We start from the raw sequence: 72,089 nt of genomic DNA on the forward strand, positions 1-72,089 counted from the left end.
GGACATAAATAACGGACATTATCTAACAAATCAAGCATTTATTGTGGACCTGGGATTCATGGGATGCATTCTGATGAAGATCATCAAAGGTAAGGGAATATTTATCATGTAATTTCTGGTTTATGTTGACTCCAACAATGGCGGCTAATTTGACTATTTTTCTGAGCGCCGTCTCAGATTATTGCATGGTTTGCTTTTTCCGTAAAGTTTTTTTGAAATCTGACACAGCGGTTGCATTAAGGAGAGGTATATCTATAATTCCATGTGTATAACTTGTATTATCATCTACATTTATGATGAGTATTTCTGTTGAATCAACGTGGCGTTATAGTTGTAGCATTTTTTGGTCGATTTCTCAGCCAAGCATGGTGTAGAAACGGGAGCTTTTTCGCCTACAAAAATAATATTTTGGGAAAAAAGGAACATTTGCTATCTAACTGGAAGTCTCCTTAGTGAAAGCATCCGAAGTTCTTCAAAGGTAAATGATTTAATTTGGTTGCTTTTCTTATTTTCGTGAAAATGTTGCCTACTGCCAGCAGAGCCTAGCATAGCATTATGCCATGATAAACTTACACAAATGCTTGTCTAGCGTTGGCTGTAACGCATATTTTGAAAATCTGAGATGACAGTGTTGTTAACAAAAGGCTAAGCTTGTGTTTGAATATATTTATTTCATTTAATTTGTGATTTTCATGAATAGGAAAGGTTTCTAGGGGTATTTATGTCCGTTGCGTTATGCTAATGCATTTGAGGCTATGATTACGCTCCCGGATACGGGTTTGCTCGTCGCAACTGGTTAAGAAGTACGGCTATTCAGAACGAGGGTCCAGCCTAGTGTACTCCTTTGTTTAGGGCGCGTGACCTGAAGCTCTCTCCACTTTTATTTTATCAGCTATTGAACACAGTGTATTCCGTCTTACATTTTATTGATTATTTACGTTTTAAAATACCTAAAGATGGATTAGGAAAGTTGTTTGAAATGTTTGGACCAAGATTACAGGTAACTTATTAGATAAATGGTAGTCATGTTGGGCGAGTTGGAACCAATGTTTTTCTGAATCAAATGCGCCAAATAAATGGACATTGGAGATATAACAACGTAATTCATCGAACAAAAGGACCATTTGTGATGTTTATGGGACATTTTGGAGTGCCAACAGAAGAATATCTTCAAAAGTAAGGCATGAATTATATTGTTATTTCTTAGTTATGTGTCGCGCCTGGCGGGTTGAATTATGATTGGCATGTGATTGTTTGATGGGGTGCTATCCTCAGATAACAGCATGGTTTGCTTTCGCCGTAAAGCCTTTTTGAAATCTGACACGGTGGCTGGATTAACAAGAAGTCAAGCTTTCATTTGGTGTATTGCACTTGTGATTGTATGAAAGTTAAATATTTCAAATAATTGTTTTTGAATTTCGCGCTCTGCAATTTCACTGGATGTTGTCGAAACGGAACCACCAGCCGTAACAGGTTTTAAGAGTTACCATCTCCCGAATTAAACTCTATAAGGTATATATCTATTACATTGATAAACAGTAATCTTATTAATCATTACCTATTATCATATCATCATTCTGAACAGTCGTAACCTTGGATGTACAAAAACCCTGGCCTTTCTAACAATTCAGTACTACATAAATTAGTATATTATTTTTTTAATAGCTAAATTTACTAGTTAAATGGAGAAGACACATTTCAGTTGAATACATTCAGTTGGACAACTGAATAGCTTTTCTCCTATTGTCGTGCCGTTCATCCACTGCTATTACCTCCTGCTTCAGCATGATAATGCGTAGATCCTGCAACCATGGAGCAGTACATACCTGTCTATTTATGGAAAACAACTGATTAGCTCCTTAGTCATATTTCTGTTTATTTACTTACGTATGGCGCTGCTTACATGTATATATAAATATTATCTCAATTACCTCGACTAACCGGTGCCCCTTTATACCTGTACCCCCCGGAATATAGCCTCGCTACTGTTATTTTATTGTGGCTCCTTAGTAATTATTATATATGTTTTTACTTCAGTTTATTTTAATAAACACTTAACCAACAATGAAGTTAAGAAAAAAATTGTTAAGGGCTTGTAAGTAAGCATTTCACTGTATGGTCTACACCTGTTGTATTCGGCGCATGTGACAAATAACATTTGATTTGATTCATATTTAGCAGGTCTTATTGCTGGTGTAGAGAAATGCTTGTGTTCCTAGCTCCAACAGTGCTTAAGTATGTGCTCATTTCATGTGTATATTTTGTATTCTACTGTGTTTTAGTCATTGCCACTCCGACATTGCTCGTCCATTCTTTCACTTTTAGATTTGTGTGTATTGTTATGAATTGTTAAAGTGACTCGTGTTCCATTATTATTGTGACTAGTGATTCCATATCCATCTGCATAGGGCAGCAGCCTCTAAGGTGCAGGTTTGAGTAAACGGGTGGTAGCCGGCTAGTGGTGGCTATTTAACAGTCTGATGGCCTTGGGATAGAAGCTGTTTTTAGTCTTTACCTTTACTGACCTTGCCTTCTGAATAGGCCGTGGCTCGGGTGGCTGATGTCCTTGATGATCTTTTTGTCCTTTTTGTCCTGTGACATCGGGTGCTGTAGATTTCCTGGAGGGCAGGCATTGTGCCCACAGCGATGCATTGGGCAGACCGCACTACCCTCTGGAGAGCCCTGCGGTTGTGGGCGGTGCAGTTGCTGTACAGACAGAATGCTCTCAATTGTGCATCTGTAAAAGTTTGTGAGGTTCTTAGGGGCCAAGACAAATTTCTTCAGCCTCCTGAGGTTGAAGAGGCGCTGTTGTGTCTTTTTCACCACACTGTCTGTATGGGTGGACCTTTTCAGATGGTCTGTGATTAAAAATCATATGAGCAAACAAATATTGTGCTTTATCTGGGATACATGCCTATATACAGTATATAATGAATATGACATGGGTGGTGTGCAAAGCTGTCAGCAAGGTAAAGGCTGGCTACTTTGAAGAATCTCAACCATAAAATATATTTGATTTGTTTAACACTTTTTTGGTTGCTAAATGATTCCATATGTTTTTATTTCATAGTTTTGATGTTGTCACTATTATTCTACGATGTAGAAAATTGTACAAATAAACTTTTTGTCCAAACTTTTGACTGGTGCTGTACATATATTCTGTTAAGTTTTAGTTTTGGGGTTTTCAAGCTTTTTTTTCGAATGGGGTTTTCGAGCTTCTGAATCTGGTGGGTAAATGCTGCTAGCAACTGCCGATGTTTCAAACAGGCCTAGCTTGTGCATCACTATCACTAGCTATCACTAGCGAACAGGGAAGAAATACTGAGTACGGATTGTGACTGGACCAAGCTAGAACAGCTTGTGAAGATTCTGGAGCTGTTCACAATCCACACTGACCAACTTCAAACTGATAGCCAGGCGTTGTCTGGTGCCGTGCCTTCTCAACTTTGAGGCACACTTGCAGTCAACTACTGTTGTAAAACAGTTGGCACAGGTCCTCCTGAAGTCACAGCAGGAGTGTTTCTATAAAAAAAAAACAACGATAAAGCCTTGCATTCCTACTTTTTTTTTTTTTTGTCTCGCGCAGTTGGCAATAGGTGCACTTGTTTCAGCTGTCCTGCGCACCAGGCAGGCAAAGTCTTCCCATTTCGAACCAGTTCAAATCAAGTGCACCTATAGGTTGACTGCTAGTCAATCAGATTGCTCAGATCACCTTGTCTGCAACTTCCTGACGTTTTTATGAGGGAGTTCATGTACACGGTTTTTAATTCAGCACTGTCAAAATGTTTTATTCAACACTTTTATAAGCTAAGAAGTGAGCTTCTCCACTCGTGCTGCGACTCGGCGCTGCAGCTTCAATGAATGAGTAGCGAGGTGTATCAAAAGGCTTGTGTTGTTATTATTAACCTCTGTGTGTTTTTTAATACTGTCTGAGGAATATCTCACTTTCTCTGGTCATAGGAGTAACAACATGAATTTGTGCATGAGACATAAAAAAAATATGGTGTGACTCGAGTTGACATCGGCTCGAAGACGGTGTCCCCTTTTTGGTCAGTCTGGGGGAGGAGGGAAAGTTGCTTTGGATCCAAGGTGGCAAAACTGTTTCTGAGAGCTCTGATGCTCTCCCTCCGCTGAGACAGTAAAATAAAGAAAGCAAATAATTTCAATGTACGCTCACTAATCTATGCATCACAAGTAATACAACAAATTGTGATCTATTAACAGTGTGATCACATACCTCAAGTTTTGAAATATAATTTCTAAATGGTTTGAGAACATTGACAGGGCAATTCAAGTGTAGACAATATGCGGTGATTATGTATCGGGTCTATAGCCTGCTGCACAAACCACAATACAACAGAAATGGTTCATATTGCAAAGACAGTTTTTTTTTAAGCGAAACCCTAACCCTAAATCTGAGTGGTAGATCTCGGCCTGTATTTTGACTCAGAAAGTGATCTCTGCTCAGAAAAGTTGACCACTGGCATAGAGGATGTTGTTCCTATGAAAGGCAAACCAATCACGTCCTCAGTGCATGCACAGACCAGCTGGCTAGAGTGTTTACAGGAATATTCAACCTCTCCCTATCTCTGTCCGTTGTCCCCATTTGCTTTAAGATGTCCACCATTGTTCCTGTACCCAAGGAAGCGAACTAAACTGACTACAAGCCCGTAGCACTCACCTCTGTCATCATGAAGTGCGTTGAGAGGCTAGTCAAGGACCATATCATGTCCACCTTGCCCCGACATCCTAGACCCACTACAATTTGCATACCCCCCGAACAGGTCCACGGATGATGCAACCATCCTCTACCAGATGGACAAGAGGAATACTTATGTGAGAATGATGTTCACTGACTACAGCTCTGCTTTCAACACCAAAGATCACACCTTCACCTGGAGAGAGCAGACCACAGGGAGGTATCACCATTGTCCTCTGGGTCTACGGCTCCCTTGAGTGTCTGCTTGCTCCTTAGGATGTATTTCCTCCCCTCTACAGATCCCGACCCAGCACCGGCACCAGGTTCCCGTTCTCTCCAAGGACCGTGGTCCCAGCACCAGACCCAGAATCAGCCTGTGGTTTCCCAGCCCCGGGTCCAGCCCAATCTCCAACCTGGCCCCAACACCAACCCACTGCCACACCCAAGCCAGTTCACCACTGAATGTGTTGTTGATGAAACATGTTTTACTAGCCTGAGGTATAATACTCTACACCGCCATTCATTTTTCACATTGTGAATTTAATTTTAAATTTTTTTATTAATTGTGAATTTGTATTTATTATCGATCCCCATTAGCTCTCTTCCTGGGGTCCAGCAAAATTAAGGCAGATATACAATTTAAAAACATTACAATACATTCATTACAGAATTCACAACACACTAAGTGTGTGATTGGTGTAGGCTTACCTTGGCCTGATGTTTTTGATAGCCGGATGGTTCTCTCTCGGGAAGTTGGGAGTTCCCTGTCAAGAGAAGAGAGACAGAGGCCCGGCTGGCTTAGCTAGCCTGGAGCCTCAAATGGAGGATGCTAACAAATGTTTTCAATGCTGCAGGAGCTGTGTTTTATTTTGCTTTATTCCGGGACAATGTGGACCGCCCGGACTTTCGATGTAGCAACAATGTGCTTGCAGAGGACTACAGGGGCGAAGTGGTTACTCTTAGCAAACAAGTAGCAAACCTACACAAGCTGCTGGGGAATCCACGTAGCCGAACGCCACTCTGGCCTGGTGGAAGTGTCGCCGCAGTGTCGGCTCAACAGCCGACTGGCCGGTACTCTGCAGGGATCCCTCCCAAAAGGGGTCTCCCCCTTCCATGGAGAATGGAGTTAGCAGAATGCTCCTGGATGACTTGGTGGATGTTCCTGTTCTCAATCCTGCCAACCAGCCATGGAGACATATCACTCGCTGTGGAAGTCGAAAACAGCATTCTCTGGCAACGGGGGCCTCCTTGGAGATGTTAAAGCCCAGACCGAACACAGACCAGAAACAGTTTTGCCACCCTGGATCCAAAGGTTCCGGTGCCTTCTTCCCTGGGGGCTTCCAATTCGAGGTCGGATCTGGAGGTACCTGCGCCTTCATCCCATGTTCTGTCTCCCTCTCTGGTGGCTTCTACCTCGGGTTCAGATCCTCATCAGACGTGAGACTGTCTGAGTCTCCGACCAATTCATCATCCACATTGGATACAACAGCTGGCTCTGGTCCGTCAGGCCCACCTCCTCAGCCATTGGTAAGAAACATTTTGGGTCCGGGGCAAAAAAAACTGTTCTATCCTGGACCACGAGTACGGGACATTACAAGGCTGCTTCCGACCATTCTACAACAGATGCCAGGAGCTGACGCTGTCGTAGTCCATGTGAGGTCAAACAACATTCGGAGGGCTAGCTCTGAACTTTTGAAAATGGATTTTGAAGAACTAATTCTAGTAATGAGATTCAAAAAAGCGGCCAATTATGTCAGGTCCGGTACCATCATTGGGCCGCAGGTGTGAAAGATTCAGCAGGCTACTGGCATTACACACATGGCTAAAAGATTAACGTAGCTGTTGGAATCACTTTTATAGATAACATCGACACCTGGAAACAGAAGATGGCAGAGTCCAGCCAAATCATCTTGGCTCCTAGACTCTGTCCACCTATTTCAAGGCTGCATTGAGACAAAAACGTATCAAAGACCCAAGACCAGCTCAGTTAATTAATCCCTACCATTGTGTCGCTGAGATGTCATAGTGCTGCAGCAAATGTACATTATCCCAGGGGCGTTGGCAGACACAATGTAAGTAACTGAATTTATGTCCCTCTCACTGCCTCTGTTGATCCTACAGCTATTGTATGCAGTAATCATGTGCCTATGAACCAGCGTTATGCTGTTAGCACTGAAACAGTGTGCCCTAGTAGGAAGTCTACTGTGTGCTGCTCGCCATGCATTAGCAGCTCAAACATAAATAACATGAGCATGTCTACTTCTGATAAGCTTCCCAGTAAAGCAATAAAAACAATCAAGCATCCCAGAAAAGTGCTAAAAAATAGCACACATTAACATATGTAGCCTACGAAACAATTTTCAAACTATAACCAGTGCCTGCAACTTGGTTCAGGTTGTCAGTCAACCTACCAGGGTAGTTACAAACAGCACAGGAACGAAATCATCAAACATGTATTGATCACATTTTTACTAATGCTGCAGAAGTGTGCATTAAAGCCCTATCCAAATCCATCAGATGTAGTGAACACAATATAGTAGCCATATGTAGGAAAACCAAAGTTCCAAAGGCTGGGCCTAATATAGTGTATAAGAGGTCATACAAGAAGTTTAGTAGAGTTTCCTATATTTATAACGTGAATAATATTTGCTGGTATGTGGTGTTTGATAAGGAGCAACCTGACTCTGCAATTGACACATTTATAAAGTGGATTATTCCAGTTACTAATATGAATGCACCTATTAAGAAAACAACTTTAAAAACGGTTAAATCCCCTTTGGTTGATGAAGGATTGAAAAATTGTATGGTTGAGAGGGATGAGACAAAAGGAACTACAAATAAGTCTGGCTGCACAACTGAATGGTAAACATACCGCAAATTGAGCAATCATGTGACTAAACTGAGTAAAAAGAATAAGAAACTATTCTATGTACGAAACTAGTCTCCCAGTCCCTGCCACTGAAAAACATATCCACAGGATGATTCTGCCACCACCATGCTTCACCGTAGGGATGGTGCCATAATTCCTCCAGGAGTGATGCTTGGCATTCAGGGTAAAGAGTTCAATCTTGGTTTCATCAGACCAGAGAATTTTGTTTCTCATGGTCTTAGAGTCTTTAGGTGCCTTTTGGCAAACTCCAAGCGGTCTGTCATGTGCCTTTTACTAAGGAGTGGCTTCTGTCTGGCCACTCTGCCATAAAGTCTGCTGCAGAGGTAATTGTCCTTCTGTAAGGTTCTCCCATCTTCACAAAGGAACTCTACAGCTCTGTCAGATTGACCATCAGGTTCTTGGTCACCTCCCTGACCAAGGCCCTTCTCCCGCGATTACTCAGTTTGGCAGGGCAGCCAGCTCTAGGAAGAGTCTTGGTGATTCCAAACTTCTTCCATTTAAGAATGATGGAGGCCACTGTGTTCTTGGGGACCTTCAATACTTCATAAATGTACCCTTCCCCAGATCTGTGCCTTGACACAATCCTGTCTCGGCTCTCTACAGACAATTCCTTCGACCTCATGGCTTGGTTTTTGCTCTGACATGCACTGTCAACTGTGGGACCTTATATAGACAGACTACCTGCCCTTCAGGACACCTACACCACCCAATGTCACAGGAAGGCCATAAAGATCATCAAGGACAACAACCACCCGAGCCACTGCCTGTTCACACCGCTATCATCCAAAAGGCGAGGTCAGTACAGGTGCATCAAAGCAGGGGCCGAGAGACTGAAAAACAGCTTCTGTCTCAAGGCCATCAGACTGTTAAACAGCCACCACTAACATTGAGTGGCTGCTGCCAACATACTGACTAAACTCCAGCCACTTTAATAATGGAAAAATTGATGTAAAAATGTATCACTAGCCACTTTAAACAATGCCACTTTATGTAATGTTTACATACCCTACATTACTCATCTCATATGTATATACTGTACTCAATACCATCTACTGCATCATGCCTATGCCGTTCTGTACCATCACTTATTCATATATTTTTATGTACATATTCTTCATCCCTTTACACTTATGTGTATAAGGTAGTTGTTGTGAAATTGTTAGGTTAGATTACTCGTTGGTTATTACTGCATTGTCGGAACTAGAAGCACAAGCATTTCGCTACACTCGCATTAACATCTGCTAACCATGTGTATGAGACAAATAAAATTTGATTTGATTTGGGGATCCCTGATAAATGCAAATACAAAGCCAGGTTTAACATTTAAAGCATTAGACCTCTCACTAAAGGCATTAGTCATACAAAAGTTATACTTAAATCTGAACTGGTTCTCTAGTAAATTAGTAAGAATGTCTCATCCCATGTTCAAGATAGGCCCTTTTTCCCTTTATTTAGATTGCAACCGCTCATTTTCGGTTATTTGAAAGCAAAATAATATCCAAAATATCGTTATTTCTTAAACAAGCCATAGAAACTTGGTTGCAATTTCATTCTTTGACTGGTGATTGTTACACGTTATTTGAATAAATGCTTTTGTTTTTTGGTAATTGTTTGTATTTGATTCACTTAAGTTGGGATTGATTATTTGTTTGAATTGTATACTGTTTAATTAATTTGATTAGAAATTTTAACATGTAACCAAATAAGTTGACCTTTCAACACCATACTGCCCTCCAAGCTTGTCACTAAGCTCAGGGCCCTGGGTCTGAACCCCTCCCTGGGCAACTGGGTCCTAGACTTCCTGATGGGCTGACCCCAGGTGGTAAGGTTAGGCAACAACTCCTCTGCCATGCGGATGCTCAACACGGGGGCCCCCCAGTGGTGTGTGCTCAGTCCCCTCCTCTACTCCCTTCGTACCCAAGACTGTGTGGCTACGCACAACTCCAACTCAATCATCAAGTTTGCTGATGACATGACAGTGGTAGGCCTGATTACCAACAACAATGAGACAGGAAGGAGGTTAGAGCCTGGGTGGAGTGGTGTCAGGAAAATAACCTCTCCCTCAATATAAAAAAACAGGAGCTGATCGTGGCCTGCCGGAGACAGAGGAGGGAGTGGAGAGGGTGAACAGCTTCAAGTTCCATGGCTTGAAATAGTCCGACCACACCAACACCATGCTGAAGAAGGCCCAACAGCGCCTTTACAACCTCAGGTGGCTGAAGAACTTCGGCATGCTCAGCCACCTGAATCACGGTCTGTTCAATCTGCTACCATATAGCAGACAGAGACAGTACAGGAGCATCGAAGCAGGGACCAAAAGACTGAAAAACAGCTTCTATCTCCAGTCCACAGACTGTTGAACAGTTATCACGACATTTCCTGTAGTAAGAGACAAAGAAAGACTCACTCACACAAAATGCAAACACACACACACACTTCATACACACGCAGACTCCTGCACTCACATATAGACTCACAGACGCAGATGCCCATGCCCACAAACACACAAACTCAAAGCCAATGCTGCTGTCCCATGTATATAGATACATTCAACACTGAAGCATTTATTTTATACTGTTATTCATACTGCGTATTCATCCAATGTGTTCTTCAATTAGCTGATTCTAATATATCAACTACTGTACATTGCATTTTGTTACACTATTTACAGTTGAAGTCGGAAGTTTACATACACCTTAGCCAAATACATTTAAACTCAGTTTACCACAATTCCTGACATTTAATCTTAGTAAAAATCCCTGTCTTAGGTCAGTTAGGATCAACACTTTATTTTAAGAATGTGAAATGTCAGAATAATAGTTAAGAGAATGATTTATTTCAGCTTTTATTTATTTCATCACATTCCCAGTGGGTCAGAAGTTTACATACACTCAATTAATATTTGGTAGCATTGCCTTTAAATTGTTTAACTTGGATCAAACATTTTGAGTAGTCTTCCACAAGCTTTCCACAAGTTGGGTGAATTTTGGCCTATTCCTCCTGACAGAGCTGGTGTAACCGAGTCAGGTTTGTAGGCCACCTTGCTCGCACACACTTTTTCAGTTTTACCCACACATTTTCTATGGGATTAAGGTCAGGGCTTTGTGATGGCCACTCCAATACCTTGACTTTGTTATCCTTAAGCAATTTTGCCACAACTTTGGAAGTGTGCTTGGGGTCAAAGTCCATTTGGAAGACCCATTTGCAACCAAGCTGCAATCAAGACTGATGTCTTGAGATGTTGCTTCAATATATCCACATAATTTCCCTTGCTCCTGATGCCATCTATTTTGTGAAGTGCACCAGTCCCTCCTGCAGCAAAGCACCCCCACAACACGATGCTGCCACCCCCGTGCTTCACGGTTGGGATGGTGTTCATCGGCTTTCTTTGGCTTGTTCTTCGGTCCTTTTTTCCTCCAAACATAACAATGGTCATTATGGCCAAACAGCTCTATTTTTGTTTCATCAGACCAGAGGACATTTTTCCAAAAAGTACAATCTTTGTCCCCATGGGGGTTTTGGAGCAGTGGCCTCTTCCTTGCTGAGCGGCCTTTCAGGTTATGTCGATATAGGACTTGTTTTTACTGTCGATATAGATACTTTTGTGCCTGTGTCCTCCAGTATCTTCACAAGGTCCTTTGCTGTTGTTCTGGGATTGATTTGCTCTTTTCGCACCAAAGTACATTCATCTCTAGGAGACATAACGCGTCTCCTTCCTGAGCGGTATGACTGCTGTGTGGTCCCATGGTGTTTATACTTGCGTACTATTGTTTGTACAGATGAATGTGGTACCTTCAGGCATTTGGAAATTGCTCCCAAGCATGAACCAGACTTGTGGAGGGCTACAATTATTTTCTGAGGTCTTGGCTGATTTCTTTTGATTTTCCCATGATGTCAAGCAAAGAGGCACTGAGTTTGAAGGGAGGCCTTGAAATACATCCACAGGTACACCTCCAATTGACAAGAATTATGTCAATTAGCCTATCAGAAGCTTCTAAATCATTCTCTGGAATTTTCCAAGCTGTTTAAAAAGGCACAGTCAACTTAGTGTATGTAACTTCTGACCCACTGGAATTGTGATACAGTGAATTATAAGTGAAATAATCTGTCAACAATTGTTGGAAGAACTACTTGTGTCATGCACAAAGTAGATGTTCTATCTGACTTGCCAAAACTATAGTTTGTTAACAAGAAATTGGTGGAGTGGTTGAAAAACGACTCCAACCTAATGACTCCAACCTATGTGTATGTAAACTTCCGACTTCAACTGTATATACTGGACTCTCATAGCTCACTGTAATATATATACTGCTGTACATATCATTCTTTGTATATCTTTTTGGTGTAAATACGCGTAGAATGTATTTCAGTTGTTAACTGAATTCATTCTGCCATTCATCATTTCTTGTTCCTAGTCATTTGACATTTTTGCTGCACTGTCAGGAACTAGTAACACAAGCATTTTGCACCCACTATAACATCTGCTGAACTGTGTACGCGATCTCTAAACTTTGATTTGTGTATCAAGCTGCGATCCTAAGTCTGTCACGTCATGTGACCTGCAGTCACCACGGAAAGGAATGTGAGGAGAGGGAAAAGCATTTCCTCAACTGATGATCTGAAATATAACAACTATCCTCAGCAAGGCATCATACATGTGTCTGCCTTGAGGGAAAACACTGTCCAAACAGACATTTCACACTGGCAGCACAAATCTCCGATCGGGATTTCTATTGGGAAAACACAGTAAACTACACTGCACACCACTGCCACCAAGTGATCAAAATATGAACACGCAGCTTTAAAAAAAAAAAAAAAAGGTTACTTCCGTCATGTTGTTTTTATTAATAATTAAACCATATTTTTTTTAAGACAAGACATAAAATGTATACATAGCCCATGTACATCTCATTTGTTTGTGCTATCATGAGCAATAACATCCACTCCATGTACACCGTCAGTATTTACATATGCTCCGTCCCCAAATTGCACCCTATTCCCCATGTGGTGCACTACTTTTTGAACAGGGCCCATAGGGCTCTGGTCAAAAGTAGGGCACTATATAGGGTATAGGGTGCCATTTGGGACAAACTTCTAGTTCTTTTTCTGATCTTCAAAAATGAACATGTTCACTTGTTAGGCACGTTTTGTATAATTAACCCTCTCGTAAAGATGCTGGGTGCAGACACAGACATAAAGAACATACGGTGGAATGTGTTGTCTCGTGGTTAGAAACCATCCTGCAAACACAACTATGAAGTAGCAAAAGTCATGTTCTAATCATTTTACACCACACAAAAACGACAAAAAAATACTTCATGGGTGCATTTTAGATTTGTGGGCAATAGCGTTCTAGAACTGTTCCAAAACTATAGCGGTCATAGAGATATGTACTACAACCATTCCCGAGATACTTTTCCATAACATATACATTACATTATAATGCAATAGTCTTCATCGTAGAATTCATTATACTAATATACTGTACATAGTTCATTTTACTCTTACAGGCTGGGTACAATATAACACTGGAGGAAATTCAACAACAGTCACTCTGACTGAAAGTAGGGGAGAGCGGGGTCAATTGAGAATTTCTTTACATTCCGCATCACTCTGGCAAGGGAAATAAACAGTATTGTTCTAACTAACAAAGATGTCTACATATATTTCAGGATGTTGTGTATCCCTGGCAATAATCAGAATTCATGAAAAATATTAGTTTCCAAAACATAGCTTGTCCAAAGAATGTGGTCTCTTGGTACAATTTACACCGGGTATGGGGTAAGTTGAGCCACGGGACAGGGTGTTAAAGGCGCTTTCAAATGTCTTTATTGAATGAAATGCTAACACTACCTTTTTAAAATCATGTCTGTCTATTTCCCAAACATAAACACAATCAGCATAGTTTTTTGTTGTTGTCTGGTAATTGTTTTAAGCATTTTTTAACACAGGCTTAACACCTAACAAACACATTAACATAGGCAAAGCCCTGTTATCTCATATCCTAGCGAAAATGCGTTGCATTAAACCGGTCAAGAAAACACTTACATTTGCTCAATTTACCATTGGATCAACTTACCCCAAGGCAAACATTTAGTCTATATTAGCCCACACAGCTACAAGGTTGCACTTTCATGCTTGGTTTAGGACCTCATATTGAAGCTTATAGACCCCAACTGATGTATAGAACAATCTTAAAATGATCGACTTTGCTTTAGATACAAGCATCATGAAACCTCTAACAATAAATTCCTTTGACTTCTTGAAAATCTGTTGTTGTTTTTTTATAGATCTAGCTTGCTTATCACCTTTTCCATGTGGTATCTTCCTTCACAGACTGCATGAAATGATGGCCTCTTCCTAAATATTTGGTCAAATTATACATTTGTGTATGGTTTGCTAGAAACCCCTTTGGTTCAACTTACCCCCACTGTTAACCTCCTTCGGACATCAATTTATGGATTCTTGGTCAAGATACTTCATAACAGGATTGGGGTTGGAGGTGACAGATGGTAAAGCTTTACCTTCTCCTGCTCACTTCAACAATGCGTACAGGTCCCATAGCATAGAAAACAAGGATATGACTGGCAACCCGTAAGGGCAAAGCAGAAGCACTGACACATTCTACTGTCTGGGCACAGCAATAACGGTATACCTAATATGCTGTCCATCATATCATTTCAGGGACAGTCAAGAAGACATGCTGTATATGTAGCTGTGTCTTTCTGTCCCATTGGCCACTTTGTTTGAAATATAAATACTTTGAAAAGTTCACATACAAGTATGACACATTTTTGGAACTTTCTAATATTATACTCTTTTCAAAATCCAGATGTCCCATGGACAGCTATTTACTATTCATGTATTCAAACAGGAATCTTCTTCAGTAAATACTCAACTTAACACAGGCATGAGCCTCGATCGATCGATAGATCGAAAGATAGATAGATACAGTGGGGCAAAAAAGTATTTAGTCAGCCACCAATTGTGCAAGTTCTCCCACTTAAAAAGATGAGAGAGGCCTGTAATTTTCATCATAGGTACACTTCAACTATGACAGACAAAATGGGAAAAAAAATCCAGAAAATCACATTGTAGGATTTTTAATGAATTTATTTGCAAATTATGGTGGAAAATAAGTGTTTGGTCAATAACAAAAGTTTATCTCAATACTTTGTTATATACCCTTTGTTGGCAATGATAGAGGTCAAACGTTTTCTGTAAGTCTTCACAAGGTTTTCACACACTGTTGCTGGTATTTTGGCCCATTCCTCCATTCAGATCTCCTCTAGAGCAGTGATGTTTTGGGGCTGTTGCTGGGCAACACAGACTTTCAACTCCCTCCAAACATTTTCTATGGGGTTGAGATCTGGAGACTGGCTAGGCCACTCCAGAACCTTGAAATGCTTCTTACGAAGCCACTGTTTCGTTGCCCGGGCGGTGTGTTTAGGATCATTGTCATGCTGAAAGACCCAGCCACGTTTCATCTTCAATGCCCTTGCTGATGGAAGGAGGTTTTCACTCAAAATCTCACGATACATGGCCCCATTCATTCTTTCCTTTACACGGATCAGTTGTCCTGGTCCCTTTGCAGAAAAACAGCCCCAAAGCATGATGTTTCCACCCCCATGCTTCACAGTAGGTATGGTGTTCTTTGGATGCAACTCAGCATTCTTTGTCCTCCAAACACGACGAGTTGAGTTTTTACCAAAAAGTTATATTTTGGTTTCATCTGACCATATGACATTCTCCCAATCTTCTTCTGGATCATTCAAATGCTCTCTAGCAAACTTCAGACGGGCCTGGACATGTACTGGCTTAAGCAGGGGGACACGTCTGGCACTGCAGGATTTGAGTCCCTGGCGGCGTAGTGTGTTACTGATGGTAGGCTTTGTTACTTTGGTCCCAGCTCTCTGCAGTTCATCCACTAGGTCCCCCCGTGTGGTTCTGGGATTTTTGCTCACCATTCTTGAGATCATTTTGACCCCACGGGGTGATATCTTGCGTGGAGCCCCAGATCGAGGGAGATTATCAGTGGTCTTGTATGTCTTCCATTTCCTAATAATTGCTCCCACAGTTGATTTCTTCAAACCAAGCTGCTTACCTATTGCAGATTCAGTCTTCCTAGCCTGGTGCCGGTCTACAATTTTGTTTCTGGTGTCCTTTGACAGCTCTTTGGTCTTTGCCATAGTGGAGTTTGGAGTGTGACTGTTTGAGGTTGTGGACAGGTGTCTTTTATACTGATAACAAGTTCAAACAGGTGCCATTAATACAGGTAACGAGTGGAGGACAGAGGAGCCTCTTAAAGAAGAAGTTACAGGTCTGTGAAAGCCAGAAATCGTGCTTGTTTGTAGGTGACCAAATACTTATTTTCCACCATAATTTGCAAATAAATTCATTAAAAATCCTACAATGTGATTTTCTGGATTTCCTTTTCTCATTTTGTCTGTCATAGTTGAAGTGTACCTATGATGAAAATTACAGGCCTCTCTCATCTTTTTAAGTGGGAGAACTTGCACAATTGGTGGCTGACTAAATACTTTTTTGCCCCACGGTAGGTAGGTAGGTAGGTAGGTAGGTAGGTAGGTAGGTAGGTAGGTAGGTAGGTAGGTAGGTAGGTAGGTAGGTAGATAGATAGATAGATAGATAGATAGATAGATAGATAGATAGATAGATAGATATAGATCTAGAGTGCACAACTACTTCCTCATTCACATTAGGGAAAACAACTTGCCATTGTTTTTCATGTGGGGGGAAATACTAGTTTCAAAAGCCTAACTTGTAGGGAGGGATACAGGACTACTACCCTTAATAAAAGGTGCAATATGCAGAAATCACTTCGCCATTTCCTGGTTGCAAAATTTTGAATAGTTTGCCTAATTTCAGTTTATGTGACAAAAGAAGCAATGCATAGTGTGGAGAATCATTGCACCATCTAAACCGCTGTGAAATAGTATTTTCAGCTGTTTGAAGCTGGTATACAAAACTGAAAGTAAATTTAGATGCAAAAATTAAACAGAAAGGGAAGCGTAGAAATAGTGCACATAGAACAGATCTACGGTTTAGACGCTTTCAATGAGAATGACAGATCTATAACTCATATTTCTATGTGAATTTGGTCAGGTAGACCAAAAAGTTACAAATAGCAGCTTTAATTCAATACAGTATGTACATATAAAACATGAACTTTGGACATTTACACATTGTGACAACCTCACAGAAAAGAGAAGGATGATTGTGTACCATAATAACATGCAACTCATGTATTTGATCGGATGAAATAGTTTTCACTTCATTTATATTTTATAAACCCTGGGTTAGTTAAATTTGACTCTTGGGGTGTGAAAACTATTTGAGCTAACGATGGTTTTGCAGATGTTAAAATCAGACTTCAAAATAAGGAATTTGAAAGCTGAGTTAGCTAGTAACACTTGGACATATTTATTGAAGGAAAAAAACAATGATTGAAATTCATGATTTTGTCATCCAAATAAAAAAAGGAAACCTCACTTTATATCCACCCCTATAATATACTTCAGAGTAAGGTTATACTTAAAAGACCATGAAGAATCCTCCCAAAAATTACAAAAAGAAAACCAGTAAAAATGTGTCTCACTCAAAGTTGAATATAATATATTTTTACTACCAAAGTAGCCTAGACATTTCAGTCAATATGTTGCAGAATGTTAGCAATATTATTTTTACAGCATGGATAACAGGGTTGGGTCAATTTTCAATGAGAAAAATGTGGAATACTTTCTAAATTGACTGGAATTGCCCACAGCCCTGATGTATAATATCAATAAAATACATCATAAATACATCTTATAAATTATATTCTTCAAGATAAAAAACTTTTTTTTTATACAGTAACAATCAAGATTTCACAGACTGAACAGAAACCGCAGGGCACTGCATGAAACCATAACGCTCAGCAACAATTATGGCATCATTAACACCTCAATTCTGCCTCAACATACTGTAGTTCCATGTTCTCACCATACAGTAACACTTTTAGCAGTTTCTCTAGGAGCGGTGGTTCAAGTACCAAAACTCTGCACAATAAAGTGTGAGATGAGATCTTGGGAGTAAAAAAATTACATCAAGATCTCATCTTCCTATGCCAACTACTCTACCATCCTAATCCCCCATGTCTCCCTAACCCTTATAAGACAATGATATGATAAGTGCTCTCTGAAAAAAATGTGAGTTGTTGTAAGGCTTGTGAACAGAAGATTCCATGGAAATATCGGACTAATATCTGAGCCCTTTTATTATGTCATAATCGTACGACTGCTCATAGTGACAGAGTTCCTCTATGAACAGTCTTCTGAAAGTAAATATGTTAAGCGTTGTTGACTACTGGCACAGTTCTCCTTCTTGTAATCGAAATGATGCGCAGCGGAGTTTGAAAATGCGTTGAAGCAATAAAATGCAGGGCACAGCAAGCTCTTTCTGTTCTACCTCCATTAAACATAGTGCTATAAAAAAAATAAAAAAATAAAATCGCTCAATCTCCCCAGCGGGCAAAGCTGGTTGAAATGGCATCATTACAACCAGATTACAACCAGTAACCGGTTTTGCCCGCTGGATCCACTATCTCCGCTATCTCTCCTTTCAGACTCTTGCAGCAAAAACAAGGTCCAGAGTCCTATAGGTGAAAAACTAAAAACACTGGGGTAACCATCCCCCAAAAGATCACAACATCATAAACAGTTTATCAAATCCTCTTAAATAAATAAATAATTACTAGTTCCTATTGGGTAAGGGCGGAGACAGGGGCGTAGACCAGGGAATTAATGGTTGGTTGTGCAGTGCAGAGTTGCACACAAAATTGAGTTAGGTTAGCTAGGCCCCTGTCCCATCCCTATTGCCCCCTTTCTCTCTCTCTCCTCCTCCTTCATTGGGGATAGATAGGCTACATAATTGGCGTGTTGGGGTAGTTCCCATAGCTGGGTGTAACAATACCAAAGCCGCCTGCTGCCCGCCCTCAGTCACACAACGCTGTCCTGCAGCAGGGGCTCAAAGTCCTCGTCGCTGGTCGGCACCTGCGTGTCCTCGTCGCTGCCCGGCAACGGGGTGTTGATGTGGACGCCAGCGAGTGTGGAGGTTTCCTTGGAATCGGCGCAGGTCACAACTGGAGGCTCAGTGTGTTCGGGGATAAACAAGGCTACCAGGAACGCCACGACAACCGTGCACGAGCCCAGGAGGAAGGGAGGGCCGGGGATCAGTGATTTCTGTATGGAGAGAGACAGTATATTATAGATATGAAGAGTTTGATTCCAAAACACGATATAGCCATTTTCAGAAATGTTGGCAAATTGACATGAATTAAAAACACATCTTGTGAAAGACCTGGAGCTATAATTCTTTCATCTTACCATGACATGAGTTAGTGAAAACCCAGACATGATTTTGACCAGGTATACATCGACCAGTTAAATCAAGGTAAAAGCTATGATCCATTATTGATGTCAATTGTTAAATTCACTTTAATCAGCAGAGATGAAGGGGAGGAGACGGGTTAAATAAGTATTTTTAAGCCTTGAGACAGTTGATGCATGGATTGTGTGTGTGTATCATCCAGATGGTTAATGGGCAAGACAAAAGATTTAAGTGCCTTTGAATGGGGATTGGTGGTAGGTGCCAGGCGCACCAGTTTATGTCAAGAACTGGACGCCGCTGGGTTTTTCACGCTCAACAGTCTCTCGTGTGTATCAAGAATGGTGAACAACCCAAAGGACATCCAGCCAACTTGACACAACTGTAGGAAGCATTGGAGTCGACATGGGCCAGCATCCCTGTGAAATGCTTTCCACAACTTGTAGAGTCCATGCCCTGACGAATTGAGGCTGTTCTGAGGGCAAAAGGGGGGGTTGCAACTCAATATTAGGAAGGTGTTCTTAATGTTTTGTACACTCAGTGTATACTGCAAGGTCATTTTATTTTAGAGTGACAAAATGCTATATATCCACCCCAAACAACAGAACTCCCGATTGGGTTTTAAACAGTTACATGTAATAAAGTAGGCCTATCTATACATACATAAATATTAAATGATCCCAAACAGTAAGTCTGATTACATGTAAAATAGGCTTTTGAGTGACTAAAATATAACCCATAATCCTTTATTGGGGCTAGAAATGTTCAAACGAGCAGGAAGTTTGAAAATCCAGGAGTCGATGGAGCTGTTGGAGGAGGGAGATCGGAGTGAGATGTTGTTCAGGTGTATTCTGCACCACACTCGCCCTGAAGAGCGTGTCATCAGTCCGGTCAAACCTGGGCCGGCTCCACGCACCAGGCCTCCAGTGCGCCTCCTCAGCCCGGTACGTCCTGTGCCGGCTCCCCGCAGTCGCCTTGAAGAGCGTGTCATCAGTCCGGTGAAACCTGTGCCGGCTCCACGCACCAGGCCTCCAGTGCGCTTCCTCAGCCCGGTACGTCCTGTGCCGGCTCCCCACGCTCGCCCTGAAGAGCGTGTCATCAGTCCGGTGAAACCTTTTGCCGGGTGCACGCAACAGGCCTTCAGTGCGCCTCCCCAGCCCGTCCGTCCTGTGCCGGCTCCCCGCACTCGCCCTGAAGAGCGTGTCATCAGTCCGATGAAACCTGTGCCAGCTCCATGCACCAGGCCTCCAGTGTGCCTTCCCAGCCCGGTAAGTCCTGTGCCGGCTCCCCACACTCGCCCTGAAGAGTGTGTCACCAGCCCTGAGCCTCTGCGCCGGTGCCTAGTCCAGGCACAGCATCCTGTCCCGCTCCATGGCCGGAGCCGTCCTCTGCGCCGGTGCCCAATCCAGGCGCGGCCTCCAGTCCCGCTCCATGGCCGGAGCCGTCCTCTGCGCCGGTGCCCAATCCAGGCGCGGCCTCCAGTCCCGCTCCATGGCCGGAGCCTTCCTCTGCGCCGGTGCCCAGTCCAGGCACGGTGTCCAGTCCCGCTCCATTGCCGGAGCCGTCCTCTGCGCTGGTGCACAATCCAGGCGCGGCTTCCAGTCCCACTCCATGGCCGGAGCCTTCCTCTGCGCCGGTGCCCAGTCCAGGCACGGCGTCCAGTCCCGCTCCTTGGCCGGAGCCTTCCTCTGCGCTGGTGCACAATCCAGGCGCGGCCTCCAGTCCCGCTCCATGGCCGGAGCCTTCCTCTGCGCCGGTGCACAGTCCAGGCACGGCGTCCAGTCCAACGCCATGGCGGAGCCTTCCATAGGTCAGGGCATGACTAGGGGGTGTTCTAGTCTTTAATTTCTGTTGGTGTGAGTATGGCTCCCAATTGGAGGCATCTGATGATCGTTGCCTCTAATTGGGGATCATACTTAGTGTGGTCCTTCTCCCACCTGCGTTGTGGGATATTGTTTTGTTTAGTGCTGATGTGCGTTACGTACTGCACGTTGGTTTAATTATTCGTTCTTTGAAGTTTCACCTTAATAAATATGTGGAACTCTACGCACGCTGCGCCTTGGTCCGCTCATTTCTACAACGAAGGTGACAATCACATAGCCGATTTATTGTATCCAGAGTATACAATGTGTTTTCTCTTTTTGGATATTTAAGCAATTTTTTGAAAAATGTTATGGGAGTTTTACGGGGTTTTCTGCTAGGATAAAACACAGGAGGCTTTTTGAGTTTTATTATGTACACTTTAGGAAAGTATTTAAGGATTAATAAGGACGCAATTAACAGCCCGTTGTTTGCAGTGTTTCCCGTCGCTGGATCTTGGTTCTCTCCTTTTCATGAGCATGTTTAGAAAGTTATCTTTCGGCCAACAGATATCACAGACTCCAAAAACTGTTGAAGGGATCCATAGTAATCAAAAGGTCAAAAAGTCCATGACACTCAAAGCTAACATGATGCTAGTTAGCCAATGTGCAAACAGCTGAGAGTGATAGCTTTCTATCACTGCAGGTTAGCCATATACAGTACAGTGCCTTCAGAAAGTATTCGCACTCGTGATGTAATTATAATGTCAAAGTCGAATTATGTTTTCCTCAATGTTTACAAATTAATAAAAAATGAAAAGCTGAAATGTCTTGAGGAAATAACCCCCTGTTATGGCAAGCCTAAATAAGTTCAGGAGTAAAAATGTGCTTAACGAGTCACATAATAAGCAGCATGGACTCACTGTGTACAATAATAGTTTAACGTGAATTTTGAATGACTAACTCATCTCTGCACCCCACACATACAGATCATTGTAAGGTCTGTCAGTCGAGCAGTGAATTTCAAACTCCGATTCAACCTCAAAGACCAGGGAAGATTGCAATGCCTCGCAAAGAAGGGCACCTACTGGTGGATGGGCAGAAATAAAAAAGCAGACATTGAATGTCCCTTTGAGCGTGGAGCATATGGATGGCAGGTAGCCTAGTGGTTCGAGCGTTGGACCAGTAACCGGAAGGTTGCTGGATCGAATCCCCAAGCTGAAAAGGTAAAAATCTGTCGTTCTGCCTGTGAACAAGGCAGTTAACCCCCTGTTCCCCGGTAGGCCGTCATTGTAAATAAGACTTTGTTCTTAACTGACTTGTCAAATTAAATGGTGAAGTTATTCATTACACTTTGGATGGTGTGTAAAGACACAATCTTCTCTGTTGCTGGAGAGGGCGGAAAACACACAGGGATTTCACCATGAGGCCAATGGTGACTTTACATAGTTTAATGGCTGTGATAGGAGAAAACTGAGGATGTATCTTTGTATTGACACACCATCCAAAGTGTAATGAATAACTTCACCATTTGGCATCTGTTATAAGAATGCTACCAAAGTTAACACAATAGCAAATTTCCATGCTAGCTACAGTGGTTGCTCCACTAAAGGTTTTGCGATTATGCTGCGGGACTTAGAGGTAATTTGTGGTTTAGTAAGGTACCCTGCATCACCACTTCATTGCTCCAGATCAGCGCAAGAGATAGAGCACTGATTATGCTTTTGGGGCCTACTGTGTCTCTAACTGACAATGAATGGGCGACATAAACCTAAATAGAAACTGATAATTGTGCACGACTTCAGTATTACTTACTAGTATTACTCACCATGCAATCTGCGCCGCAGTACACTGCAACTTTTAAAGGATGAACCACTGTAAATAGGCTAACAAGCGCAAATGTCATTTTTGTTGAATTTGAACATTTACAAGTGAATGTGAACAAGTGAATTTGTGCAATTAACAAAAGTTTTGATGCATGCTTGTCTGCCCTGCGAAGATAGGGGAGGAGCACAATGGCCGAGAACAGAGGAGAAAAGCGCAAGGAAATCAAAAGATAGCAGTGGCAGATGTACAGATAACTCATCCAAAGGGCTTTGACTTCTCAAACACTGCAGAAAGCTTACACAATATGATGCCCCGTCACCTTACTAATTTAGTAACTTACTTAGATAGCAAGCTAAACTTAGGTGTCACGTTAAGGCAAAATTTGTTATTTTTAATACAGGAAAGAAATATTAAATGTGTAAGATTTCTCTTGCTGCGTTTTGTAAACGTGGATCTAAAATGCTTCTTATTGTAATTTCTGCCCAGCATCAGACATCGTGCTTCTACACCTGCATTGCTTGCTGTTTGGGCTTTTAGGCTGGGTTTCTGTACAGCCCTTTGTGACATCAGCTGATGTAAGAAGGGCTTTATAAATAAATTTGATTGATTGATGAAAACTGTCTGAAGGCACTGTATATAGAGAGTTGGGACAACTTTTTGATTAAAAAAAAATATTGTTCTAATTCTAGGCATTCAGAAACATGGCATTTTTTAAAAATATATTCCCTGTGTAATGATAATCAGCTGCGAACATGGCTGCCATAGAATGTTGTCGTGTCCTGTAAATGCATCATAATGCAGAAAACACAATGTCCCAACTCTCTATACACATGGCTCTGGATATAGCTCGTTTTGGTATGAAACAAGTGTGTCGCATATCGCCTTTAGCAACAAACAAAAAAATTGTGGTATCCAATTGTTAGTCGTTACTGTCTTGTCTCATCGCTACAACTCCTGTACGGGCTCGGGAGAGACGAAGGTCGAGAGCCTTGCGTCCTCCGAAACACAACCCAACCAAGCCGCACTGCTTCTTAACACAGCGCGCATCCAACCCGGAAGCCAGCCGCACCAATGTGTCGGAGGAAACACCGTACGCCAAGCGACCTGGTCAGCGTGCACTGTGCCCAGCCCGCCACAGGAGTTGCTAGTGCGCGATGAGACAAGGACATCCCTACCGGCCAAACCCTCCCTAACCCGGACGACACTAGGCCAATAAAAAACACATTTTAAAGAACATCTAAAGAAAACGTCATAAAAGTATGAGAACAACCATAATTCAAACACATAGAAAGGGATCCCTAAGCATTCATTTCAGACAGCGACCCATGAGCATTCATTTCAGATAGCGACCCACGAGCATTCCTTTCAGACAGCGACCCACGAGCATTCATTTCAGACAGCGACCCACGAGCATTCGTTTCAGACAGCGACCCACGAGCGTTCATTTCAGACAGCGACCCACGAGCATTCATTTCAGACAGCGACCCACGATCATTCGTTTCAGACAGCGACCAACGAGCATTCCTTTCAGACAGCGACCCATGAGCATTCCTTTCAGACAGCGACCCATGAGCATTCATTTCAGACAGTGACCCACGAGCATTAGTTTCAGACAGCGACCCAGGAGCATTAGTTTCAGACAGCGACCCACGAGCATTCCTTTCAGACAGCGACCCACGAGCAATTTCATTTCAAAATGTGTGTTTATCGTGTTTTGTGAATCAAACCCTTCAGATATAACTTGTTTTTCTGTAGGAACTTGACTTCACATTCATATAAAACACAAATAACATAATCCATCTCTGAATAAAGAAACAGAATGATTCAGTATTACAGCTAAGGAAATTAATTGCAAGTGCTTACTTAGAAATAAATATGTTTTAAAGCTAAAGAATATAGATGTATACGGCTAGTCTGCCTGGCCCGAGAGGCAGAATGAGAATGTGATATTGGTTTTAGTAATCCAGTTACCTCAGCCGGTGGGTTTATAGGTATAGGGTCGATGGGGTATTCTCCCTGGATGGGGTCAACGGTGTTCAGCTCTACGTTGAACATGAAGAAGATAAGGCCATACAGCGCTGGGCCCAGACCGTTACACAGGCCCCGGATACCAGTGATCATTCCTTGCACCAGACCTGAGGAGAGAAAGGTTAGTCGTTTATTTGTCAGTAACGATGTGTAAACACATGTAGCTACATAGACCATCTGCGGTTCCTGGGCAGAACACACAAAACAGAATGACATCACAGAAAACACAGCATATACATAACCATCCATGAGGGTCTGGTTCTGATAAATAGTATATTATAAAAAATTAAAAAATTAAAACGATAACAGGATTTGTCTGCTATGAAATCAAACAGTCAACTTTAAAAACATCCATGCATTCATATGCTGTAAAGTGTCTTAATGGAACATGTTAGTAAAAAAAAATGTCTCCAAAAATTGAATAACATTTATTCACTTTCAAAAAAGGGCAACGGCGGAGGAAAGGTAGTACCGTAGAGAACGGGATGAATGGATAGATTACATACAGTAAAAGGCAATAAGGGGATGGTTTTACCCTGCTTATCTGGGTCTGCGCTGTGAGACACCAGGGCGCTCACTGCAGGAAAGGTGATACTAGACATGGCTGCTACTGCACCCGCAGCCCACATCATCCTAAAAACCACAGCGAGAGAGAAAGAGACACAGAGGAGACAGTGGTTAGCTACAGACACATACAGTGCGAGACATCACTTAGCTAAATGGACCCACTCTAAGGAGTCGCACCCTCCGGACCAGCCCTACTGAGCATGCTCAATGATCTTTGACAAAATCGATTCCCGATCCTCCTTCTCTTTTCTTTTCATTTTAGATAGATTCTAAAGACGAGGGAGAAATATATACCAGTAGCTACATAAACATACAGATTTTGACATGTAACACATTTTAGGACAGCTCTGTCGATCATACTCCACTAACCACAGTGAAGAGAGAGTTAAAGGTGACCCACCATGGCTCTGACCCAAAACCGTACCAGGCCAGCTGTAGAATCTGGAAGCCCAGCCCCAGTAGAACTGTGTTCTTGTTCCCGATCGTTCTCATCAAGACTGTCAGGATAAGTGTCTGCAACGACAAATAATCAATGAATCAAACAAATGTATTTATAATGCCCATTTTGTATCAGAAGTTGTCATTCGTGCTTTACAGATTGCCAATTCATTTCTTCAGAAATATTGTATGCATAGGAATGACACGAGTTGCTACATTACATTGGAATGCTTTTCTTTTAAGTAGGATAGACCGGGCAGCCTCAGGCTATGTCGACATGATTTACAGCTAAACGTGGAGCTAGATTAAATACATTCCAAAGGACAGTCACACAGTTGAACTGAGACACATGCTGTTAACCTAAGAACGGATTGTTCGTTAACACATTGCAGTTCCCCACAGACACAGTTAAATGGACTAGCAGAAGGTCACCATTGAGTCAGATACGTACCTGGGCTATGATGGAGAGGATTCCAACCACCCCGATGAACACCGCAATCGTTGCCGATGAGAAGTTAATGACCTGAGTCGGGGTAGAGAGAAAAAAAGAAAGAAAGCGAGAGAAAGAGAGAGAGAGAAAAAAGAGAGAAAGAGAGAGAGAAAGAAAGGACAGAGAGAAAAAAGAAAGAACGAACGAAAGAACGAACGAACGACAGCATTAGCCTCTCTTTCTCTCTTTGCTCCAAGGGTCCAATGCAAAGTAACATAACTATGCTAAATGACTAGCACTTGAATGTGCTCAATGGAGATAGAGCTGTACACGTGGATCTAAAAAGAACAGCGAAAGAACACTCTCTCTATAATTATAGTCACCGTACTAAAACGAACTGAACCAGAGTTACTGAACCAGAGTTACTTTGAACACTGTGCGCTGAAATAACTTTGCTGTTCTTCATCTCTTGTTGTTGCACTTGTAGTTTATGTAGATGATGTTATAATTTGCAATATGGCATGTCTTTCTTAATTTCCCCTAAGGGGATAAATAAAGTTGTACTGAATTGAATCTCATGTTTACTGCCAGATGGTGCTGGTAAATGTAAAGGAGTTGTCCTGCCTAAGATACAGGACAAGCTGGATATTTACCTGTCTAAGGTAGAGAAAAAAGCTAGAGTATTGGCCAGCTTCAGGTAGGTAGGACAGGAACACGGTTATACAGATGAGAAGAACCGTGGGATCCTTCCCCACTTTCCTCATCGACTGCAAACAAGAGATAGACCAAAGACTTTTAAACAACAGAGAGACACCAAAGTCTTTAAAAAAAGGACACACCCTAATGAAACCATTAGCTGATGTAGCCTTCTCAGCATAGCATGGCATGCCATGGCATAGCACTCACCTGGAAGGGGTCGGCCTGCTCCCAGGTGATGGGTGCACCCCAGGTGTTGAGTCTCATCTTCTCCGGGAGGGACTCTGGCACGGCCAGCAGGATGAAACAGATGTCTGCCAGAGCAACCAGTGTAGCCACCAACACCACCAGGTTGTCACCGTAACACGCGGACAGGTACGCCCCGATGGCTGGACTCGTCACCAGGCTGGCAGCAAACGTAGCCGATACCTAGGGACACAGGAGGAGAATTTAGTTTCAAACACACAGTTGTTTCGAGGTCAGTTTATATTTCATCATGATAGTCCACTCAGTGACAATTGTCACTGTTTTCCATCAAGTCCTGTCGTTTGTTTTGTGTTGTGTAATTTTAGAATTGTATGGGAGCCAATAGCTGTCAACAACCCAATTGTCAGGGATGCAGTCATTTTTTTTACAAGTGGTTGAGCTACAAAGGAAACAGAATTTATGTTCATTCAATGCCAGGGCTCAAAATACAAAGAGAAAGGGGAGGGAGAATTCAATGGGATATGGTATACTACGAGCATTTGGCTGCACCTGCTACCATCTACTAATCTGTGTGCACAGCCAATAAACTTTGATTTGATTTACTGCATGCTGTGACCTCAAGGGACCCATCATGACACAGCAGTATGAGATATGAAAACCACCGTGTGAAGGATAGGCTTGCAGAAACGTGACACTACCTACATCTATTCTCAGCACAAAAGGGCACTTTGCATGACCCTTATAGAATTACAGAACTTGATCTTTACTCACATAGATAGAAAAGTTCAATTATCCACTACCCCTCTTCCCCAATCGACATGGGAATCAAATGAGACAGATACTGGGCATCCTAACAAAACATAGAAATCACTTTTTACCAATCCGTATGCGGTGCTTCTCTCATGCTCCTCCGTGACATCAGCGACATAAGCGAAGATGACAGAGAAGGTGACAGAGAAAGCCCCTGACATGGAAATCGCTGCAAAGTACCACCTGAGGGAGGGAACATTGTCAGTTAGACTCTTTTCAAACTGCCAGTCAGTCACATTCAAGCAAGTGCATTTCACACCGTGTACTTGACAAACAACATCAACAAATACTCATTCAGACTCTAAAGATAGAGATTCCGTGACCGATTCCTTGACAGTCTTAAAGTGTTTACCAATTACAAATGCTGACTAAAATTGGTTTAAAAAAACTATATGGTGGTGTGTGCATGAGGGATAATATAGTATTTTAATCTAAAAAAGCACTGTTACATTTGGACAAAGACTACACTCTTAGACAAAATTTGCGAGGGATAGGGTTCTACCATCTGAAGATCCCTTTTTGGAAGACAATGGTTCTTTGTAAGGCAAAGTGTTCTACCTAGAACCTTTAATTTCCTAAGAACTGTTTTTTGGGAAAAGGGTTCTTTGATGATTCTTTGGAAGGCAAGAAAGATTCTTTGGAATAGAAGAAAGATTCTTTGGAAGGCAAGAAAGATTCTTTGGAAGGCAAGAAAGATTCTTTGGAAGGCAAGAATGATTCTTTGGAAGGCAAGAATGATTCTTTGAAAGGCAAGAAGGGTTTTACATACAGAGCATTCTGAAAGTATCCAGACCCCTTGACTTTTTCCACATGTTGTTGCGTTACATTTTATTCTAAAATGTATTAAATTTCGGGGGTATTCAATCTACACACAATACCCCATTATGATGAAACGAAAACAGGTTTAGACATTTTTGCAAATATATATATTTTTTGTAATTAAAACAGATATACATATTTACATAAGTGTTCAGAGCAATACTCAATACTTTGTTGAAGCACATATAGTACCTATAGCAGCGACTACATCCTCGAATCTTCTTGGGTGTGACATTACAAACTTGGGAGTTACTCCCATTCTTCTCTCCAGATCCTCTCAGGCTGGATTGGGAGTGTTGCTTCACAGCTATTTTCAGGTCTCTCCAGAGATGTTTGATCGGGTTCAAGTCCAGGGTCTGGCTGGGCCACTCAAGGACATTCAGAGACTTGTCCCGAAGCCACTCCTTGGCTGTGTGCTTAGAGTCGTTGTCCTGTTGAAAGGTGAACCTTGGCCCCAGTCTGAGGTCCTGAGCGCTCTGGGGCAGGTCTTCATCAAGGATCTCTCTATACTTTGCTCCATTCATCTTTCCCTTGAGCCTGACGAGTCTCCCAGTCCCTGCTGCTGAAAAACATCCGTTCTCAACTGGCAGCTTTATTAAATAGTACCCGCAAAACACCAGTCTCAACGTCAACAGTGAAGAGGCGACTCCGGGATGCTGGCCTTCTAGGCAGAGTTGCAAAGAAAAAGCCATATTTCAGACTAGCCAAAAAAAATAAAAGATTGGAAAAAAGTGTTACGGACAGACTAATCTAAGTTTGAGGTGTTCAGATCACAAAGAAGAACATTCTTGAGACGCAGAACAAATGAAGATGCTGGAGTGCTTGACGCCATCTGTCAAGCATGGTGGGGGCAATGTGATGTCTGGGGGTGCTTTGGTGGTGGTAAAGTGGGAGATTTGTACATGGTAAAAGGGATCTTGAAGAAGGAAGATCACTCCATTTTGCAACGCCATGCCAGGGTATGCCCTGTGGACGTAGCTTAATTGGAGCCAATGTCCTCCCACAACAGGACAATGACCCAAAGCACAGCTCCAAACTATGCAAGAACTAAAATTACTGGCAATGCACAAACAATACTGTACAAAACAATATAATTATTGAGATAAACCAACATGAGAGAAATATTGAACTTTATTAATGTTTCAATGGAACCAACCAAAATCATACAATTATTTAATACAAAATAAATGACATTTTTTCATAATTATTGGCACTCCTCATTTAATACTTAGTGCCACCACCTCTGGCAAGGATAACAGCATGGAGTCTTTCCTGTAATGTTTGACAAGGTTAAAGAACACATTTGGAGGGATTTTGGACCATTCCTCTATGCAGATCCTTTCAAGATCCTTCACATTCTTGGGTTTGCGCTTATCAACTGCCCTCTTCCACTCAGCCCACAGGTTTTCGATTGGATTGAGGTCCGGCAACTGAGATGGCCATGGCAGAACATTGATTTTGTTGTCACAGAACCATTACTGTGTGGATCTTGAAGTATGTTTCGGGTCATTGTCTTGTTGAAAAGTCCACCTGCGGCCAAGTCCCAGCCTTCTGGCAGAAGCAACCAGATTGATTGTCAGCCAAAATTGCCTGATACTTGGTGGAATTATTTATGCCGTCAAAGTGCCCCTGGACCTCTGGAATTAAAACAGCCCCAAAACCTCACTGACCCCCCTCCATGTTTCACCGTGGGTATGAGGTGCCTCTCCTTGTATGCATCTCTGTTTCGATGCCAAACATGCCGAAGCTGTATCTTACCAAAACGTTCAATTTAGGTCACATCTTACCAGAACACCTTCTTCCAGTCAACATTTAAATAACTTTTGGCAAACTCCAAGGGCTTGGGGTTAAAAAGGACTTTCTTCTGGCAACCCTTCCAAAGTGCCTGTGGTTGTGGAGGTGGCGTCTGATGGTTCTTTTTGAAACCTAGTGATCCCAAGGCCTGCAATTATTTCACAGTGATTCTTGGGGATTTTGCTGCTTCTCTCACCATCCTCCTCCCTATCCTGGGGGGCAAAATGCATATGCGTCTTCTACCCGTGAGGTTTTTAACTGTTCCATATCTTTTGCATTTTTTAATAATTGCCCTGACAGTGCTCAGTGGTATATTCAATCGTTTGTGGATCTTCTTGTAGCCATTGCTTCAACACCTGCATTGCTTGCTGTTTGGGGTTTTAGGCTGGGTTTCTGTACAGCACTTTGAGATATCAGCTGATGTACGAAGGGCTATATAAATACATTACCAGATTTATGAAGGTCTACGACCATCTGTCTCTTTTGAACAGCCAGTTCTTTTCTTGTCTTTCATGGTGTTGGATGACAGCGGGATATTGCGTGTGTTACCTCATTTTTATACCCTAGTGAAACAGGAAGGGATGTAATGGCTCAATATAGTTCCTTAAGACTTAGATAAACTTAAATAAGTGGAATTTAATTTGTGGTTTTTGGTAGATGTTATTTACAATAATCTTTAAGAGTGCCATTAATTGTGAAACCTTGATTTGGAGGACATTGATTTTTAATTAAATCAATACATTATTTTGGTTGGTTCCATTGAAACATTAATAAAGTACATTATTTCTCACATGTTGGTATTTTGAATTTATCTCTATAATTATGTTGTTTATATTTGTTTAAACATTGTTTGTGCATCGCCAGTCAAGGGTGCCAGTAATGTTGGAGTCCACTGTATTTAGGGGATAAGCAGTCAGCTGGTATTTTGTCTATAATGGAGTGGCCAGCACAGTCACCGGATCTCAACCCTATTGAGCTGTTGTGGGAGCAACCTGACCGTATGGAACGTAAGAAGTATCCATCAAGCCATTCCAACTTCTGGGAGGTGCTTCAGGAAGCATGGAGTGAAATCTCTTCAGATTATCTCAACAAATTGACAACTAGAATGCTAAAGGTCTGCAAGCTGTAATTGCTGCAAATGGAGGATTCTTTGACGAAAGCAAAGTTTGAAGGACACAATTATTATTTCAATGAAAAAACATTATTTATAACCTTGTCAACATCTTGACTATATTTCCTATTCATTTTGGAAGTTCATGTATGTTTTCATGGAAAACAAGGACATTTCTAAGTGACCCCAACCTTTTGAACGGTGTATATATATATATATATATATATATATATATATATATATATATATATATATATATATATGTATATATATATATATATATATATGTATATACACACACACACACACACACACACTCACACACATATATATATATATATACACAGTGCCTTGCGAAAGTATTCGGCCCCCTTGAACTTTGCAACCTTTTGCCACATTTCAGGCTTCAAACATAAAGATATAAAACTGTATTTTTTTGTGAAGAATCAACAACAAGTGGGACACAATCATGAAGTGGAACGACATTTATTGGATATTTCAAACTTTTTTAACAAAACAAAAACTGAAAAATTGGGCGTGCAAAATTATTCAGCCCCCTTAAGTTAATACTTTGTAGCGCCACCTTTTGCTGCGATTACAGCTGTAAGTCGCTTGGGATATTTCTCTATCAGTTTTGCACATCGAGACTGAAATTTTTTCCCATTCCTCCTTGCAAAACAGCTCGAGCTCAGTGAGGTTGGATGGAGAGCATTTGTGAACAGCAGTTTTCAGTTCTTTCCACAGATTCTCGATTGGATTCAGGTCTGGACTTTGACTTGGCCATTCTAACACCTGGATATGTTTATTTTTGAACCATTCCATTGTAGATTTTGCTTTATGTTTTGGATCATTGTCTTGTTGGAAGACAAATCTCCGTCCCAGTCTCAGGTCTTTTTCAGACTCCATCAGGTTTTCTTCCAGAATGGTCCTGTATTTGGCTCCATCCATCTTCCCATCAATTTCAACCATCTTCCCTGTCCCTGCTGAAGAAAAGCAGGCCCAAACCATGATGCTGCCACCACCATGTTTGACAGTGGGGATGGTGTGTTCAGCTGTGTTGCTTTTACGCCAAACATAACGTTTTGCATTGTTGCCAAAAAGTTCAATTTTGGTTTCATCTGACCAGAGCACCTTCTTCCACATGTTTGGTGTGTCTCCCAGGTGGCTTGTGGCAAACTTTAAACAACACTTTTTATGGATATCTTTAAGAAATGGCTTTCTTCTTGCCACTCTTCCATAAAGGCCAGATTTGTGCAATATACGACTGATTGTTGTCCTATGGACAGAGTCTCCCACCTCAGCTGTAGATCTCTGCAGTTCATCCAGAGTGATCATGGGCTTCTTGGCTGCATCTCTGATCAGTCTTCTCCTTGTATGAGCTGAAAGTTTAGGAGGGACGGCCAGGTCTTGGTAGATTTGCAGTGGTCTGATACTCCTTCCATTTCAATATTATCGCTTGCACAGTGCTCCTTGGGATGTTTAAAGCTTGGGAAATCTTTTTGTATCCAAATCCGGCTTTAAACTTCTTCACAACAGTATCTTGGACCTGCCTGGTGTGTTCCTTGTTCTTCATGATGCTCTCTGCGCTTTTGACGGACCTCTGAGACTATCACAGTGCAGGTGCATTTATACGGAGACTTGATTACACACAGGTGGATTGTATTTATCATCATTAGTCATTTAGGTCAACATTGGATCATTCAGAGATCCTCACTGAACTTCTGGAGACAGTTTGCTGCACTGAAAGTAAAGGGGCTGAATAATTTTGCACGCCCAATTTTTCAGTTTTTGATTTGTTAAAAAAGTTTGAAATATCCAATAAATGTCATTCCACTTCATGATTGTGTCCCACTTGTTGTTGTTTCTTCACAAAAAAATACAGTTTTATATCTTTATGTTTGAAGCCTGAAATGTGGCAAAAGGTCACAAAGTTCAAGGGGGCCGAATACTTTCGCAAGGCACTGTATATATACACACACACACACACACACACACACACACACACACACACACACACACACACACACACACACACACACACACACACACACACACACACACACACACACACACACACACACACACACACACACACACACATACATACATACATACATACATACATATATATATATATAAACAAACATTGGGGAGGGGGGCTTGCCTGTTTTGCATGTTATTTTAATACGTGCCACATATCAGTTTACAAACAATGTAGAAAATTACATATATATCATTGAGTTAATAAAGCCGCATACAAACATGGACTGTTTCTTGTTTTCTTGAGTAAGGCAGCTCCAAAATGCAGGTGTTTCAGCCTCGCTCAGTGTTTTCTGTGGTGGTAAGGCACACCAGCAGAAAATAGGAGCATTGCACCGTGAATGGCTCAGCATTTCACCGTGATTAGCTCAGTGTTCTGTCACTCATGGGGACACACGTCACCTGCCTTTAATAAGGGTAGACATCATGAATGTGAGCCCTTTGGGTCCTGCCATAAACTTAGATTAGAAGTGCCCTTCCAAAAATGCTCAAGGTCATTTGCTACATATAAAATGACGTCAAATCACGTTATATCTACAGTAGCTTTGATTGGATCATCAACATAAATCAAGTAGACAATCTACTGGCAAATCCTTTTTAATCATTGTCATATAAAGAGAAATAATGAAGAGAAATTATAGATAATAAGTATCGGTGCTCATTAGCCATTGGACATAAAAAGTACACAACAAGTTGGAAATCGCAAATTCAACAATGAGTCGTTTGGAAGGAATCACTGGCTAACTGCAAGTGTTGCAAAAAAAAAACATTAACGTTAGCCTGCTATTCAATGGTGTGGCTGTGAGTTCCCACCATAAATCCAGAGAATGCCAGACTACGATGACAAAGTTTGATGACAAAATTTTCCCACAAAGGACCTCTGCGCCACTGTAATATGCAAGGGATAAATGTATACTGTTGCTAAGAAAGTAATACTAAGTGTATGTTGTGTAGTAAGCTGTTAGTAGACCATATGTGTCTCACCCTAATAATTTGGTCTATTTTCACCAAAGCGGTATTGTAAACACATCACTGGTGGTCCGGTGAGTGCTTGTTTGGATACTTTCTGTACATCTTTGACAGTGCTACTGATAGTAGTGGTGGTGCATAGCTTGCACGTGCAAATTCAGCACACACAAGATTATATAATAGAATTGTGTTATTTGACGTGTCAAATTAAAAGCTTATTTAACGCGTCAAATAGTGTTATATGGCGTGTATATTTTTTGACACGCAAAGACCTAAATGGCGTTCAATGTGCCTCACCTTAATAATTTGGTCTATTTTCACCTCTTGATTTCGCCTACTGTTCTAACTTGGTGGTGCACCTAAAGCCTACAACCTGTTTCAGAGAAATGTAATCATTGAATATGGTAAGAGCTTTCATTGTCTGTTTATATGCCCCCTTTATTTATCCTACGGTTTTGACTTGTACAGGGAGCACACTGTAAGAACGGCCCAAGTTCTGAATTCAGTCGCTGTACATTTCAAAAGTGCTGATCAAATAGTTATATTTGTCGCTTGCTCTTTAATGTCTTAATCAAAGTTACAGATTTCCTCTTATCTGCTTGTCGTTCACTTATGCCATAATTTGTACATCTCAAGTAGAAACCACATTTGTTTAAGTAAGTCAGACATAACAGCTATGTCTTTTTAAAAGGCAGTAAATTAGGCTGAATTAACTGTTTCGCTACCAGACAAGGCTCTGCTGAAAGCCAGGTGTAGCAGTGGTAAGGTGTGGGGACTCTGCTGTTGGGACTCTGCTGTTGGGACTCTGCTGGTGGGACAGCTTTATGTAGACCCTAACAGTTTGTGGGCACTGTTTGTCACCGTTATAGTGCAATTAATGTATTGTTTAGTGTTGTGTCGTGTAGTGGCTTTGCTGGCATGCATGCCACATTTTTTTTGTTTGCCCCAACAAGATTTACATGCTAAAATCGCCACTGAGCTGAGCTGAATTTTGAGTTTCATAGCAAAGTGTCTGAATAATTACGTAAATAAGGTATTTCTGTTTTTAATACATTTGCAAAAATGTCTAAAAACCTGTTTTCGCTTTGTCATTATGGGGTAATGTGTGTAGATTGATGAGAAAAAATGTTTTTTTTTTAATCCATTTTAGAATAAGGCTGTAAAGTATCATAATGTGGAAAAAGTCGAGGGGTAAAAATACTTTCCAAATGCACGGTATGGACATAGGATTAGGATGCTGTATGTAGCATTTTAAGATATTACAACAAAAGCGATAAACAATACTTGTCCAGCCTTTGCTACTATGCTTGCAGATGTGCATGATACGCTGCGCCACTAATCAAAAAAGTATTTTATAACTTACAACATCCTATAGCTACATTTTGGTTATTTTAACATTTAAACCAAAAACATGTTTTACATTTTTTTTTGCACTGCATGGATCACTTGAGCGGTGCAAGGCAGCATTGCTGTGTGGTGCACTCAAAATGTCCTGCAGTTGAGTAGCCAACTTAGGCTACTGCTCAAATGTTGCTGTAATAGGTTTACATTTTTCTCTTTTGCATTTTGTTTTGCTGCAGTTGAAAAAAAAACTGAGGCCAGACTGCAACATTTTAGAAGCCTAGGACTGTGGCGTGTGTCTGTGCACTTTCCCTCCCCTGTGCGCTGTAAATGGGACAAATGAAAGCAGCACAGTTGAAGTTTGAATTAATGATACGAACACATCAGGTTGCAATTTCATAAAGTAGAACTGTTGACTCATTTATACTCGCTTGCTTGTGTGTCCTACTTGGCCCGCAAGCCTTGTGTTTGACACATGTGCGCTAGTCTATTGGCCATGTTATGACTGACTTGTGATCATTGCCCTTGCTAGTTTGATTGTATTGTGTCTAGTTAGAGTTTTGTTAAAAATATTGACTCACTGAAACGGTGCATCCCGAATGGGTGGTGGAGGCCAACAATGTACCAGGCCAGCTGTTTGGGATGTCATATACAGTGCCTTGCGAAAATATTCGGCCCCCTTGAACTTTGCGACCTTTTGCCACATTTCAGGCTTCAAACATAAAGATATAAAACTGTATTTTTTTGTGAAGAATCAACAACAAGTGGGACACAATCATGAAGTGGAACGACATTTATTGGATATTTCAAACTTTTTTAACAAATCAAAAACTGAAAAATTGGGCGTGCAAAATTATTCAGCCCCTTTACTTTCAGTGCAGCAAACTCTCTCCAGAAGTTCAGTGAGGATCTCTGAATGATCCAATGTTGACCTAAATGACTAATGATGATAAATACAATCCACCTGTGTGTAATCAAGTCTCCGTATAAATGCACCTGCACTGTGATAGTCTCAGAGGTCCGTCAAAAGCGCAGAGAGCATCATGAAGAACAAGGAACACACCAGGCAGGTCCGAGATACTGTTGTGAAGAAGTTTAAAGCCGGATTTGGATACAAAAAGATTTCCCAAGCTTTAAACATCCCAAGGAGCACTGTGCAAGCGATAATATTGAAATGGAAGGAGTATCAGACCACTGCAAATCTACCAAGACCTGGCCGTCCCTCTAAACTTTCAGCTCATACAAGGAGAAGACTGATCAGAGATGCAGCCAAGAGGCCCATGATCACTCTGGATGAACTGCAGAGATCTACAGCTGAGGTGGGAGACTCTGTCCATAGGACAACAATCAGTCGTATATTGCACAAATCTGGCCTTTATGGAAGAGTGGCAAGAAGAAAGCCATTTCTTAAAGATATCCATAAAAAGTGTCGTTTAAAGTTTGCCACAAGCCACCTGGGAGACACACCAAACATGTGGAAGAAGGTGCTCTGGTCAGATGAAACCAAAATTGAACTTTTTGGCAACAATGCAAAACGTTATGTTTGCCGTAAAAGCAACACAGCTCATCACCCTGAACACACCATGCCCACTGTCAAACATGGTGGTGGCAGCATCATGGTTTAGGCCTGCTTTTCTTCAGCAGGGACAGGGAAGATGGTTAAAATTGATGGGAAGATGGATGGAGCCAAATACAGGACCATTCTGGAAGAAAACCTGATGGAGTCTGCAAAAGACCTGAGACTGGGACGGAGATTTGTCTTCCAACAAGACAATGATCCAAAACATAAAGCAAAATCTACAATGGAATGGTTCAAAAATAAACATATCCAGGTGTTAGAATGGCCAAGTCAAAGTCCAGACCTGAATCCAATCGAGAATCTGTGGAAAGAACTGAAAACTGCTGTTCACAAATGCTCTCCATCCAACCTCACTGAGCTCGAGTTGTTTTGCAAGGAGGAATGGGAAAAAATGTCAGTCTCTCGATGTGCAAAACTGATAGAGACATACCCCAAGCGACTTACAGCTGTAATCGCAGCAAAAGGTGGCGCTACAAAGTATTAACTTAAGGGGGCTGAATAATTTTGCACGCCCAATTTTTCAGTTTTTGATTTGTTAAAAAAGTTTGAAATATCCAATAAATGTCGTTCCACTTCATGATTGTGTTCCACTTGTTGTTGATTCTTCACAAAAAAATATGTTTTATATCTTTATGTTTGAAGCCTGAAATGTGGCAAAAGGTCGCAAAGTTCAAGGGGGCCGAATACTTTCGCAAGGCACTGTATAATCATTTGGCTGCTCTAAATTCTTTTTACCAGCAGGTGCCACTAGTGTACACTTTGTTGATCAAAGCCTTGAGTATAAACCTATTTTCGACACAACGGGCTGGATAGCCTCAATGCTTCAAGAAGCTTAGTTTCCCCATCACTAAAGATTGAGGGTGATCAAAAGTTTCAATTGAGAGATATCCTCACTCTGGCTGGATTCCAACAGGAATTACACTTCACATTCCAAAGTGAGCATAACGTGCCTTGCAGGCCTGATGTGGCCTGTAAACAAGGAGCTTCCTACCACCAGTGTTAGGGTATAACTAGGCCCTCAAAGATAAGGCTTTAGATATATGTAATTTACTGTCATAAAGGCTTTTAAACTTTAAAGGCTAACACGGCTGGTGCAAACACTCATTGAGGGTTCTAGGAAGAACCCTTCAAAGATGAAAGGGTTCTTAGTAGAACTGTTAATATCAAACCAAATCCAATTTTATTGGTCACATGCACCGAATACAGGTGTAGACCTTACCCTGAAATGCTTACTTACATGCCTTAAACCAAACAATGCAGTTCAAGAAATAGAGTCAAGAAAGTATTAACTAAATAAACTAAAGTAAAAAGTGTAATAAAAAGTAACACAAAATAATAACTTGGCTATATAGAGGAGGTACTGGTACCGAGTGTGCGGGGGTACAGGTTAGTTGAGGTAATTTGTACATGTAGGTAGGGGTAAAGGGACTATTCATAGATAATAAACAGCAATGTAAATAGTCCGGGTGGCCATTTGATTAATTGTTCAGCAGCCTTATGGCTTGGGGATGGAAGCTGTAATAGAGGGTTCTAGGAAGAACACTTCAAAGAGGGTACATAGAGGGTACTAGGTAGCAGCAAAAAGGGTTTCCCTATGAGGACAACCCGAAGAACCCTATGTGGTTTTACTTTGACTTTTTTTCTAACTGTATATTTCATGTTTAAATGTGCTTATTGTTTAATTCTAATCAAATAAACAATGAATACTAAACCAAATCACAACAGTGTTTTTTTTTCTTGGCCAGCAGAAACGGGCGGTCTTACCAGGGACTGAGTCTCATAAGCGGGATGGGGGCGCAGGTGAAGAACACAGTGACCAATAGGAAGGACCGTCTGCCCCACACGTCTGACAAGGCACCAATCAGAGGGGCGCTCATGAAGGACAGAAGACCCTGTTGAGGAGGAGGGTGAAGAGGGTAGGAGCCTCTGTTAAAATTGCCATGGTTACCAGCAACCCATAATGAGAAGGCTCATTCATCTTTAAAGGAAATGAGAGCGAGCTTGATTACAATCATGTTGCAGCACAAAAATGGCTCGTTTTATGACCTATAATAAACCTGCAATAAACATGCACATGATATGAAATAATAAGATACTGAAAAAAGATCAGCTAGAGTACACAGAATAAAGAATGTGCTGCTTTTGTTCAACTCTATGGGGGGGTTTCCTCTGTAGCATAGAGGTGATCAATAAATGGCATAATTGGATCATTTTTTGGCAGGATATACTGTTCGTAGTCTTTGCTAAATAGTTATTTCTAAGCTTGATGTCTTACCTTCACCCCTTGAATGAGACCATTCATCAGAAACGTGTGCTGTGGAAATGTTTCATGTAAAACCTGCAAAGAACAGAGAAACCACAAACATCTTAAACAGGGATGTTCGATGGAAAGGCTGCCAAGAAACCATAACAGTTACAGACACACACACAAACACACACACACACAAGCATTTTAACAAGACAAGAAACCTACCCTAAAAAACAACACAGGTGCGTTTTACTAGACCATTCAAAAGGGAAGGTTGACAGAGAGGGAAGATAGACAGAGAGAGAAGGTGAGAATAGAAAGATGAAGAGGAAAATAAGAGCAAGAGAAGGATGACTGTACAGTGTCAGAAAGAACAAGATAGAGAGCGATAGAGACCTATAGACAATTAGTATTTCTGTAATTCCTCATTACCTCCTTTCTCGCCTCCTTCTCAACCGTATTAGAGGGAAAGGCCAAGGGCCCTCGGTCCCAATGAGTTTTGAGAAGATTTATCTTAGTTAATCCAGAACACTCTGGGTCCATATGTGTTTAGAGAATAGATAGAATGAGGATCGGAACGGAATAGGAGTAAAAAGCTCCACCCTGTCTCTTTGCAAGTTAAGGGAAAGTCTATGGGCCAAATGTCCCCTCCACTTCCAAAATTTGAAAAGATGCTCACACCTGCGAAGTCATGATTTGTCCAAAGCACCAGAACAAATGCTGCTAATTATCTCACGCATCCCCTTGTATCATGGCAGACCTCCGGTACCATTTACAGTTGAAGTCAGAAGTTTACATACACTTAGGTTGTAGTCTTTAAAACTAATTTTTCAACCACTCCACAAATGTATTGTTAACAAACTATAGTTTTGGCAAGTCGGGTTAGGACATCTACTTTGTGCATGACACAAGTAATTCTTCCAACTATTTTTTACAGACAGATTATTTCACTTATAATTCACTGTATCACAATTCCAGTGGGTCAGAAGTGTACATACACTAAGTTGACTGTGCCTTTAAACAGCTTGGAAAATTCCAGAAAAAGATGTCATGGCTTTAGAAGCTTCTGATAGGCTAATTGACATAATTTTAGTTAATTGGAGGTGTACCTGTGGATGTATTTCAAGGCCTACCTTCAAACTCAGTGCCTCTTTGCTTGACATCATGGGAAAGTCAAAAGAAATCAGCCAAGACCTTAGAAAAAAAATTGTAGACCTCCACAAGTCTGGTTCATCCTTGGGAGCAATTTCCAAACAGATGAACGGTATCACGTTCATCTGTACAAACAATAGTACGCAAGTATAAACACCATGGGACCATGCAGCCGTCATACCGCTCAGAAAGGAGACGCATTCTGTCTCCTAGAGATGAACGTATTTTGGTGCGAAATGTGTAAATCAATCCCAGAACAACAGCAAAGGACCTTGTGAAGATGCTGGAGGAAACAGGTACAAAGGTATCTATATTCACAGTAAAATTAGTCCTATATCGACATAACCCGAAAGGCCGCTCAGCAAGGAAGAAGCCACTGCTCCAAAACCGCCATCAAAAGGACAGACTACAGTTTGCAACTGCACATGGGGACAAAGATAGTACTTTTTAGAGAAATGTCCTCTGGTCTGATGAAACAAAAATAGAACTGTTTGGCCATAATGACCATTGTTATGTTTGGAGGAAAAAGGGGGTGGCTTGCAAGCTGAAGATCCCCATCCCAACCGTGAAGCACAGGGGTGGCAGCATCATGTTGAGGCGGTGCATTGCTGCAGGAGGGACACGTGTACTTCACAAAATAGATGGCATCATGAGGGAGAAAAATTATGTGGATATATTGAAGCAACATCTCAAGACATCAGTCAGTAAGTTAAAGCTTAAAGCTTGGTTGCAAATGGGTCTTCCAAATGGACAATGACCCCAAGCATACTTCCAAAGTTGTGGCAAAATGGCTTACGGACAACAAAGTCAAGGTATTGGAGTGGCCATCGCAAAGCCCTGACCTCAATCCTATGGAGCGAGCAAGGAGGCCTGCAAACCTGACTCAGTTTCACCAGCTCTGTCAGGAGGAATGACCCATAATTCACCCAACACATTGTGGGAAGCTTGTAGAAGGCCACCCGAAACATTTGAACCAAGTTAAACAGTTTAAAGGCAATGCTACCAAATACTAATTGATTGTATGCAAACTTCTGACCCACTGGGAATGTGATGAAATAATTAAAAGCTGAAATAAATCATGCTCTCTCCTTTTATTCTGACATTCCACATTCTTAAAATAACGTGGTGATCCTAAATGACCTCAAACAGGGAATATTTACAAGGATTAAATGCCAGGAATTGTGAAAAACTAAGTTTAAATGTATTTGGCTAAGGTGTATGTAAACAAGATATTATGAAAAGATGGATGCGAGGAATCAAGGCCATTTTGTTTTAGAAAGAGCCCTACACTCTTAAAAATAAACGTGCAATAGGAGAACCATTTGAGGGTGTCTGAATGAACCATACATGGGATGGTTCTTTGAATAAACATACAAAAATGCAAAACCAGACATGTTTCGGCCTTCCAGGACCAGAATTCAATAGACTTGCTGTAGGGTTTCAAGGCCTATTTGCATATTTCCCACAGTGCCTTTCAGGTGAATTTTTGAGTTAGCACCCATGAATGTGTTTGCTATTGACAGAGACATGCTTGTTGCACTCATCCAATTTCATTACTCAGCCTTTTAAACAAGAGAGATCCTTAAAAAAATGAAACATATTTCATAAGGATTTATTTTTCAGGACATAGTTTTACCCTAATACAGTGGCCTGAAACTCTTGGTTTACAGGCCACATTAGGCTTGCAAGTTACATTATGCTGGCTTGGAAAGAGATGAGTGATGTGTAATTCCCATTGGAATCCAGCCACAGTGGGGCTAACCAACATGTAGGATCTTTTTATCCTTCTGCAACCTGCATCCATAACTATTTCCAGGGTTGGGAAGACTAAAATATGAGACTACCTTAAACATCTAAACTGGAACAACCATTTCAGTAACATATGCAATAAGTCCAAGTAACCGATTGGAATAGTTTAGAACAATTTATGTTATTTATATTTGAGTAGCTTGATATGAATTAATCAATCAATGAACATGCAAATACATAGATATTGAAACAAATATATATTTCTAAATCAACCGTATAGATCATGCTGGGAAATATGATAATGCTGAGCATGGTTTTGGTTCAACTCTGGTTATTAACACCAGTACTGAGGATATTTTAACCCACTGAGTGTTAATTTAAATCTTTACAGCCTTCATTGAATTCTTGAATCAACACAAAATATTTCAACAACCTTTCCAAATTCTGAAGAACCGTAGATGCCACATCAAGCACCCCACACTTAACTCAAAGGATATTTATCGCACAAGTGTTCATAAAGGAATCTTAAGAGCTGAGGAAGAAACATTTAAGAACCTTACTTTTTTTTCAGTGCAGATCACATGTCAAACTCATTCCAAGGAGGGCTGAGTGTCAGTGGGTTTTCACTCCTCCCTTGTACTTGATTCATTCATTAAATTCACTAATTAGTAATGAACTCTCCTCACCTGGTTGTCTAGGTCTTAAGTGAAAGGACAAACAAAAAAGCTGCAGAAAGTAGGCCCTCCATGGAATGAGTTTGACACCCCTGGTGTAAATAGACCTGGAGAGACCTAGCTAGCCCAATTCTGATATTTTGCCAAATTACAGTCAAAAGAGCTTATCTGATTCATCAAAATACCAATTACTGGAAAAAGATCTGAATTAGGCTGATGTGTAAATGGAAAAAGATCATAATTAGGCAGAGGCAGTCTAACTCTGACGTTTTATTACACAAATTTGTATTTTGACCAATCGCATCAGATCTTTTCACATCAGCTCTTTTTCAAAGCTGATCTGGTTGGTCAAAATACCAATTTGAAAGATAGGCAGATAGGCAGGCAATCCAGATAGAGATGGAACTCACTGTCAGCATTGGAGTGGTAAGGAGACCCCAGGCAAAGAACTCCAGGAAGATGACCACCACAGCATGGGAAACACTGGGTCTGCCAATACCCTGGCCTGGCTGCAACACACAGTAAAGAAAGTCAGCCATTTTAGAACATATTGTATTCCATGTTAAAACATACACTATGGAAATGAGCAGCTCTTACAGTGTTAGAAAAATGTAAACAGCTTTTCAAAAAGGTAACTTGAGATGATCAACATCCACCATTTCACCATAATCACAAAGCATATAAAAAAAAACATTATCAGGACCCTGTAAATCGGTTTGCTGTATTTGAGTGCCTAGACTTATTTTGACAAATGCAGTCTATTCTTTTGGGAAGCAGACATACAATATGCACTATTAGGAAAACAATTTACTAAGGCAACAATGTATTGATCTCCACTCTATACTGTAGATTGTTCTTCTGAATGGGATGGTCAAGAGGAGTCCAAACAAAAATTATCAATAAAAAAAGCCCACTGCTTCTCTGTCAATATGAATCAGTCACTTTGCTATTTGAAGACATCCACGTGGCCATTGTCTCCCAGGACACCCCTGAGCAAGGACAGACAGCAGTGGTATTTGAGGAAGGCAGTGGCATAGAAAAGATAGATAGATTAGCACAGGCCCCTAGCTACTTCACAGCACAGCGTGAGGCAGCCTGCAGCTTGGGAAGCTTGGGACATGGCCGTTATATAACAGTGGAGACGAGATGGGCCCCCCAATTCCCTAGTCCTCACAACTTGAGTGCACCAAGTTTGCTGTGTGTATGTAATATGTATGCGTGAGTGAGGACTGGAGGAGATTGAGATGTGGTTGTGTTCTCAGCTCGCTGTCACGCAAAGAGCAAATCACGTCATCGTCACCTAGTCTAATCTGAGAAATTAGACATACAGTGGGGCAAAAAAGTATTTAGTCAGTCACCAATTGTGCAAGTTCTCCCACTTAGAAATATGAGAGAGGGCTGTAATTTTCATCATAGGTACACTTCAACTATGATAGACAAAATGAGAAAAAAAATCCAGAAAATCACATTGTAGGATTTGTAATGAATTTATTTGCAAATTATGGTGGAAAATAAGTATTTGGTCACCTACAAACAAGCAAGATTTCTGGCTCTTACAGACCTGTAACTTCTTCTTTAAGAGGCTCCTCTGTCCTCCACTCGTTACCTGTATTAATGGCACCTATTTGAACTTGTTATCAGTATAAAGGACACCTGTCCACAACACTCCAAACTCCACTATGGCCAAGACCAGAAACAAAATTGTAGACCTGCACCAGGCTAGGAAGACTGAATCTGCAATAGGTAAGCAGCTTGGTTTGAAGAAATCAACTGTGGGAGCAATTATTAGGAAATGGAAGACATACAAGATCACTGATAATCACCCCGTGGGGTCAAAATTATCACAAGAACGGTGAGCAAAAATTCCAGAACCACACGGGGGGACCTAGTGAATGACCTGCAGAGAGCTGGGACCAAAGTAACAAAGCCTACCATCAGTAACACACTACGCCGCCAGGGACTCAAATCCTGCAGTGCCAGACGTGTCCCCCTGCTTAAGCCAGTACATGCCCAGGCCCGTCTGAAGTTTGCTAGAGGGAATTTGGATGATCCAGAAGAAGATTGGGAGAATGTCATATGGTCAGATGAAACCAAAATATAACTTTTTGGTAAAAACTCAACTTGTCGTGTTTGGAGGACAAATGCTGAGTTGCATCCAAAGAACACCATACCTACTGTGAAGCATGGGGGTGGAAACATCATGCTTTGGGGCTGTTTTTCTTCAAGGGACCAGGACGACTGATCCGTGTAAAGGAAAGAATGAATGGGGCCATGTATCGTGAGATTTTGAGTGAAAACCTCATTCCATCAGCAAGGGCATTGAAGATGAAACGTGGCTGGGTCTTTCAGCATGACAATGATCTCAAACACACCGCCCGGGCAACGAAGGAGTGGCTTCGTAAGAAGCATTTCAAGGCCTAGCCAGTCTCCAGATCTCAACCCCATAGAAAATCTTTGGAGGGAGTTGAAAGTCCGTGTTGCCCAGCAACAGCCCCAAAACATCACTGCTCTAGAGGAGATCTGCATGGAGGAATGGGCCAAAATACCAGCAACAGTGTGTGAAAAGCTTTTGAAGACTTACAAAAAATGTTTGACCTCTGTCATTGCCAACAATCGGTATATAACAAAGTATTGAGATAAACTTTTGTTATTGACCAAATACTTATTTTCCACCATAATTTGCAAATAAATTCATTACAAATCCTACAATGTGATTTTCAGGATTTCTTTTCTCATTTTGTCTGTCATAGTTGAAGTGTACCTATGATGAAAATTACAGGCCTCTCTCATCTTTTTAAGTGGGAGAACTTGCACAATTGGTGTCTGACTAAATACTTTTTTGCCCCACTGTACATTGTAGCCAGGCCTATTGGAGATTGAATCACTGTTTTCTTACCATGCTGTGAAAAATAGACTTAGGCCTAAACGTTAATTTGTGTTGTTTGCTACAAATTAAACCACTGATCTAAAATGAATGTCCCAATCCACTTTGCTGTGATAGCTCAGATTGCATAATAGAATAGAATCTTGTTTATTTTTAAATTAGGCCATCTGTAATTTTGTTTTTGGTCCAGGTCCCCTTTCCAAGGAAACACCATGGTAACACCTTCTATGGTCCTCACAGCTGGCTATTGGCTAGTGTTTAGCCTATGAGGAGGTTTAAATCCGAGGGCACTGTGGGACACACAACTTGCCTGGAGCACCTCCAACATCATCAACACCAACAGTTCATGAAAGGATAGAGGTTACTGCAATAAAAAAAAGTGTCTTATTTTTATTGCAGGGGATCTGGACTCTATTATCTATACATAAAATAAACAAATAGGCTTTAAGCATTTTTATGGCATTATCATGATAATGCACCAGTCAATGAATATGATTATGGAATTATCATGCAAACAGATTGCGTTGAGAGGGTGTTATGTAATACAGTAGGCTAATGGCAGCCGCATGACAATGTTATAGTCTTCATTCAATACGCTATCTGCAGCTAGGCCGACTGAAAGACGCAACCCCGATATATTACCGGACGCGTCCTTCCAATAGAGGTTGCAATGTAACCATCTCCTATCACTATCTATTAACAAATTGATACAAATTTCAAAGCTGTTTGGCAATAGCATTACGGAAAACTGTGGTGCACTGTACGCTGACAGAGCCGTAAAATGTTTCACAAGGTACAGTATCTCGAGCGCAATAATGTCCGTTTATGTCATAACCTGCCGCTACCGCAGGCGCACTCACAGCTGATGTTGCATCCTTTGCCGTTTATGTAAAAATCAGTTGCATTGTTACATACACATTCCCGGTTACAATTGGTAGGATACCGAAATAAAGACAATTAATTCACATACCGTGGGCCCATCTTTCATGATAATTTTCTTGACCAACACTATACGGCTGGTACCCTGATGATCTTTCTCTCCCGGAGCCATCTCCTCATTACATTTTACCGGAGTTACATAGAATCCATGCTGCGTAGGGATCTTCGGTGCACCCGTTTCGTCCAGGATGCCTTCTGATTTAGCCTTGAAAGGCTAGCGGTTATTAAATTACGTGTTTATAACCCAGTAGCCCAAACCGAATTGACAACACCGGCAAATGTACAAAATGGATATTGCACACGTCCTCTCGAATCTCTCTCTGTGCCGAGGACAGCGCACTATGCGATTGAATTTTAGAGAGGAGCTGAAGGACTGACTGTGGATCAGTGCGCGGTTTAATGGCGTCATTTTATGCATCGGCTTGATGTAGGCTGAAGGTTGGAAAAGCTGGTCTGAAATCAGATGTATGGCTAAGCAGCGCTTCTTTCTGCAGCCACAGTAGACTACGGGAAACCACGTGGCACTTGTCTATTAAGGTTTATTCTCCCTCTGGTACAAATAAAACATTAATTTGTGGTTAAATGTATTGAACTGAAAGTACATTACCTAATTTTGGCCTATTCTGAGAAAACATGAGCTGTGATCAATTATTCAAAATAATATAATTGGGAGGCTATATGACGACTCTATGAAGTATGCTGCATTGAATTCTATTGTTTTAGTCTTACATTCACTGTCAAAAAAAGGTTATATCCACTTGCATTCTATTGACAAATCATGCAGTGTCTGTTTTTCTTCCAGCTTTTGCATTCTAGGCTATCAAGTGTAGCATTCTGCATTCACAAGGTCATTTTTTCTTCTGATATATTTATATTCCATGCCCATAAAGTGTGTACTAGGTGGGTAAGTCATGTGAAATAAATTGCTTTACTTTCTGCTCCATGGGGTCTGTTTGTGGTCATTGCTAGGGTTTAGCCAACAAACTATACTAGGATCTCCTAAGGCAAATTCCTTCTCCTCCACAATACTTATGGTAAAGCAAATAAAATCAAATAACATCTTTAGACCAACCCACTTGTGTCTGTTTCTATAGACAGAATGGCCTTAGCAAGTGGACACAGGGTTGACAAGGAAACAAAAGATGAACCGCCAAGCCCCAGGTAAGTAACTCACTCTGTCTGTCTGTCTGTCTGAAACATGAGAGAACATGATCCTCTAGAACAGAGTTTCCCCAAACTCGGTCCGAAGGCTGGGTCCTGGGGCCTTCCCTGGGTGCACATTTCATTTTTTTGCCCTAGCAATACACAGTTGATTCAAGTAACCAACCCATCATCAAGCTTGGATTATTCAGCTGTATAGCGCTACTGCAAAAACCAAAGGTTCACCCTGCCCCAGGACTGAGTTTGGGGAAACACTGTTCTAGAGGATCATGTTTTATTTTTTTATTTTTTTATTTCACCTTTATTTAACCAGGTAGGCTAGTTGAGAACAAGTTCTCATTTGCAACTGTGACCTGGCCAAGATAAAGCATAGCAGTGTGAACAGACAACACAGAGTTACACATGGAGTAAACAATTAACAAGTCAATAACACAGTAGAAAAAAAAGAGAGTCTATATACATTGTGTGCAAAAGGCATGAGGAGGTAGGCGAATAATTAAAATTTTGCAGATTAACACTGGAGTGATAAATGATCAGATAGTCATGTACAGGTAGAGATACTGGTGTGCAAAAGAGCAGAAAAGTAAATAAATAAAAACTATGGGGGTGAGGTAGGTAAAATTGGGTGGGCTATTTACCGATAGACTATGTACAGCTGCAGCGATCGGTTAGCTGCTCAGATAGCAGATGTTTGAAGTTGGTGAGGGAGATAAAAGTCTCCAACTTCAGCGATTTTTGCAATTCGTTCCAGTCACAGGCAGCAGAGAACTGGAACGAAAGGCGGCCAAATGAGGTGTTGGCTTTAGGGATGATCAGTGAGATACACCTGCTGGAGCGCGTGCTACGGGTGGGTTTTGCCATCGTGACCGGTGAACTGAGATAAGGCGGAGCTTTACCTAGCATGGACTTGTAGATGACCTGGAGCCAGTGGGTCTGGCGACGAATATGTAGCGAGGGCCAGCCGACTAGAGCATACAGGTCGCAGTGGTGGGTCGTATAAGGTGCTTTAGTAACAAAACGGATGGCACTGTGATAAACTGCATCCAGTTTGCTGAGTAGAGTGTTGGAAGCTATTTTGTAGATGACATCGCCGAAGTCGAGGATCGGTAGGATAGTCAGTTTTACTAGGGTAAGTTTGGCGGCGTGAGTGAAGGAGGCTTTGTTGCGGAATAGAAAGCCCTAGATTTGATTTTAGATTGGAGATGTTTGATATGAGTCTGGAAGGAGAGTTTACAGTCTAGCCAGACACCTAGGTACTTATAGATGTCCACATATTCTAGGTCGGAACCATCCAGGGCGGTGATGCTAGTCGGGCGTGCGGGTGCAGGCAGCGAACGGTTGAAAAGCATGCATTTGGTTTTACTAGCGTTTAAGAGCAGTTGGAGGCCACGGAAGGAGTGTTGTATGGCATTGAAGCTCGTTTGGAGGTTAGATAGCACAGTGTCCAAACGTACACATTTTTATTGTATCCTCGGACAAGCACACCTGATTCAACTTGTCAGCTAATCATCAGGCCCTCAATGAGTTGAGTTATGTTTGTCCGGGACCACAACAAAAATGTGTGCTGCTGGGGGTACTCGAGGACTGGAGTTGGGAAGCACTGTTAGAGGCAGATGGAGAAAGTTGTTTCCATGTTATTTCTCCATTACCACGTATCTACCTCCCCAGGCATGGCCATGCACTAGCAGTGGCTGGGAATATAGCTTTCCTGTTTGGAGAGGTATCCACCATGTTCCATTAAGTAAATCCCACTACTTTTATTTTACCAATTGGTATCAGTAGAACATGCTAATGAACCTAAAAATGTATTTCCCTGTCTTTTGTAGGATGACCTGTCAGTATATCTGAATAACTTCTACATGCTCACAGTTTCAGTATAATTCTACTCTATGAGCTAAACAAAACACATGTAGGCTATGACTAATACCCTTGGTGATGGCCTGGTTAAATCATAATTCCAGCCTTCTTAAAGATGCACTGTGATATGATTATACCCATGATTACTCACTTCACTTAACAAGTTGTATTGTGTTGTAGTTTCACCCACTCATCACATGCGAGGTGATGGACCAGAATGGTAAATGATATAGTGTATACAGCATCTGAACAATTAAATACAATTGTCACACCATACTATTACTGTATGCAATCTGTCTTCAAATCAATCATGGACACATTCGTTGACACATCAGTTGAGATGTACTACATACCAGAGGTTGACCGATTAAACGGAATGGCCGATTAATTAGGACCGTTTTCAAGATTTCATAACAATCGGAAATCTGTGTTTTTGGACACCGATTTGGCCGATTTTATTTTTAATATATATATATATTTTTTACGCCTTTATTTAACTTGGCAAGTCAGTTAAGAACATGTTCTTATTTTCAATGACGGCCTAGGAACGGTGGGTTAACTGCCTTGTTCAGGGGCAGAATGACAGATTTTTACATTGTCAGCTCGGGGATTCAATCTTGCAACCTTACATTAACTAGTCCAATGTTCTAACCACCTGCCTCTCATTGCACTCCACAAGGAGCCTATCTGTTACGCGAATGCAGTAAGAAGCCAAGGTAAGTTGCTAGCTAGCATTAAACTTATCTTAGAAAAAACAATTAATCAATCAATCCTAATCACTAGTTAACTACACATGGTTGATGATTATACTAGTTTATCTAGCATGTCCTGCGTTGCATATAATCGATGCGGTGCGCATTCGCGGAAAAAGGACTGTCGTTGCTCCAACGTGTACCTAACCATAAACATCAATGCCTTTAAGGTTTTTAAACCTGCATATTTAGCTAAAAGAAATCCAGGTTAGCAGGCACTATTAACCAGGTGAAATTGTGTCACTTGTCTTGCGTTCATTGCACGCAGAGTCAGGGTATATGCGATAATAATAAACGTTTTGTTTTCGAAATTATAGTTTCCGGATTCTACCATATTAATGACCAAAGGCTCCTTTTTCTGTGTGTTATGATATAATTAAGTCTATGATTTGATATTTGATAGAACAGTCTGACTGAGCGGTGGTAGGCAGCAGCAGGCTCGTAAGCATTCATTCAAACAGCACTTTCATGCGTTTTGCCAGCAGCTCTTCCCTGTGCTTCAAGCATTGCACTGTTTATGACTTCAAGCCTATCAACTCCCGAGATTAGGCTGGTCCTTTTTTGGTCCTCCAATAATCGGTATCGGCGTTGAAAAACCATAATTGGTCGACCTCTACTACATACCTTACACAGCCATACACTGTACATGTACGGCTGATATCTATTCTCCCTCCCTCCACAGTGGGGTTAAAGGCAAGCACTACCTATTTGGAGGAGATGTCCAATCTGCAAGCTGGAGAATGTCTTTCTGCACTCTTAAAATAAAGGTGCAAATTGGAAGCCAACTCCAGTCCTTGAGTACCTCCTGCAGTACACATTTTATTGTAGCCCTGGACAAGCACACCTGATTTAACTTGTCAGCTAATCATTAGGCCTTCAAAGAGTTGAATTAGGTATGTTGGTCAAGGGATACAACAAAAATGTGTGCTGTTGGGGATTCTCGAGAACCGGAGTAGGGAACCACTGCCATAGGGGAACCATTTTATGATCTCTGAAGAACCAGAAATGGGATGGGATGGTTTCTTTTTGAAGAACCATACTACAAATCTATGTCAGAAATGTTTCTGCCCTCCAGGACAGGAATTGAATAGCCCTGCTTTAGGGGTTTAAGCCTTATTTGCATATTTCCCAGGGTGCCTTTCGAATTAATTTTAAAGTTACCAGTACCACTCATGAGTCTGTTTGCTAGTGACAGAAACATGGTTGTTACATTCATTCGTTTTCAGTCCTGTGGCCTTCACCAAGTGAGATCCTAAGTAACTACGTTGTCATACATTTTTTATTCTTAAACACAAAGCAATACATATTTCATAAGGACTTCTTTTGAGGGCCTAGTTTTACCCTAACACAGTGACCTGAAACTTAGTTTACAGGCCACATTATGCTGGCTTGCAAACTGATATATAATTCATATTGGAATCCAGCCAGAGTGGGGATATACAGTGGGGAGAACAAGTATTTGACATACTGCCCGATTTTACAAACATAAAAATCATAGAATGTGATTTTCTGGATTTAAGTAATTAATTTGCATTTTATTGCATGTCATAAGTATTTGATCACCTACCAACCAGTAAGAATTCAGGCTCTCACAGACCTGTTAGTTTTTCTTTAAGAAGGCCTCCTGTTCTCCACTCATTACCTGTATTAACTGCACCTGTTTGAACTCGTTACCTGTATAAAAGACACCTGTCCACACACTCAATCAAACAGACTCCAACCTCTCCACAATGGCCAAGAGCAGAGAGCTGTGTAAGGACATCAGGGGTCAAATTGTAGACCTGCACAAGGCTGGGATGGGCTACAGGACAATAGGCAAGCAGCTTGGTGAGAAGGCAACAACTGTTGGCGCAATTATTAGAAAATGGAAGAAGTTCAAGATGATGGTCATTCACCCTCTGTCTGGGGCTCCATGCAAGATCTCACCTCATGGGGCATCAATGATCATGAGGAAGGTGAGGGATCAGCCCAGAACTACACGGCAGGACCTGGTCAATGACCTGAAGAGAGCTGGGACCATAGTCTCAAAGAAAACCCTTAGTAACACACTACGCTGTCATGGATTAAAATCCTGCAGCGCACGCATGTCCAGGCCCATCTGAAGTTTGCCAATGACCATCTGGATGATTCAGAGGAGGAATGGGAGAAGGTCGTGTGGTCTGATGAGACAAAAATAGGGCTTTTTGGTCTAAACTCCACTCGCCGTGTTTGGAGGAAGAAGAAGGATGAGTACAACCCCAAGAACACCATCCCAACCATGGAGCATGGAGGTGGAAACATCATTCTTTGGGGATGCTTTTCTGCAAAGGGGACAGGACCACTGCACCGTATTGAGGGGAGGATGGATGGGGCCATGTATCGCAAGATCTTTGCCAACAACCTCCTTCCCTCAGTAAGAGCATTGAAAATGGGTCGTGGCTGGGTCTTCCAGCATGACAACGACCCAAAACACACAGCCGGGGCAACTAAGGAGTGGCTCCGTAAGAAGCATCTCAAGGTCCTGGAGTGGCCTAGCCAGTCTCCAGACCTGAACCCAATAGAAAATTTTTGGAGGGAGCTAAAAGTCTGTATTGCCCAGAGACAGCCTCGAAACCTGAAGGATCTGGAGAAGGTCTGTATGGAGGAGTGGGCCAAAATCCCTGCTGCAGTGTGTGCAAACCTGGTCAAGAACTACAGGAAACGTATGATCTCTGTAATTGCAAACAAAGATTTCTGTACCAAATATTAAGTTCTGCTTTTCTTTTTTTTTTGTATTACACTTAGCATTTTTAGTGTCCAAGCTGCAGGATGACGAATGTCTTCCTCTATTCTTAAAAATAATTACTGCCAGAGTTGGGTAAACAACAACATGAGACTACCTTAAACATCTAAACTGGAACAACAATTTCTGAAACTGGTGCAATAAGTAACAGATTGGAATAGTAAAAAAAAGAATTATGCTATATACTGTATATTTGAGTAGCATTAGATTCATTAATAAATCAATGTACATGCAAAAACATAGATAATGAAACAAACTGTTCTAAAAATCAACCTCCAATACAGCATGCTGGGAAATATGATAATAATTGGCATGGGTTTAGTTCACGTCTGGTTATTAACGCCAACACTAGGGTCTTTACACCACTGAGTGTTAATTTAACTCTTTACAGTGTTAATTTGACTTCTGAGTCAACACTTTCTGCTATAGCACAGCTAGCGGTACAGGAGCACAAACTCTGAAGCCAAAATGCACCTGAAAAGTTTCTACCCCAAAGCCATAAGACTGCTGAACAGCTAATTAAACGGCTACCCTGACTTTCTGTTTTTCACCCCCTACCTACATATACATAGTACTTCAATTAATCCCCTAACCAAACCTACATGTACATATTACCTCAATCAATCTCCCAACTACCTCGTACCCCAGTACACTGACTCTGTGCCGGTACTCCTTGTATATAGACTGTATATAGCCTCGTTATTGTTGTTTTATTGTGTTACTATTTTATCTATGTATTTGTTAATTTTCTTATTTTTAACTGCATTGTTGCGAAAGGGCTCGTAAGTAAGCATTTCATGGTAAAGTCTACACTTGTTGTATTCTGTGCATGTGGCAAATAAAATATGATTTTTTTTTATTGTTACACTGAAAATCAACACCCGTTTATACTGGCCAATTTCTATGAAAGGGACACCTCTGCAGGCTTCCAAACATTTCAAGAACCTTTAAGAATTCTGAAGAACACTAGATGCCACATCAAGAACCCCACAACTTTTTTTCAGTGTGGAGTCTACTGCTTTGACATAGGTAAGCTTACAGGACAGGGCAGGGAGTCTAGTCTGTCTACCCCTGGGTTAATAAAGGGAAGGGGTGTAGATGATAGGAAGAACACAGCCTCAACTCTCAAAGATGAAGGCTAAAATAACTGATTAAAACACAGCTTCTTTGCTACTTCATTTTTGCCAATGTCAACGGATGGATCTTAACTTCCCAAATGAATAACAGCCACTTTGAAAGAGTAGTACCCATAGCATTCATTATTTCCACAAGCCTTATATTAAGGATCTTTAGGGTGGGATTGTAATGTTCATTACTGAGTTTGCTGTGCAATTTATCATTGCTAAAACTATACAGTCTGATACACAGTCACATTATACAACGCCTCTCCCCCAAGAGACCTACTTGTTGTGTGTATGTACTGAAATGTATGTGTAACTGATAGATGCACACACGCGACATAGAAATTCTACCAAATATAATTTATAGACATTTGTTACAAATTATGGAATCGTCCATGATTCACCCAAATATACAGTTGAAGTCGTAAGTTTATATTCACCTTAGCCAAATACATTTAAACTCAGTTTTTTTATTTTTTTTATTTTACAATTCCTGACATTTAAACCCAGTAACAATTCCCTGTCTTAGGTCAGTTAGGATCACCACTTTATTTTAAGAATGTGAAATGTCAGAACAAAAGTAGAGAGAATGATTTATTTCAGCTTTTACTTCTTTCATCACATTCCCAGTGGGTCAGAAGTTTACATACACTCAATTAGTATTTGGTAGCATTGCCTTTAAATTGTTTAACTTGGGTCAAACGTTTTGGGTAGCCTTCCACAATAAGTTGGGTGAATTTTGGCCCATTCCTTCTGACAGAGCTGGTGTAACCGAGTCAGGTTTGTAGGCCTCCTGGCTCGCACACGCGTTTTTCGTTCTGCCCACAGATTTTCGATAGGATTGAGGTCAGGGCTTTGTGATGGCCACTCCAATACATTGACTTTGTTGTCATCAAGCCATTTTGCCACAACTTTGGAAGTATGCTTGGGGTCATTGTCCATTTGGAAGACCCATTTTCGACCAAGCTTTAACTTACTGATGTCTTGAGATGTTCCTTCAATATATCCACATAATTTCCCTTGCTCATGATGCCATCTATTTTGTGAAGTTCACTAGTCCGTCTTGCAGCAAAGCACCCCCACAACATGATGCTGCCACCCCCGTGCATCACGGTTGGGATGGTGTTCTTCGGCTTGCAAGCCTCCCCCTTTTTCATCCAAACATAACAATAGTTATTATGGCCAAACAGTTCTATTTCTGTTTCATCAGACCAGAGGACATTTCTCCAAAAGTACGATCTTTGTCCCCATGTGCAGTTGTAAACCGTAGTCTGGCTTTTTAAATGGCAGTTTTGGAGCAGTGGTTTCTTCCTTGCTGAGCGGCCTTCAGGTTATGGTGATATAGAACTTGTTTTACTTTGGATATAGATACTTTTGTACCTGTTTCCTCCAGCATCTTCACAAGGTCCTTTGCTGTTGTTCTGGGATTGATTTGCACATTTCGCACCAAAGTACATTCATCTCTAGGAGACAGAACACGTCTTATTCCTAAGCGTATGACAGCTGCGTGGTCCCATGGTGTTTATACTTGCGTACTATTGTTTGTACGTTTTTCTGAGGTCTTGGCTGATTTATTTTGACTTTCCCATGATGTCAAGCAAAGAGGCACTGAGTTTGAAGGTAGGCCTTGAAATACATCCACAGGTACACCTCCAATTGACTCAAATTATGTCAATTAGCCTTACAGAAGCTTCTAATGCCATGACATGCCAGGACCTAAGCCCTAGGACCATGCCTCAGGACTACCTGACATGATGACTCCTTGCTGTCCCCAGTCCACCTGGCCGTGCTGCTGCTCCAGTTTCAACTGTTCTGCCTTATTATTATTGGACCATGCTGGTCATTTATGAACATTTGAACATCTTGGCCATGTTCTGTTATAATCTCCACCCGGCACAGCCAGAAGAGGACTGGCCACCCCACATAGCCTGGTTCCTCTCTAGGTTTCTTCCTAGGTTTTGGCCTTTCTAGAGAGTTTTTCCTAGCCACCGTGCTTCTACACCTGCATTGCTTGCTGTTTGGGGTTTTAGGCTGGGTTTCTGTACAGCACTTTGAGATATCAGCTTATGTACGAAGGGCTATATAAATACATTTGATTTGATTTGATGACATCATTGTCACGGTCGTCCTCCTCTTCGTCTGAAGAGGAGAGGCGAGAAGGATCAGAGGACCAATATGCGGCGTGGTAAGTGTCCATGGTAAAATCTTTAATAAAGAAAGACTGAACACTATACAAAAGAGTAACAAAAACAATAAACCAAATTCGACCGTGAAGCTACAAAATGAGACCTGTGCTGACACAAGCCACTAACATAGACAGGAACAATCACCCACAAACACACAGTGAAACCCAGGCTACCTAAATATGGTTCCCAATCAGAGACAATGACGAACACCTGCCTCTGATTGAGAACCATATCAGGCCGAACATAGAACTGGACAAACTAGACATGTAACATAGAATGCCCACTCAGATCACACCCTGACCAACCAAAACATAGAAATATACAAAGTAAACTATGGTCAGGGTGTGACAATCATTTTCAGGAATTTTCCAAGCTGTTTAAGGGCACAGTCAACATAGTGTATGTAAACTTCTGACCCACTGGAATTGTGATACAGTGAATTATAAGTGAAATAATCTGTCTGTAAACAATTGTTGGAAAAATTACTTGTGTCATGCACAAAGTAGATGTCCTAACTGACTTGCCAAAACTAGAGGAAGCCAAATATTTTAAGCATATGTTATCATTTCAGTCTCCTCCATCGCCACTAACAGAAGTTAATTGTAAGGATTTATTTTTATATTAATAACGTAAAATTAACAACTGTACAGAAAGACTCATCTGAAGGAAAATTACAGAGGAGGAACTTGTTGGTGCAATTAAAGCCTTTCACTCTGGGAAAACTCTGGGGCTGGATTGAATACCAGCTGAGGTGTTTCAAACATTTCCTCATGAACTCAGAGGTCCGTTTTAAGCATGTTTTAACCACTCCTATAAAAATTGTAGACTATCTGATACTCAGCAAGAGGGTACATATAAAGATCCAGTCCACCTAAAAAAACACTTCAGTGTTGTGATGCAAAAATTAGAGCAAAATGCATAGCGCATAGAATAAAAAAAGCATTGTCGGATATTATACATCCTAATCAAGTTTTTTTTACATGGAGATACATTGGAGATAATATAAGACAAGTACTTGAAACAATAGAACACTATGAACAAATTGGGAAACCGGGCCTAGTACTCATAGCTGATTTTGAAAAGGATTTTGATAAAGTACAACTAGAATTTATGTATAAATACCTGGAGTATTTGAATTTGAAAATCCAGCAACGATGCAGTTCTTGACACAAACGGGTGTGACTGGCATCTACTACCATACCCTAATCAAAGGCACTTAAATCTTTTGTTTACCCTCTGAACGGCACACATACACAATCCATGTCTCAATTGTCTCAAGGCTTAAATCCTTCTTTAACCTGTCTCCTCCCTTTCTTGATTGAAGTGGATTTAATAGGTAACATCAATAAGAAATCATAGCTTTCACTTGGATTCACCTGGTTAGTCTGTCATGGAAAGAGCAGGTGTTCGTAATGTTTTGTACACTCAGTGTACGTATATGGTGGGAATTTAAAAGATGTTTGTGTTATTCCCTCTCTGGAATAACGGGCCGGGTGCAATGCACGCTGACACGGTCACCAGGTGTGACTCGTGACACATTGGTGCGGCTGGCTTCCGAAGCAGTGCGGCTTGGCACGGCTCTCGACCTTCGCCTCTCCCGATGTGACAAGACTGTAACTACCAATTGGATACCACGAGATTGGGGAGAAAAAGGGGTAAAAGTTAAAAAATGTTTAATTAAAGGTGATAAATCTGGCAATGGGCCTTGAGCAAGGCCCTTAACCCTAATTTGCCACAGGGGCACCGTACTAATATGGCTGACCCTGTAAAATAACACAGTTCACTGCACCTATCCAGTGGGTGACAGTACAACATATATATTTTTTTTTATTCCAGGAAGAATGACAAAAGCTTTGTTTGTGATTTAGTATTGCAGGAACTACAGGAAATGCTTGAGAGACACAGAGCCCAGAACGAGACCTGGCTATGTGCTCAGGCAGAGGAGAATGACAAGGAGAGAAAGGAGCTGTGTAAACTCAGTGTTTTTGTGGTAACACCACCTTCACACCCAGCAATACAAACATAAACAGACATGTAACATTTCCAGGCCATTCTAAATATAGGTACGAAACATAAGAGACAGATTATGAAAACATTTATTCTATTCAGTTTTATTTATAGTGGATTATCGGCATTATCGGTCTTTGGGGAGTGTGTGACAGTCGTACCTTCCAGCACTGGGCTACAAGAAAATCCCACCTGTTCAGAAAAGATAGCCGTCCATCTATGAATACATCAATGTGCTTTTGAACTGAAGGGTACTGTAAAAAGCTATGGGGCTATCGTGAATGAATTTTCCTTTTCTGATTTTCAAGGAGGAAGTTGTGCATGAGCAGGAGAAACTGAAAGAAGAGCAGGGAAACATCCAGAAATGCAGTGATCAGCTCCTATCCATCATGCAACAGTTCAAAGGCATGTAAAGACATATGTTTCCATGGCAACCACCTGGCGGAAGCAGATTGCCCATGTTTGTGGGTGTGGTTTACTTTCCCAAGGATGAAAAACCAAAGGGGTCAACTCAAAAGTCTCTGTGAAAAGGAAATGTGACATTCATTTGTCTTTTTCCACGGTGTGTTTAAATAGTTAGCATTTTGTCCGTAGCTGAGATGAACTTTTGCTGTCTTTTGCCAGATAGTCATAATATTTTAGAGAGATGGGGGACAAAGGGATTATTTTGACCATGTCAAAAGAACAAATCACTCATGGCATAATGTTGAAATCTTTGGAATTCCTATTTGGGCATTTCAAAGTAGGTCTGTATCATAATTGGCCCAGTGGCTACCCCTCCTTTAGGACAGGTGGAGCAGCAGCCAGGGGAAAATACAGAGCATAGGCGTTGGTAATGTCCTCTAGTTGCGCCCTGATTGGCTCAGTGTTCTGTCACTCCTGGGGACAATACGTCACCGCAGAATCTACAGGGAGTGCTAGGCAGTTCAAGTCGCCTTGGGTGCTGCCATAGATTTACATTAGAAGTGCCCATCCATAAAGGCTCAAGGTCATTGGCCGCAGATAAAATGACGTCATATCACGTTATATCTACCATAGCTTTGATTGTACTGATAATGTCAACATCATACTTTCAAAATCTCAGCTAGCAACCAGTCATCATCATGAATCACGTCGACAATCTCCTGGGAAAACCTTTTCAATCCTTGTCATATGACGAGAAATTATTGATTAAACTTTTCGGTGCTCATCGACCATTGGACATACAGTAAACATTACACAACAAGTCGGAAATCGCAAATTCAACAATGAGTGGTTTGGTAAGAATCAGTGGCTAACTGCAAGCGTGGCAAAGCAATCAATATTTTGCTTCCCTTGCCTGCTATTTGGTTTAGAGGGTGTGTGCTCCAAGTCTGGGTTTAAGGATTTAAAACATCTGTCTAAAAGGGTTTCTTTTCCAAGCTTAAAAGGGCAAACATTTACACGCAACACCATGGGCCAGAAAAGGTTGAATACATTGACCATGTCAATCCAGCATGACTTCTGCCGCATTCAAAACAACTTTAAAATCGGACCTGGGAAATCTCAGACTTCAGTGAGTTCAAGATAACTGGGAACTTACGACTGGGAAAATACGTTTTGAACGGTCATCCAACTCGGAACTTGGGCCTCTTTCTAGAGCTCCGACCTGAAGATCACTGACGTCATGATTCAACCGTGTTTTTTTTTCAAAGTTCCCAGTTGTCTTGAAAGCACCGTAAATCCAGAAAAAGACAGACTTTGATGACAAAGTTTGATGACAAAATCTGCCCACAAGAAGGACCCCATCCTGTTTAAGTGAGCACAGCAAAAAGATGGTGAATCCAGAAATGTCTTGTATGCTGCTGCATATATGATGTAATATGCTAGGGAGTTATGTATACTGTAGCTAATAATGTAATACTAAGTGTATGTTGTGTAGTAATTTGGTCCCTTTCCCCCTCCGAACTTAGCCTACATTTCTCACTCACAAGCTTTCTTTGTTTGCTTATATGCCCCCTTTAATGTATCCTACGGTTCTGACTTGGTGTACAGGGAGAAACTGTAAGAATGGCCCATGTTCTGAATTCTGTCACTGTACATTTCAAAAGTTGAACAAATAATTATATTGACTACATCTATCTTAGCTCGCTCATTAATGTCTTAATCCAAATGACAGATTTCCTCTTATCCCCTCATTGTTCTCTTATGCCATAGTCTGTACATCTCAATTGGTATAAGCCTATTGCTAATATAATGTAGGTCTATCTCATTAGTATCTTATTCATAATTTTAGGCAACATTGGAATGATTTAATTGTTTTCCTTACTTTGTGCTTTTCTTGACGAGAAGGAGATACTGTATATGTTGTTGGGTCTGTAACCATGTTTGCAAGTGACAGTCTCTTCCCATTCAAAAAATGTTTTCAACAAAAAGATAGACCCATGTAATTCCAGTTGATATTGTGAGGGTTGTTTTGTTTGTGCAATGCGCTGTCTGTATATTGTATATTGCATATAAAGTGGATCCTCATGATTGTATTTTCCTTCCTTTTTAGACGACATAGGCCAAATAAAATACCTCAAATGGTAGGCTAACCAAGAGTCTCTCTCTCTGTGTGTGGTGACTTAAAGAATAGTAAAATTAAGGCCATATTTCTGAATTCATCTGAACTAACATCTATCGGAATATCTGTCGGTGTCCATTTTGAAAGTGCTGACCGAATAGGCCTACCTCATTGCAGCTTGTTTGCTTGCACTTGCTTATAATTAGAGCTAAGTGTTAATGATATAAGAATAATCATTATGAATTTACTGAACATAAATGTAATAATGTTTGTGTATGGTTCAAAAGTCAAAACTCATTTTGGCGTTCATTATTATTGAAGAAGAATGCGGTTCTTATCGACTTACACAAATCCACATGGAGTCAGTAGTAACCATATTTGTTTAAGCAAGTCAGCCATATCAGCTATGGTTTTTAAAAAGGCAGTAAATGTTGCGACAGCTTTCTATAGGCCCAAACAGTTTGTGGGCACAGTTTGTCACTGTTATAGTGCAATTAATCAATTGTTTTGTGTTGTGTAGTGGCTTTGCTGGCATGCATAAACAAATAAATGAGTTTGCCCTACCAAGATTTACATGCTAAGACCACCAATGGATAGGCCTAGGGAATAGGTTGTGAAGGAGAATAATTAACTGAGTTGTTGATTTATGTAGCCTAATCATGTACATTAAAATGTTGGAAGGGAATGCAATACTCTTTGTAGTCTTGTCATATCTGCATAAAACAAACCTTCTGTTCCCTTTTCTTTCAAATGCCACACTGAAGGATTACACTTTTTAGAGAATACATTTAAATAATTAGGGCATATTCCATTCTATTCTAAATGTGGGCAAATTAGGCGAACCTGGCAGGTGCATGGGTATAGATAATACAAAAAAAAAAGTAGCCTATAGGTAAAGGATCATTATTAATTTAATCAGACATTGACAAGACTGGTTGTCAATTAAATAGTTTACTCAAATAGTTTTCTTGTCCTCAAGTTGTTCCGAGCCCTGTCGCAGTCACACATGCGCAGGTGCAGAGCTGTCGGTTCGGAGAACGCGCAATGACTCACTATTTTACAGGAAGATGGAATTTACTGCGCCAATTGTTTCTCGTGCTGTAACACTATTTGGCAGCGGAAGAAGAGGGGAAGGTTTTTGGCCATAGAATCGGTGTTGCCATCAAACGGAGACTGGCTTGGCACAGGGGACAAACGGGAGACGAAAATATCCTTCATATCTTGCTATAATTTCACAATAAAGCGGGTAAGATATCCCGACAGACAAACATCTATTGTCAGACAAGAAGCCAACCACAAATATGAATTCGAAAAGGTCTCTATGCGCGCGTAACATGGGTATTCAAAATTGGGGTGGGAAGTAGGCTGGTTTGAGTCATTTTTGTTGTCATTTGAAAATGTGTTTCTTGTCAACCAGAGTACAGTAATCCTTTGTTCGACTGTGCGGTTAATAGTACTGCAATATGGCTGACATTGGCTGCTGCAGCCACTAACGTTAGCTAGTGTAGCTAATTATGCGCTGTTTGCAGACTGCATTTTTCTTACCATTTCAAGACCATGACCACGTTTACATGCGCACAGTATTCCTGATAGTAGCTCATATCCCGCTTAAAGTCAATTTAGGCTTGATCCGAAAATGTAGTCGGAGGCTTAGTATGGAGGGCGTGACGCAATTGCGTAGTCATGCAGAGGCAAGACAAACTCTGTACCGCATCGCCTTGCCCTTCCGAACTATGCGGAGGGCTCCGTATAAGACCGCATCGACATGATTGGTTGACGGTAGGTGGGGGCGGTACATCCTGTATAAACACTAACTTCCCCGACAACTTCCTTCACAATTGCTCTGCTAAGCGCAAGAAGTATGAAAGCCTTGACATCTGCGGAGGCTGCATCTCAGTAAATGCTGCATCTCAGTAAATGCTGTACTGCCACAGATGTCGGATTGACCAATCAGAGCCCTTTAAGGTCATATTCGGGATAAACTGTTTACATGAACCTTTGATATACTGTTTATATTAACCCGTGATATCCTGATCATGAGTATCCCTGTAACCATGAATAAACATAATTTTCCTAATTTAAGTATATGGGTTAAATTGAATAGTAACTGATATATGGACACTGACTGTTGGCCTATAACCTCTCACATGTAACGTACTATAACATGAACTCCTGCTGATTTATCCATTTCTTGCAGAGGAATTATATAACAAATGTTAATTTTGTCTTGGGAACAGGAGTGGAGAAATATATATATTTTTTTCTTTCAGTATCTCTTGACAAAATGTGAATGAGTGTGTAATGTGTAATCATTTACACTGTTATGCAAGCAAGACAGTATTTCAAATCAAATGTTATTGGCCACATACACATATTTAGCAGATTTTATTGAGGGTGTAGCGAAATGCTTGTGTTCCTAGCTCCAACAGTGCGGTAGTATATAAAACAATTCACAACAATACACACATCTAAAAGTAAAAGAATGGACTTTAGAAATATATAAATATTAGATTGAGCAATGTCGGAGAGGCATTGACTAAAATATAGTAGAATAGAATACAGTATATACATATGAGATGAGTAAAGCAGTATGTAAACATTATTTAAACATTATTAAGACTAGTGTTCCATTATTAAAGAGGCCAGTGATTCCAAGTCTATGTATATAGTGCAGCAGCCTCTAAGGTGCAGGGTTGCGAAGCCGGCTAGTGATGGCTATTTAACAGTCTGATGGCCTTGAGATAGAAGCTGTTTTTCAGTCTCTCGGTTCCAACTTTGATGCACCTGTACTGACCTGCCCTTCTGGATGATAGATGTGTGAACAGGCCGTGGCTCGGGTGGTTGATGTCCTTGATGATATATTTGGCCTTCCTGTGACATTGGGTGCTGTAGGTGTCCTGGAGGGCAGGTAGTTTATCCCTGGTGATGCATTGGGCAGACCGCACCACCCTCTGCGGTTGCGGGCGGTGCAGTTGCCGTACCAGGCAGTGATGGTTTTCGGAGACCAAGCCACATTTCTTCAGCCTCCTGAGATTGAAGAGGAGCTGTCGCGCATTCTTCACCACACTGTCTGTGTGGATGGACCATTTCAGATCATCAGTGATATGTACGCAGTGGAACTTGAAGCTTTCCACCTTCTCCACTGCGGCCCCGTCAATGTGGATAGGTGCGTGCTCCCTTTGCTGTTTCCTGTCCACGATCAGCTCTTTTGTTTTGTTGACGTTGAGTGAGGGGTTATTTTCCTGCCACCACTCTCCCAGGGCCCTCACCTTCTCCCTGTAGGCTATCTCATCGTTGTTGGTAATCGTGCTTACCACTGTTGTGTCGTCAGCAAACATGATGATTGAGATGGAAACGTGCGTGGTCACACAGGCATGGGTGAACATCTAGTACAGGAGGGGGCTGAGCACGCACCCCTGTGGTAGGAGAAGGACCATACAATTTGAATTATTCATTAATTCTCTTCATGATTGAATGATTCATGACTGATTTGATGAATCATTCTAATTATATGTGTAAAACAGGGCTAATTTAGTGTTTTGATTAGCCTAGTCCTGGTATCTAATGGTAAAATTTGAGTGACCTAGGGTGGATGGTAACAAAACAGGCTTCTCCTTCATCTTGGCGATCATCACTTCAATGTAACTGACTACATACATGGCTTGGATACATTCCAATAATACACATGAAATCAGGGTCTCTAACTGTTGCCATGACATCCCCACACCAGTGGGAAGAAATAATTGTTTTTTTTTAAAGCTACAATACCTGTCCAAAGTTTGGACACACCTCATTCAAGGTATTTTCTTTATTTTTACTATTTTCTACATTATAGAATAATAGTGAAGACAACAAAACTATCATGTAGTAACCAAAAATGTTAAACCAATCATTAAACCAATCAGATTCTTCAAATTAGCCACCCTTTGCCTTGATGACAGCTTTGCACACTTTGCATTCTCTCGAATAGCTTCACCTGAAATGCTTTTCCAACAGTCTTGAAGCAGTTCCCACATATACTGAGCACTTGTTGGCTGCTTTTCCTTTACTCTGTGGTCCAACTCATCCCAAACTATATCAATTGGGTTGAGGTTGGGTGATTGTGGAGGCCAGGTCATCTGATGCAGCACTCCATCACTCTCCTGCTTGGTCAAATATCCATTACACAGCCTGGAGGTGTGTTGGGTCATTGTCCTGTTGAAAAACAAATGATAGTCCCACTAAGCGCAAACCAGATGGGATGGCGTATCGCTCCTGCATGCTGTGGTAGCCATGCTGGTTAAGTGTGCCTTGAATTCTAAATAAATCACTGACAGTGTCACCACCAAAGCATCCCCACACTATCACACCACCTACTTCATGGTGAGAACCACACATGCAGAGATCATCCAATCATCTACTCTGCGTCTCATAAAGACATGGCGGTTGGAACCAAAAATCTCAGATTTGGACTCATCAGGCCAAAGGACAGATTTCCATCAGTCTAATGGCCATTGCTCATGTTTCTTGGCCCCAGCAAGTCTCTTCATCTTATTGGTGTCCTTTAGTAGTGGCTTTTTTGCAGCAATTCGACAATGAAAGACTTTTAAACATATATAATGTATATATATATTTCACCAGGTAGGTCAGTTGAGAACAAGTTCTCATTTACAATTGCGACCTGGCCAAGATAAAGCAAAGCATTGTGACAAAAACAACACAGAGTTGCACATAAACAAACGTACAGTCAATAACACAATCAAAATATCTATGTACAGTGTGTGCAAATGGAGAAGATTAGGGAGGTAAGGCAATAAATAGGCCATAGAGGCAAAATCATTACAATTTAGCATTAACACTGGAGTGATAGATGTGCAGATGGATGATGATGTGCAAGTAGAGATACTGGGGTGCAAAAGAGCAAGAAGATAAATAACAATATGGGGATGAGGTAGTTGGGTGTGCTATTTACAGATTGGATGTGTACAGGTACAGTGATCTGTGAGCTGCTCTGACAGCTGATGCTTAAAGAGGGAGATATAAGTCTCCAGTTTCAGTGATTTTTGCACTTTGTTCCAGTCATTGGCAGCAGAGAACTGGAAGGAAAGGCAGCCAAAGGAAGTGTTGGCTTTGGGGATGACCAGTGAGATATACCTGCTGGAGCGCGTGCTACGGGTGGGTGTTGCTATGGTGACCAGTGAGCTGAAATAAGGTGGGGCTTTATCTAGCAAAGACTTATAGATGACCTGGAGCCAATGGGTTATGCGACGAATATGTAGTGAGGGCCAGCCAACGAGAGCATACAGGTCGCAGTGGTGGGTAGTATATGGGGCTTTGGTGACAAAACGGATGACACTGTGATAGACTACTTCCAGTTTACTAGTAGAGTGTTGGAGGCTATTTTGTAAATTACATCGCCGAAGTCAAGGATCAGTAGGATAGTCAGTTTTAAGAGGGTATGTTTGGCAGCATGAGTGAAGGAGGCTTTGTTTGCGAAATAAGAATCTGATTCTAGATTTAATTTGTATTGGAGATGCTTAATGTGAATCTGGAATGAGAGTTTACAGTCTAACCGCGGCAGCTTTCCAATCTTTGGGGATCTCAAACGACACGAAAGAGAGGTTGAACAGCCTAGTAATAGGGGTTGCAACAATTTTGGCAGATAATTTTAGAAAGAGAGGGTCCAGATTGTCTAATCCAGCTGATTTGTAGTGATCTAGATTTTGCAGCTCTTTCAGAACATCAGCTGTCTGGATTTGGGGGAAGGAGAAGCAGGGGGTGCAGAGCTGTTGGCCGGGGTAGGGGTAGCCAGGTGGAAAGCATGGCCAGCCGTAGAAAAATGCTTATTGAAATTATTGATTATCGTGGAATTATCGGTGGTGACAGTGTTTCCTAGCCTCAGTGTAGTGGGCAGCAGGGAGGAGGTGCTCTTATTCTTCATGGACTTTACAGTGTCCCAAAACTTTGGGGATTTAATGCTACAGGATGCAAATTTATGTTTGAAAAAGCTAGCCTTAGCTTTCCTAACTGACTGTGTATATTGGTTCCTGACTTCCCTGAAAAGTTGCATATCGAGGGGGCTATTCGATGCTAATGCAGAACGCCACAGGATGTTTTTATGCTGGTCAAGGGCAGTCAAGTCTGGCCTGATTCACGCAGTCTCCTCTGAACAGTTGATGTTGAGATGTGTCTGTTACTTGAACTCTGAAGCATTTATTTGGGCTGCAATTTCTGAAGCTAGTAACTATAATGAACTTATCCTCTGCAGCAGAGGTAACTCTTCATTTCTTGTGGCAGTCCTCATGAGAGCCAGTTTCGTCATAGTGCTTGAAAGTTTTTGGGACTGCACTTGAAGAAACTTTCAACATTCTTGAAATTTTCCAGATTGACTGACCATCAAGTCTTAAAAGTAATGATGGATTTCTCTTTGCTTATTTAAACTTTTCTTGCCATAATACGGTCTTGGTCTTTTACCAAATAGGGCTATTTTCTGTATACCAACCCTACCTTGTCACAACACAACTGATTGGCCCAAATGCATTTAGAAGAAAATAAATTCCACAAATTTACATTTAACAAGGCACACCTGTTAATTTAAATGCATTCCAGGTGACTAACTTGGCATTTTCTCAACCAGCTTCATGAGATAGTCACCTGGAATGGTTGAGAAAATGCCAAGAGTGTGCAAAGCTGTCATCAAGGCAAAGGGTGGCTACTTTGAAGAATCTCAATTATAAAATATATTTTGATTTGTTTAACACTTTTTTGGTTACTACATGATTCATATGTGTTATTTCATAGTTTTGATGTCTTCACTATTATTATGCAATGTAGAAAATGGTACAAATAAAGAAAAGCCCTAGAATGAGTAGGTGTGTCCAAACATTTGACTGGTACTGTACATCTTGATGATTTAGCCCACAATATTTGGGGTGTCTGTTTTGGTATGTAATGGATATGAAACACAATGTTCTCCTCTTTTTTGAAATTATGTGCAAAATTAGTCTTTTAAAAGTGACTCAATAGAATTAAGCAATAAGGCACGAGGGCGTGTGGTATATGGCCAATATACCGTGGCTAAGGGTTGGTCTTAGGCACAACAGAGAGTGCCTGGATGCAACCCTTAGCTGTGGTATATTGGCCATATACCACAAACCCCCAAGGTGCCTTATTGCTATTATAAACTGTTACCAATGTAATTAGAGCAGTAAAAATGCATGTTTTGTCATACACATGCTATACGGTCTGATATAGCACGGCTGTCAGCAAATCAGCATTCAGGGCTCGAACCACCCAATTTATAATCACCTTTATAATTTATTTTGGTTTGCAGGTCTTCGCAGAGACCTGACGTGACTGTCATCCCTGAACAGAGCCATCCGCCTGCTCCGAAGTCAGTCCTTAACCATCATTGGACAATCTGGGTTGAATATTATAATCCGTCCCTATCCCTTTTTTCAGCTTTCACTGGGTATCATAGATAGACACTTTACTTTTTAACTCCCTCCCTCCCACTGGGCAAAAACTGGTTGAATAAAAGTTGTTTCCTCATCATTTCAACCCCCCAAAAACAACATGTTGACATTGAATCAACGTGGAGAAATAATTGGATTTGCAAAAAGTCATCAACATAAGGGCATTTCGTAATTTTTTTCACCCAACTTTTAACCTAAATCCAATGACATGGTGACATTTTTTGTTGATTTCATGTTCGTTGACAACTCAACCAAATGCAAATCAAAACTAGATGTTGAACTGACGTCTGTGCCCAGTGGGCAGTTTCCATTTTCTGAATTGGTTGCCATATAGATTTTCACTTTTTCACTTCCTCTGACTGGACCCACTGGATTATATTAAGATTTATTCCCTGGCTGTTGTCCATCTCTCTGGGCTATAACATAAATCATTAATGTTTTCATTACGTTCATATTTTTAGACCCCAGACTTGGTACCATAGATATTTTCACCCTAGTCTGGCAGCTAGGCTGCTCCCCTATATGCTGATGAATGAAGACCCCATTCAGGAAGAGCGCGCCGGGCCAGAGATCCAGAGCTGATGCAGGTTAGTTTGGCTTTAATCGGGCTCTTTATAGATGTGTTTCTGCATCCCAAATGGCATCCCATTCCCTTTATTACTTACTTTGGGAGCATAGGCCATCAATGACTCCTCTCCATCGCACTCTGTCCTAGTGTTGTAAGGTAAGCTGAAATGTCTGTACTTTTTTATACTAGAACATGAGAAACGGTTCAGTACTAGAATTTTTATTACTTTCGGTACTTCTGTCAAATGTCTCATGTCGTCTACTGATTTGAAAGAGGATCAAGTCTGTCTATCGAGGTGCCCTTATAGCGCGAGAGCACCGTGCCTGCTCCACTTACTCATTGCTAGCTCTAGCCTATCCTGAGGAACCACTGAACTCACTGAAGTCTGGGCTGCATCATGTTAGCTCCACACTCATGCGGCACAGAAGTTAGCACACTTGAATAATGCAAAACGGCATTTAGAAATGTTGTAACTGTTTTGCGAACTGTATTTAACAATGGCATTACAGGCGAGAGCACTTTACAATACAATATTGAAGATACCGGTAGCTTCCAGCTTTGTTGGCCTAACTTCCCTTGCTAGCTTACAGCTGAAGCTAACATCAATTCATGACCCTAGTACTTAGTTTGTAATAATATGCCATACATAATGCAAAATATGCTGATTTCAAAGCTGATTGTCAACACAAACCATAGCTAGAGTCATTGCCCAAAACTTTATTCACTTTGTCTCCCTCGCCTGCTGCGCTAGGTTACGTCTTTCCTGTCTCTCTCCCTGTGTGTGTGAATGTACCACCTCAAGGCTTACTATAAAGCAGGTGACAGCTCACCTTATTTGGTAATGGTCTCTGTAAGTGGAGTGTGCCAATATATTTTTGCATGATGCTTCCTTGACTAGACTTCTGACATTACCCAAAATTCAAAAGGCAGTAAGGCACATTTCCGCATATGACCAAATTCAACATTCTTTCTTACGCTTTCATACACATCTATGTGCTTTTACGAAGAATAAAAAAAATGTAGGCTATGAGGATTATACCTTTTTATATTCATAGCTACATCCAATGTAATAAGAAATAGATGACAATGGTAGTCATTTCGATTCCTTGTATTTTTTCTCAACTACTATGACTGATTGGTGGCGCAGTCCGCTAGGACAGTTGGCTCATAGTTCAATAGATGGGTTAGCTGACAACTTCACACAAACTTTATGCACGCTTCCATGGGACAGAAGTCAGCATGTTGTTGTGATTTTGGATGGCCAGATTCCTAGAAAGAATGACAAGAAACTGCCATGTGGGGAATCATCAGTGGCTCGTTTCATCTTGTTTTTGATACTAAAGCTGTGTTCGAATACCAATACTAACATACTGTATACTACATACTTAATGAGTATATATTACATACTATTAGTTCATTTTAGTATACTGTAAACTAACGAAATCCTTTCAGTTGATGTATTAGGCTTCGGCTGTCTACCTGAAGTTGATGCTGTTGCTATGCAACCTATTGCTAGTTTCGGTTGTGTTCATAAATTCAATCCAGAGCGTTGTCAGATTGTCTATTTGCAAATTCAGAATGTTTCGCTCTTGGAGCGTACACTGGATGCTCTGGCCGAAGAGTAGGGTTGATCCGAGCGAGTGTTCTCACCTCACAATGGTAGTCAAGCACCCAAGCTAACGTTGGCTAGCTTGCTAGCTACTTCCAGACACAAATGAGAGAACACCTTACTCTGACCATTTTACTCACCCTAGCAGAGCTGGTTAGGCTGTTTTAATGTTATCCAGGGCGTTGGTGATTAACTGTGCTGCTGGCAACAATTGAATTATCTTGTTTTTGCAGAAATTTACTGACACTGGCCATATTCAATAGGCGTTGAGCGTTTGTAAATCCTTCAGTAATTCTCTGGCACACTCGGACGAGAGTGCTCTGAAATCGGAGTAGATAGCCAAAATTAACAATATCCACAGAACTCACAACGACTATACCACTTAGCTAAGAATGACGTGAATAATCAAATCAATAAATATTGGAGTAGTTAGTTAGCATATAGTTAATATACTGCCTGGCAAGTTCATTGGAATAGTAGCCAACTAATGTTAAGTAACTAACTAGCATACCGATACATACTGTTGTAATGCTATGCGGTTCGTAACTAACAAATTGTCAGCCAACATAACGTGTAACGTAGCTTATTTGAAAAGTCATTACTTTATTACATTGCTCAACATGTTCTTAAACATTTGTCATAATTAGTTAAAGCAATGAATTTTGTATCCGCTCTCTTCAACTTCAGCTGCACATTTTCTTCAAATCTGAAAACGTTGTGAAACCACGCCCATTTTCTGAAGAATTTCATTATGGGCCCTAAAAACACAGCAATAGTGTCGACTGCTTGAATACTTCGTATTTTGGCGAAATCAGTACGACATCCGGGAACTTTTGGAATACTAACTATATCCATATTATGACCAAAAGCATACTACATACTCAATTTACGTCACAAATTGTACAGTTAGTGTAGTTGGTATGAGTATTCGAATATAGATGTCTTGTTTTGACTGATTTCATATCAATGCTAATATGGCTAAATTTTGCTTGCCAGATAACCAACACCTGTAACCAT

The 72,089-nt window shown here is 41.2% G+C and overlaps 1 protein-coding gene across 2 annotated transcripts; it reads right to left on the bottom strand.

The window, feature by feature from the left end:
• Window positions 1-17,211: 17,211 nt before the first annotated feature.
• Window positions 17,212-47,405, bottom strand: LOC139410050 (hippocampus abundant transcript 1 protein-like). Of its 2 annotated transcripts, none has more exons than XM_071155485.1 (12): window positions 47,104-47,405; window positions 43,660-43,758; window positions 39,702-39,764; window positions 39,191-39,318; window positions 27,842-27,956; window positions 26,967-27,185; window positions 26,714-26,827; window positions 26,082-26,153; window positions 25,593-25,705; window positions 25,161-25,258; window positions 24,569-24,732; window positions 17,212-18,826 (listed from the first exon to the last, which is right to left on the bottom strand). In XM_071155485.1, the coding sequence occupies exons 1-12, from the start codon at window positions 47,182-47,184 to the stop codon at window positions 18,584-18,586; spliced, it is 1,509 nt and encodes a 502-aa protein (XP_071011586.1). In that variant the 5' UTR covers window positions 47,185-47,405; the 3' UTR covers window positions 17,212-18,583. The 2 variants fall into 2 exon arrangements, with proteins under 2 accessions (XP_071011586.1, XP_071011587.1); XM_071155486.1 differs by having other exon boundaries at window positions 18,464-18,826; window positions 25,617-25,705.
• Between the last annotated feature and the right edge of the window lie 24,684 nt (window positions 47,406-72,089).

This window comes from Oncorhynchus clarkii, chromosome 5 (genome assembly GCF_045791955.1).
Source record: "Oncorhynchus clarkii lewisi isolate Uvic-CL-2024 chromosome 5, UVic_Ocla_1.0, whole genome shotgun sequence".
NCBI classification, from domain to species: Eukaryota; Metazoa; Chordata; class Actinopteri; order Salmoniformes; family Salmonidae; genus Oncorhynchus; species Oncorhynchus clarkii.

Coding starts and splice junctions, on each gene's coding strand:
- LOC139410050 (XM_071155485.1), bottom strand. CDS start 47,184: ATGGCTCCGGGAGAGAAAGATCATCAGGGTACCAGCCGTATAGTGTTG. Junction 39,765..43,659: donor TTACCACTCCAATGCTGACA/GTGAGTTCCATC, acceptor TGTTCTTTGCAG/GTTTTACATGAAACATTTCC. Junction 39,319..39,701: donor GTCTCATTCAAGGGGTGAAG/GTAAGACATCAA, acceptor CCTCCTCAACAG/GGTCTTCTGTCCTTCATGAG.